Source organism: Alligator mississippiensis, chromosome 8 (assembly GCF_030867095.1).
Source record: "Alligator mississippiensis isolate rAllMis1 chromosome 8, rAllMis1, whole genome shotgun sequence".
Taxonomy (NCBI): domain Eukaryota; kingdom Metazoa; phylum Chordata; order Crocodylia; family Alligatoridae; genus Alligator; species Alligator mississippiensis.
This window is the reverse complement of record NC_081831.1, coordinates 39767740-39828687: the sequence shown is the minus strand read 5'-3', so window position 1 is coordinate 39828687 and position 60948 is coordinate 39767740. Positions and strand designations below refer to the sequence as shown.

Sequence of the window (60948 nt, the reverse complement as noted above, 5' to 3'; positions counted from 1 at the left end):
GGCTGCAGGGGGGTGGGGGAGAGAGACACTTTCCCATTCTAGTACTGGTGGGGGAGCCTGGGTGGACCCCATTGGCCTGGGGGGGCACATGCCCACCTCTTCTCCCTGCTCCCCACCACTGCTATGGCTAAATGTACACACACACGCATGTGCACACAGACACAAGCGTGTGCACTCTACTTTCACACTCTGCACATGGACACAGGCACACATACAGACCCCCCAACACACACACCAGACCCCCGCCACACACAGACCCACAGACACAGACCCAGACAGACCCACACACACACAGACACAGTTAGAGACACACACAGTTTTTTTTAATTTAAATTTTCTGTACTCCAAGACAAATGAGCCAAAACAAATTCCAAATTGGTGAGTCAGTCCAGAACCATAAGTGGCCCTACTATGGGCAAACATCCTCCACCCCCATCTGGGGCTTCAGATGTTTCCAAAACCTTTAGCAGGCATCCTACTTGCAGGCCCAAGCCCAGATGCCCCTGAGTTTTGCTTGCCGTCAGTCATAAGGCCACAGAAGCAAGCCAGGGAAGAGTTTCCCCTTTCCATAAAGTGGGCATAAAGCCAAGACATTCCCACTCCAGCAGCTAAGTGGTTTACTATACATTACCTTGGCAGGAACTATCCCCATGCCAGGAGAGCAGTCTTCCCTGGGTGCAACTAGGAAGACCGCCTCAGTGGTCACAGTGTTTCCCTTGCCAGGTAAGCATAGGACTATATTTGATCTGAGCCTGCAAGACACACACAGACACATTTTTTTGGAAAAATTATCTATCTATAAGGTTATATGCAAGTACACTCCTAGTATCACACCACAAAGAAAAACCATAACCCGCTACTATATCTGCACCTATGCTCCTGCGCACCCATACAAAGGCCCACTGACCACCCAAAACCATTACAATAGCTGCATCCGCACCCCACACACACAGAAATGCTGGTCCCTCAGACCAGGCAACTTATTCCCTTCATCCCCACCCTGCACTGCATGGTCAAAGACTCAGTTCACCTGTTGTCCATGTCGCTGTCGCTCCAGCTCCTGCTGGAGGACTTGCTACTGCTGTCGCTGTCACTATCCTGTCCTGTTTGTCTCTTTTTCTTCCTTACTGTCATAGCCCCCTTCCCTGCTAGGGGGGAATTGGAATATCCTGTGCCAAGTGTCTCTGTGCCAGGTGACTTTGGCCACGTCTCCTCCACTTCCATCCTCTACTACTGCTTTCTGGTAGTAGGTCTGGAGTTTGCTCAGAGCCATTTTTACAAAGTCCAAGTGCCTGTACATCAGGAGGTTCCTGGCTTTCCACAGGGCGCTCCTGACCCAGGATGCAAGCTGGTCAAAATGGGCCGATGAGTTCCCCTGGTGTTTGGTGAGGTGTTTGTGCAGCACTGCTTCTCTGGTTAGCTGGCTGACACTGGTCACCACTTTGCAGAGCTGCTTCACCTTGTTTCATACCTGCTTGGCACAGGTGCAGAGCCAGAGGAGGTGGTTGATTGTCTTGGTGGCTCCATGGCAGTTGGGCCACAGGGTCTCTGCAGCTGTCCCTCTCTATGCCTGGCAGGGCTCAGTGGGCTATCATCCAGTTCAGGTCCCTGTGATCTTTGCACAGGCCTTGTGGTCGATGTGCTCCCACACGGCCTGGCATGCATCGCCCAGGAGTAGGTCCATGGGTGACATGATATCCCCTCAACCTGTGTCCTGGATTTTCTTGTAATTGCACATGGTTGTGGGAAAGCATACACACACATTTTTCCCCTCACAAGACCTCCCCCACTCTTGGTCACACGGAGGTAGCCTCCTCTCCTTCCCACCCCCCACCTGCCTCTGGTTCGCACCCGGTTACACTGACCTGCAGGGAGCTGCTGCAGGCCACGGCAGCACAGGGAGGGGTGGCTGCAGGTGTGCTAAGATGAATTTGGGGGGCTATTGGCTCCAAGGCCCACAAAGCACCCCTGCCTGCAGCAGTGCGGCAGGGTGCTTCTGGCCCAGCTGGCCCAGTCCTACGTGCCCCCCACCCGCCAGGTAGGGCATGGCTTTCCCAGCCGGGCTCGGCCCCCTCCCCTCCAGACCTGGGGCCACCCACTCGCTCCCCTTCCCCAGGCACAGCGTGGCTCTCCCGGCCAGACCCCAGCCCTGCCACCCCTCTCCTCAGCCCCATTGGTGGACAAGCCCCACTTCCAGCTCCCTGGGAAGTAAGTGTGAAAACCACAGTTTTAAATTGGGCACTAAAGATTGGCTCCGAGTTTAAAACTGCTGTTTCCACTTCCCTGCTGATGAGGATCCTGGGGCCACGGCCCTAAATTGGTAGGGGCCCCTAGGCTTGTGCCTAGCTGGCTGGTGCATTAATTCTATTCTTATAACATATCCTGTCCTCTTAAGAATGAAAGGGTCAACCCACCTCCTGGGGCAGGTGCTTTTGACTCCTCCGACTCCAAAACTCAAGTTGTCCCTTTGGGGTTGAGCCATTTTGATCTCGTGGCTGTCTCCCCATTTTGTGCCAGAGAAAAAGAAAACGCAGCTGTCCTTGTGTAGTAAATTAATGAATATGCTCCTAAATCTCAGTGTGTCTTTTTAATATTGTTTTACAGCTTGTAACTTAGGGTTGAACTTGTGTTTTTAATTTTATTGTTGCAGTTTTTAAATGTATTCAGGTTGTCAAGCAAGAATGCTGCCTCTCACATCTGCACTTACTGTTATTGGAGGGGTACCCTGGGCTCGGTCTGAGGCATTATATGAAGAAACTGACATATACAAAGGGGGCAGATGTGCATGTACATGTGCGTACACACACACACACACACACACACACACACACAGCAGGATTCTGTCCCTCTTCCCTTATAAATAGCCCCTCATATGATAAATTCAGTATTGCCTCTCTGTGTGGGATCACCTTGCAGTTTAGGCTCTTTCTGTGAGGGTCCTGTGCTCCCATGTCACTGATAAGCAGGCATCATGTCCATGCTGTGCACGTAGCATGTTGGGGCTTTTAAGTTTAAGCAAACACAAAACTCATCCATTTCTATATGCCACCAAGTTTTGCTATTATTTATGCTGCTGTCCAAGTTGGCAGGACCATAGCAGCCAGAGGCCTAGAAGCCCAAGAGGCATGACACTGTCTAAAACAAGCTGCTTGTGCACATTGCTGGTGCTCAAAGTCCTGGCCCAGTGCACACATCTGCTGCAGACTGAGGTAAAGCTTGGGGAGAGAACTGGCTTGGGCAGGTTGTTCATAGGGCTGGAAGGGACCCCAAAGGATCATCAGGTCCAGCCCCCTGCATAAGCAGGAAAGACATCTGGGGTCAGATAACCCCAGCCAGGTGACTGTCCAGTCTTCTCTTGAAGACCTCTAGGGTAGATGATTGCACTACCTCTGGGGGGAGCTAGTTCCATAGTCTGGACACCCTAGTTGTAAAGAAGTTTTTCCTAATGTTCAGCCTGAAACTATCTTCCAGAAGTTTGGGGCTGTTGTTTCTAGTTTTCCCTCAGGGCACCCTGGTGAACAGCTGTTCACTGAGCCCCTGATGTATGCCTCTGGTATAGCGGTAAGCCGCAATCAGGTCCCCTCTCAGCCTTCTTTTCTTTAGGCTGAAGAGTCTGAAATCCCTCACCTCTCCTTGTATGGCTTGGCAAGCAAGTCCCTGATCATGCAGGTGGCCCTTCTCTGGACCCTCTCAAGCCTTGGCACGTCCTTGTTGAAGTGCAGCGCCCAGAACTGGATGCAATACTCCAGCTGTGGCCACACCAATGTTGAGTATAGCAGGAGAATCACTTCTTTGGATTTACTGGAGATGCATCGATTGATGTATGCCAGAGTTTTATTGGCCCTAGCGGCTGCTGCATCGCATTGCCGGCTCATATTCATCCTGGGGTCTATTGTTACCCCCAGATCCCTTTCATTTGTAGTGCCAGTCAGGTTAGCGATGCCCAGCCTGTAGGTGTGCTGGGGGTTCTTCCTTCCCAAATGCAGCACTTTGTATTTCTCTATGTTGAACCTCATCTGGTTCCAGTCTGACCAACATGCCAGTCTGTCTAGGTCTGCTTGTATCTGCAGGTGTGTTTGCACAACCCTATATCTTGGTGTTGTCTGCGAACCTGGCCAATGAGCTTTTCACTCCCTCATCCAGGTTGTTGATGAAGATATTGAACAGCACTGGGCCAAGTACTGACCCTTAGGGTATGCTGCTGCCCACATCTCACCAGGACAACACCAATCCATTCATTTGGACTCGGTGTCCTACCCCGCAACCAGTTTTGCACCCACTTGACAGTCCCTCAGTTGAGCCCGATATTCTCCAGTTTTCTGACCAGTACCTCATGGGATACCAGGTCAAAGGCCTTCTGGAAGTTGAGGTATATGAAGTCAACCACTTCTCTCTCATCCAGGTGATGAGTCATCTGATCATAGAAAGAAATGAGGTTGGTCAGACAAGACCTGCCTGCGACAAAGCCGTGCTGGCTGTCATTCAGTATCATGTCTTCTGCAAGTTTGTCACATATAGCCTCTTTGATGAATGTCTCTAGGATTTTCCCTGGAATAGAAGTTAAGCTAATTAGCCTGTAGTTTCCCGGGTCTTCATGCTTCCCCTTCTTGAAGATGGGCACAACATTGGCCCTCTTCTAGTCCTCTGGGATTTCTCTAGAGGCCCATGATTTTTGAAAGACCTTTGCCAAGGGCTCTGCGATTACTTCGGCCAACTCTTGGGTGGAGTTCATCTGGTCCTGCTGATTTATACAAGTCTAATTTCTTTAATTGATTGTACACCAGTTCTATGGCAATGGTGGGAATGGCGTCAATCCTGCCCTGCTCGTTCTGTGCCCTACCTGGCATGTTGTTCCCCTTGGTCTTGTGAAAGACCAAGGCAAAGTAGTAATTTAGTAGTAATTTTTTCCCGAGTGGTAGTGATCAGGTATCCTGAGGCATTGAGCAATAGTCCCACACTCCCATTAGTTTTCCTTTTACTCCCCATATAGCTAAAGAAGGACTTCTTCTTGTCCTTGATTCTTGTAGCTAGTTTATTTCGGTTTCTGCCTCAGCTTGCCTAATCTGCTTTCCACAAGTGCAGGCCATTGTCAAGTAGTCTTCCTTAGAGGCTGTTCCAAGCTTCCATTGTTTGTATGCCCCTTTCTTTTTCTGTAGGAGGGCTGCAACTTCCCTGCTTAGCCAAGAGGGTTTTTTGACCCTGTTGCTACTTTTTCTCCATAAGGGAATGGATTTTCTGAGCCTTAAGGATTGTATCCTTAAGGAACAACCATTCTTCTCATGTTCCCTTTACCTGTGGTTCTTGGTCTCTCAGGGCATTCTCTACTAGTGACCTGAGCGTATTAAAATTTGCTTTTTTGAAGTCTAAGACTTCAAGATTGGTATCTGTTTTGTCAGCCTTGCAATGGACCATGAAAATAATGATTTCATGGTCATATAGCCTAGGCTGCCCTCTGTGTTTAAGTTGGTAATCAGGTCATCCCCTTTGGCCAGGACCAAGTCAAGAACTACATTGCCTCTAGTTGGCCTGTGCACCTCCCGAGTCAAAATTCTTTGGTGCTGGTCAGGAAGGATCGTGATCAATCCGAGCTGGCTGAGCACTTCTCCCAGGAGATGTTGGGGTAGTTGAATTCGTCCATGACAACCATGTCCCATGCACACGCGGTCTCTGTTAGTTCAGAGGAGAATGCTAGATCAAGTTCCTCCCCTTGGTTAGGTGGCCTGTAGTATACACCTGCAGTTGGGTCTCTCTTACCGCGTGTCCCCCCAGAGCTTGACCCAGAGGGTTTCAAGCGGTTCTTCTTTGGGACCAACACTGGCCTGTAGGGAGGTGTACTGCTCCTTCACATAGAGGGCAACACCCCCACCTCTCTTCCCTACCTGATCCCTTCTGTGAAGGACGTAGCCCTTTATGGCTACGCTCCAGTCATGAGAGGAGTCCCACCAGGTCTCTGTGATCCCTACTACATCATAGAGCTCAGTGAAAGCAGGAGGACTAGTTCCTCCTGCTTGTTCCCCATGCTTCTGGTATTGGTGTACAGGCACCTGAGTCCTTCTACTGAGGTCATTGGCTGCCTGTTGCATTGAAGAGGAGCTGTTTTCTCAGCTCCCATAAGATGTTTCATTCTCGATGGGGCTTTCCTGTATATTGGTCCCTGGGTAGGCTCCAGTTAGCATTTCCCCATCCCCCTGTGATCTTAGTTTAAAGCCCTATCCAAGAGATCGGCCATCCTGGCCAAGAAAAGGGACTTACCTTTCTGTGTGAGGTGGATACCGTCTCTCCCCAAGAGTCCTCTGTCCTTGAAGTGGGTGTCGTGGTCATAGAAGCCGAAGCCTTCTTGGCGACACCACCATCTGAGATGCCAATTCACCTCATAGATGCATTCTTGCCTCCTTGGACCGTGGCCTGCAACAGGGAGCACAGAGGAAAAAACTACCTGAGCCCCTTTAAGTCCAGTTCCCAGAGCCTCGTAGTCACTCATGACGTGGTCTGGATTGCTCCTGGCCATGTCATTTGTTCCCACATGGATAAGGAGCATGGGGTAGTAATCTGTGGGCTGCACAAGCCCAGGGATCCTCTCTGTGACATCACGGATCTGTGCCCCAGGGAGATGGCAGACCTCCCGTGCTGTGGGATCTGGGCAGCAGCTGTCTCCCTACATTCCTCTCAGCAGCAAGTCGCCTACTACGATTACCCAATGTCTTCTCCTCTGGTTGCTGTTGCTTGCAGCCTGCCTGGTGGTAGTTGTGGGTGCAGTTGTGCGTACAGCTGTGAGTGCAGTTGTGTGTCCTTTCATTCTTCTGAAGTATCTTCTCCTAGCTGTGCTGCAGAAGAGACCAGAGCAAATGGATTCAGGATTGGATTTAAATGGATTCAAGTTTGAGCTTGTCTAGCAGTTCCCTTGCTCCTGTAGCATATTAATGCCCGATTCAAGCTGTGGAGTTCCTTTAGGCACTTGGGTGTATGGGTCAGGGAAAGGCAGCATGAGCCCCCGACCTCTAGTTTCTGTGCTCTTGCTGCCTTTCCCCCAGCCATACACCCATGTGTTGACAGCTGTGGGTGGAGGCACTGAAGGAACTCCATGGCCCTTTGTTGCCTAAAGGACACCCCTAAAGAGCCCTGCTGCCCATAGGCATTCCAGTAAGGGGGACCTGGCTGGTCTTTTCCCCTTTTCAAAACCAGGGCAGAGCTTTTCCAGGTTAAAAATCTCCCATTGATTTGCCTTTCAAATAGGGATGGAGGGCATTTGCCCAGTATTTACAGTGATTTCTAGGTTTTATCAGGGAAGTCTGCTCCCAGTGAAGGGAGCTGCCAGAGGAAGCAGTGTTCCTGTGGGCTCTTCAGGAATGGAAAATTATTGTCAGACAAGCTTCAAAGAAGGTGAATAGCCACAGGGAATCATGATCTGCAAGTTGCCACTAGCTAGGAATTTCAGAGAAGCTCAGAAAGGGCTGGCAAGACATTGTTCCTCCTGCTTGTTTGGCTCTGAAATCCTGACACTGGTTTTCATACACTATAGCTGGTTGCTGCTGATAGCCGATTCTGGCTATAGCCTGAACAGGATGGTGTGCACGCACAGGAATGGCCATTGCAAGGTAAATGCCAATGTTGCAGAGCTAGACTTCAGAGATTTCAGCCCAGCAAACACAGCCAACAATAATGGGTCTGTCCTTTGCAGTTTGGCGTTTAGAACTGTTGCCTCTTGGGCTTCTAGGCCCCTGGCTGCTGTGGTCCTTCCAGCTTGGACAGCGGCATGAGCAACAGAGACATAGGAACTGTTGCCATAAAAGAAGCCGACTGCCCCACTGGCAATCAAAATGTTCTCCAATACTCAACTTGCAATGTTTGACATCAATAGCTTAGAGGTTAGGTGTGTGGGTGGCCTGTATTCTAGCCTTCTCACCCAGATGGAGCCAGAACCTGCATCTCCACAAAGTGCTTAACCACCATCCCACAGGCTGAGTATCAGCCTCTTGAAGCTGGCTCTGCTGGCAACCAAGAGATGGAGATGCGTAGACTGACTCAAAGATGGCTGCTGCCCCTAGAGGGGCCACCCTGTGCCCTTGCTCTCAGTGGGGTAGAAACGTTCCCGGTCCTGTTTATGCACCGAGTATTAAATGAAAGTTCAATTTAAGGATAACCCCCCTGACTTTAATAATGTGAGAGTCAATGAAAGGCTATTTCCATAGCCAGGGCCCTAGCTTGGGACTGCTCTGCCACAGGCTTCCTGCGAGACCTTGGACAAGACACTTATTAATGCTCAGGGGACTTGAGCTCAGTGTTGCACACCTAACTCAGGGCCTTGCCACCTGGTGAAAACTTCTGCAGCAAGGTAGGATCCAGGCTCCCTGTACAACATGTGGAGAAAGCTGGATACCACAGAATCTGGTCCACAGAAGCCAGTGTGTGGCACAGGCTGCTGCCTAAACTTCAAGCAACAAAAGCTAAGAAGGGTGGTCTTGATGTCCCCCAACAAGGCAGGTGCCTAAGGGGACAGCAGGGAGGTACCTCCATCTGCTGCGGATTCAGGGACACAAGCACTCACTTGGAGTTTGGTGTCAAAGCCCAGTCAGTCATGTCCACAACAACAACAAACCAAGAAGGAGCTGTCGTCCCCGACACAAAACAGCACCGTCTAGGACCCACATCTCTCACTTTCAAGTGAGTGCCTAAGTAGCAGGCTATAGAGCAGAGGGTCTGCCTGAGCCCAGCAGGCTTGAGTGGGGGAAGCACACCACTTTCTGTAGCCAACAGCACAGAATAGCAATGTGGTTAGTATCATATCCAGATGCCTTAAATCCCCAGTCTAAATGACTGGGTACCCACTTACATTGTGCATCCATACTGCAAGTGGAGTAGGACTGCAAGCTCTGCATAGGTGTCAAAGCCAGTGTAACAGGGGGCCTTCTCGGGGCCGATTTTCCTGTGGCCCACCCACCTGTTTCTGGGCTACCCACCCATCTTCTTTCCTGCCATGCCTTGTTGGTAATGAATTAACTGATGTTAATTGATGGGAAGCTGCCCATTTCCTGCCTCCATGCCAGGGGGTGCTATCTGTGGCTCCGTTCCTCTACAGTGCAGCCCAAGCCTTGCAGATGGCATCCATAGTTCTCACAGTCATCGGCCCCTTGCTGGGCCCAGAATCCTACTGTTGAACCCCTCTATGATCCCTCCATTCTGGCAGCCTCATCCACCTTCGTTCTTGGCAGCATAGCTCCCTGAGCTGCTTCCCCTTTGGGTGTGGTCCCCCCCGGGACCTTGGGCTACTAGCCCTGGCCCACCTCCAGGCCAGTCGGGAACCCCAGGCCCTCAGCTCTTCAGCATTCCTCAGCGTGGGCCCCCGGCCCTTTGACCCTTCCGGTCCTGGCCCCAGCATGGGCCAGTCAGGGGAATGTGCAGACAGGCCTGCATCTATGGCCTCACGCTCTTCCTCTGGAGTCCACCTCCCAGACCCTACAAAGCAGGTAACCCAACCGGTTGTGGGAGCTACGGGTTAAGGCACCCCAACCCACCTTTCACCAGGGAGGTAACTGGCCGGGCATTTCCTGGGGGCTCCTGTGCCACTGAGAGCCCCACCAGGCCACCCGCTCCCAGCAAGGTACAGGTTTAGGTCATGCCCAGGACAAGGAGCCTCCTCACCATGCCCTACAACTCCTCCCTTACCTCCAGATGATACCAGCAACCCTCCAGCCAAGTGGTGTTGTCACCTGGCCTTCCAGCAGCAAAATGCCCTGTTTATATGGGCAGCCCTGAATCTAAAATGGCTGCACTAATCAGGCACCTGCCGGCTGCTGCCTTCTGGCCCCTTAAAGTGGCAGGCACAAACAGCACATAGCCAACATTTTTGGGGCTGAGTAAAAGTTTTTTGGGCATGATTCTGCCATGGGCCTGTGGATCCCAGCAGACCATAGGCACCCAGCAGCTCCCAGTCCTGTCCAGGTTGTGTGGTTGTGGGCTTCTGAGGACTTCATTGAGGGAACTGAGGCACTTCCAGCTGACCAGGAGGTTCAGGATCTACATTCAGGACTTGGTCACCTACGTCCCTTTGTGGATCCAGCCCATAATCTCTCTCTGGCCCAGTTACTATCTGTGCACTGGAGCTAGTAGCACTGCCCCACCTCACAGGGGTCTGTGAGGGGAAATTATGTGGAACTGTGGCAATCAGATACTGCAGTGATGGGAGCTGCGGAAGTACAGAACTGTAAGAGGTTGCTGCTTCTACTCAGTGTCTTGTCAAATGTGCTCAGCACCTCCATCTGGAAGGAGACTTCTTAAAGGGCACAGTACCTGTTGTACGCTGATGTGCTGAGCTCATCTGAAAATCCATAGATTCCTAGATGATACGGCCAGGAGGGTCACTGTGATCGCCTAATGTGGCCTCTGGTATCACACCAGCTGGAGCAGAACCCAGAGTAGGACCATCCAGTGGGAATGCCTGTTTGAACCAGAGCAGATCCTTCAAAGATACATCCAGTAGATTTAAAAATGGCTAGTGATGTCTCTACCATGCCTCTTGGTAAGCTGTTTAAATGACTAATTAACCTCACTGTTAAATTTGTCCAGCTTCAACTTCCAACCACTGAATCATGTTTTAACTTTGTCTGCTGCACTGAAAGAGTCATAGTTTCACAGTTTCATAGTTGGTAGGGTTGGAAAGGACCTGAGCAGATCATCAAGTCCGACCCCCTGCCATGGCAGGAAAAAGTACTGGGGTCAAACGACCCCAGTGAGGTGTTCATCTAATCTCCTCCTAAAGGCTCCCAGGGTAGGAGCCAGCACCACTTCGCTTGGAAGTTGGTTCCAGATCCTAGCCGCCCTGACTGTGAAGTAGCGCCTCCCGATGTCTAGTCTTAATCTACCCTCTGCCAGCTTGTGACCGTTATTTCTAGTCACTCCTGGTAGTGCTCGGGGGAACAGGGACTCCCCCAATGCCTGCTGGTCCCCTCTGACTAGTTTGTAACAGGCCACTAGATCCCCCCTCAGCCTTCTCTTGTGGAGGCTGAACAGGTTCAGGTCCCCTAGCCTCTCCTCGCAGGGCCTGCCCTGCTGCCCCCTGATCATGCAGGTGGCCCTCCTCTGGACCCTCTCAATGCTGTCCACATCCCTCCTGAAGTGCGGCGCCCAGAACTGGATGCAGCACTCCAACTGCAGCCTGACCAGTGCTGCATAGAGGGGGAGGATCACCTACTGGAGCACCTCCCTGGACCTGCTTGAGATGCATCTGTGGATGCATGACAAGGTACAGTTGGCCTTCCTGACCACATCCCCACACTGTCAGCCCATGTTCATTTTGGCATCAATAATGATTCCAAGATCCTTTTCTGCCTCTGCACTGAGGAGAAGGGAGCTCCCCAGCCTGTAGGTATGTTGCTGGTTCCTCCTCCCCAGGTGCAGCACCTTGCACTTGTCAGTGCCAAAACCCATCCTGTTCTCATCCGCCCACCCCTGTAACCTGTCTAGGTCCAATTGCAGCCTATTCCTCCCTTCTAGTGTGCCCACATCCCCCCACATCTTAGTGTCATCAGCAAATTTGAATAGGGTGCTTTTTACCCCCTCGTCCAAGTCGCTGATGAATATGTTGAACAGAACGGGCCCAAGGACCGAGCCCTGGGGAACCCCACTGCCCACATCCTCCAGGTCGGAAATGACCCATCCACCACCACTCTCTAGGTGCAGCCCTCCAGCCAGTTAGTGACCCATTTGATGGTGTAGGTGTCGATGCCACAGTCCCCTAGTTTTTTAATGAGAATGGGGTGAGAGACAGTGTCAAAGGCCTTCCTGAAGTCCAGAAAGACTACGTCCACTGCTACTCCTGCGTCTAAGGATTTTGTGACCTGGTCATAAAAGGCCACCAGGTTGGTTCTGGACCACGTGTTATGCCAGCAGCTAGCTCCCAAAGGGAAAACTCGATGAACACATAAGCAAACCCTTTTGTCACCAAGGATTCAGAATGGGAAGTCCCTGAAATAAGGTAGAATTCTCTTGAAGCATGTCATTCCCTGCAGGGGAAGGAATTTTAAAACATGCCGTCAAGCCCCCACCCCCCTCTGCATGGCTTAGAACAGATTAAAAGTCAGTATGGAGGAGGAGGAGGCCAGTGGAGTCCTAAGGGCAACAGTAATAATTAAGAGCAGCCCTATCTGTTACTATGCTAGCTTTGACTGGGAGTCTCATGTCACACCTATGCTACCAGCACATGATGGAGACCAGCAGCCAAGAGATCTGAATGGAGCCTTGTTTTGCATCAGTACAGATTGCCCCTCATCCTACGACTGTGCATGCTCCAGCGGCACCATCCAAGGCAAACTTGGAGCGAGTATGATGGCATGGTGGTCCAGTGCAAAGCCCAGATTCTAAGGGGCAGCTGGGCTCACAGCTGAGATGGAGCAGGCAAGCTAACAGAGTAGAGGAGAAGGGGAAGCCAGACTCACATGGTGATAGTGGCAGCTTAAAGAAAAAAGGATAGGAGGAGGTAAGACAAAGACAAGAGAATGTGGGGCCCCATTGTGATACTTTCTGGTGCAGCAGGACCTTCACTGCCTAGAAGTGCAGCACGGTGCAGAAAACCTCCAACAATGGGCTGGCAACGAAAGTGAGAGGGGATTCACAGATACCCAGAGGCTCACACCAGAAAACACTCCTTTGCGTTCATTCCATCTGACCTTCTGCACAAGTCAGGTAGCGGCTGTTACTTGCACCTCATGCACAAAGCCCTGTGAACAAGGACCTCTGGGCCAGGGTGAGTTAGTGGCCATGTGGGACTGGAGAAGCAGCACATGCTGAGGGACTGGCTGGGACCTAGAGAATGGCTTCAGAAGTAGCTATGCTACAGCCTGCTGGGTGACTGGGTGTTCATATCTCTGCCTCTTCTTCTAACACCTATTAGGCCCAAGCTCTATGAACTGCAAGCACCTTGATTTCCATCAACAAGGGAATGGAGTGAGAGGTGATGGACTGCAGAACTAAGAGGTAATCCAACTGAACACACCCTGACCCAGCTGTTCCCTCTCTCACCTCTCCCTACTTCTTCCCTCTCCCCTTCCTCTTCCTCCCCCCCCCCCCCCTCCACCCCCCAACAGCTTTGGCCAGAATGGGACCAGCTCTTTCCAATGTTCCTGTTCAGCTATCCTGAACTGGGTCATCCTGACCCTTCCACCTTTACCCCAAGGAACACAAGAGGAGGAAGACAGTGTCTTTTACAGTTCATATCTCAAAAAACCCCCAACCTGAATTAAATGTCATGGGACAAAGAAAAGGCACAGCTCTGCCTGAGGGCTCTTTCCTGTTGTGTTTCAGTGACCTACTGCAAACAGCAGAGGCCTCAGAACTTCCCAAGAATGAAGAGGATCTTTCAGAATTTAGGTTCCCTAAAATAAAGGTGTTACTGCCTGTCCCAGTGAGCCCTACTGGCATCTGGTAGCAGGTGGAATACACTATCCCATAAGCACACATCAGGCTGCACCCCAAGATCCTTTATAACTGCTGGGGATGCACAGCTCTGCCCAGGTGCTCCCTGGGCAGGCTTGTTGATCCCAGCCCAGATACTCCTGCTGTATTATAGGATGGACATTGTACCAGAGCAGGTCTCCATGAAGGTAGAACAATACCTGACAGGTTCCAGGATTAAAAGAAAGCCTGGTGGAGCTTCCTGGTCACTCCTGTTCTGGCCCATCCAACTGGGTGACTTAGTGTGGCTTGCACTTAGAGTCCAGCAGGACCTTTAGCATAAGCAAGCCTATTTAGCTATCTGCCAGGTGGTGGCACCTGAGATGAGCCCTCTCCCTGGGCTACTGGAGAGAGGCCTTTCCCTGTGAGCCAGTGCACACCTGTCAGGTACCCTTCTGCTTCATTTTACATCACAAATTTTCTCCTGTTGTTTAATTTCTGTGCTACTAGATGGTGCTCCAGCTGCACTTTGGCATAGCACCAGGCAGCTCCTTAGACATATCAGTGTGCAGGGCCCCTCTCTCCCAAAGCCTGTGGCGTGATGGATATATGCTGCTGGGCTGGGACCTACAAACCGTAAAAGCTGTTGTTACTTGCTACTGGGCCTCAGCAGCACAGTCCAAGATTTGGCAGGAAGTCTTCCCCAGCAAGGTTCCTTGTTAAACCGAGCTCCTATTAAACAAGAGGACTCAGGACCAGCACCGGGGCCTATCTAGAGCTGCTGCACATGGAGAGATGCTCTCACTTTTCAAGGGGCTCCCCAGATCTCTATCAGCATCAGGCCTCCAGAATCAAGCTGTCCCTGCTTCCCTCAGGGAAGGAGGGCAGCACAGCCCAACCCAGCCCATCAGAACTCCAACCTGAGGTTTCTCCAGATCTTGGGCTCATGGCAAGAGGACACTGCTGGTGGGCCTGAGCACAGGCTGGGCTGAGGGGGCTTTAAGCACTAGGCAAGCATTCCCTCTCCTGCCATGGTGACCCTAGGCACTCACATCTCTGCCTCTTGGACCTTCAGCAACAACCTGTGATCTGGCACATTCATTTCACCAGTAACCAAGGGCTGGCAGTGCCTAAGCTGAGATAGGACCATGAACCCCTGGGCCTTTGTCCTGCTCGTAGCCCACGCATCCCCTTCTCAAGGAAGAGAAGGTGGCTTGCTCCTTCACAAGCTCAACTGAGGGATGGCTAAGCTAAGCCAGGTGGGATGAAGTCTGAGGACCCAGTGGGGCTGGGGCCTTGGGGAGCCCAGTGAAAGGAGGCAGCTCTGGTCACTGAAGCTGCCTTTAATTATTATGGCAACTAAAGTTTCTTGACACCGACGATGTGAAATGCAGTTGCCATGGCAACAAACAAGCTGCAGTTTATTTCCGTCTCTGCAATTAATGAAATACGCAAATGAGTTTTGCTCTGCACCCCCACCCCACCTTGCCTTGCCTTGTGCTAGGTACCTGCCTGGCTGCTGTGATGAGGTCTGGGAGAGAGCTCAGCACTGGAGGGGGCCTGTGCTGTAGCTAGAGGGAGAGCACACTATAGGACTTCCTGCCCCCTCCCCCATCCTCACTCCTTACTGCCCTGGCAGGATGCTGTGCCGCCCTGGGGCTAGGTGGCAGTGCATTATGAGCAAGCATCATGGTGCCAGATGACAGCCCTGGGCTCTGACAGGGCATAGCTCACAGATTAGCCCCAGCTCCTGCCAGCACAACCACTTCAAGGCAGGGGAGGCTGGTTCTTGACCCATGCAGGTTGGTGCACATGTAAAAGATTTGTGTGAACTTTCCTGCATACAGGGGGTATCAGGCTTACTGCTTGGGCAAGGGTCACGGCCCAGGGGGCAGAGGACACAGATCTTGCATCCACAGCCATGAGCCAATGATTCTGACCCTTCCAGATGTCACATTCCCACAGTTAACCCTATGAGCACCAGACAGAGGCGCTAGCTTCTACGGAGAGGGCTGGCTTGCCTCCCACTGCCCTCTGGACTGACCCAACAACGCCTCTGGGACCTATTCCCATAATGAGGGATGGTGCTGAGGAAACAAAACCTCTCTGGAGCAGAGACCCCCAAAAGTTCATGAAGGGGCAGGAGAAGGGAGGGGATTGAACCCCTCAAACTATGGCCAAGTCTTTTCTTCATTGCATGTGAGATGGGGAAATGCAGAGCAAAGGCAGCGAATTAATGAAGCCAGCCCCCACCCCCACAGTGTCCTTTGTACTAGAGCTCCCCATCTGTTTACCTGAGAACCCTGCCCTGGGGGTTACTCCAGCCTTTTGCAATTCTGCTACCCTTCTCTAGCAACTGCTCTCCAGCGTCTCCATGGGCTTAGTGGGCTCTGTTGAGGGGCAGCCCTGGGTGCAGGCCTTGTCCCTGGGTAACTCACTGGTTATCTCACATAGGACTTACTACATGGAGGAAAGGCCTTTAAACTGGTTGAAATGGTTCTGCATTAAGGGTCTAAGCCATTTCAGTGAGATCAATTTGGTCATGGTGGTGCTAGTTCTCCAGACAGGGTGAGCCTTCTCACAGCACCTTTAGGAGGGGGTGTTGCTAATCCACTTGGAAGATAGAGAAGCCGAGACACAGAGCAGTTATTGACCTTCCCAAGAGCACACAGGGAGTTGCGGCTGGAACTGGTGTCCTGATCCCCACCCCGCCTGCACTAACGTACCAGAACGCCCTTTACTCCCAGAGCTGGAAACACAGTCCAACTCCTTTAGCTCCCAGGTTCTTTAGCTCTCAGGTCATCTTGTAACACTACAGACAGAGCAAGCATGTACATGCAGGTCCATTATCCCCATGACTTTAGCAAGAGCTGGGTTAGGCTTCAAGATAGTAATTCAGGTTAGAGGGGTGGATGGGGAGGTGGGTGCTAAGGAGCTTGGCATTTGGCAGAGAGGAACTAAAAGGAGTTAGGCATTGCAGTGAGACGCATCAAGGTCATCCTTATTGCCCCACCTCTTCCCTTCCTTAAGCAGGTCCCTGCCATCTTCCTCCAAGGCAAATGGGCAAATGATGGGGATGGTGGGTGAGGTAGAGTGCCCTCACCAGACAGCTAGATGCGCTAGTGGGACCTGGGAAGCTTCACCCCACCAGGAACATTCAACCTTCTCATCCTAAGAACCATGAGAAAGGGCTTTCTTCCCCTCCACCACTTCCTTCTGAGACCTGCAGCTCTCATGGAGTATAGGAAAGATTGGAAGGGGGCTCCTGAGTCACCATATCCAAACCCCCTGGCTTCTCAGGATGAACTGTACCCATTGTAAAGCCCCACGGACCATCCTGTGAGTCCTGCAACCCTTCTATAAGGGAAGGTGGAAGGAAGAAGAAACGATGCCAGGCCTCCCTATGAATTGGGCAGAGGGCAGCGTGACTATGTCACCCTGTCACCTGTGCCAGGTGTGCTGCTCCTAGCTGAGCTGAAGCCCTGCACTATCCTTCTAGGACTAGATTCCTTTCCCTCCTTCCCTCCCAGCCCCAAACAAACACTGTCAACAGGACAAAACTCATCAGAAGTACCATGTCCTGTGGGGACTGAGCTGGTCCCTGGGCTGTCGTCCTCTCCATTACAGTTTCCTGGAAGGTCCGCCACAGAGGATGGTTTCCAGGTTAGTCTAGGCGTGCGTAGAGAGGAGATATCCTCCTTTTGTTGCCTATAGTTAGCCTTCCGTCACCTGCAGAAGCCACTGAGGTGACTCAAACCAGAGCTATTTGTTTAACAAACAGGATGCACGATACATGTCAGAGGCCAAGGAGTGCAGGAATGTGGCAAGAATGCGGAAGCTGAATGGAAAGAATTTAGAGCACTGAGATGAGGTGAAAACTCTGAAGTGGGGATGGGGTTGGGGGTGGGAGCTGGCATCTCCATGTTTTTCTGAGGAAGTTCAGAGGCATCAGGATGGTAGCAGAAGCAGTGTTCCTAGGAAGCAGTAGTAGGGGCTGCCACAGTTGGAATGAGCCCTCACTGCTCTGAAAGACAGGGAACTGGCCCATTAGACCCTGACCATGGCACTGGGGATGGAAGAAACATCTGCTAGCATAGATGCTTAGCCACTTGCCACAGTCCAGGCTACCTGGCCTGACACAAACTTTAGGACAGATGAATGCACAGATTCCTTGAGGGTTGGAGAGTTGTTGTAGCCATTTTGAAGCACAGGGATGCTGATACACAAGATACTGTGGTGCTTTAAGTACAGCGGCTCTCAGAGCTGCCCCCCACCACCACCACTGGAACCCATGTAAAAGTGCCCCGGTTTATAGAACTGTTGAGAGTCCCTGGCTCCTGGGAAAACCAGTAAGAGGTATAGCTGCTCAGTGTTTTTAGCTGTTATTCCTGTTCCTTTAAATAAAAAGTGGCACCTTGTAACTTTGCACTGCACTAGAAATAAAAAATAGACAGGGTGAAATTAGGGCCCCACCTACTAACATCAATAGACCCATGATTTCAGCTAAGCCCCTGCCCCAAAAAGCTTAAAGTTACCTAGTCCAGTGGGCACCAATGTTTTTGGCAGGCATGCCACTACTTAAACTCTGCATGCCCCTCCACCCCTGAGTGCCACTCTGATCCACTACCCCTGCCTGATCTGCTGCTGTCTTTTCCTCCCTGCCCTGTGCTCCCTGCCTAAACTGCTGCTTTGCTTTCTGCTCCCTACACTATCTACTGCTGTGCTGCCTGTCCCCTCCCCAATCTGCTATGTGCCACACACAGAGGCTGACTGTGCCATTTGTGGCATGCGTGCTGTGGGTTGGCCATCCCTCACCTAGTGGATTGGGGCAGTTAACCCTACAGAACTACATATGAAAATACTGCCGTGAACGAATCCACAGAACCAGTTCAGGTGATATGGTAGCTGTCTACCTGCATCAGGTGGGGGAATAGGTGGCCTTAAAAAAGTCTAGGCCAGACAGCTAAGCACAGTTAACAGCCCCATAGGAGCTCTAGGAAGCTCAAGGTCCTGCAGAACTGTGGTGGCTGGGATGTGCGTGGGTGGGACATGAGGAGAGGGAATTGACCATGAGCTAGCCAGCCTGACATCAGGGTCTACAGGAAGGGGGTATGCTGGATGCCTCTACCCGGCTGTTCTCTGAGCATTCAATGGCTCACTTGTTTTTTGACTAAGGGCAAGTCACATTTATGATGTGTGGGGCCTGTGTGCACACGGTTCCACCTGTGCACTTGCAACAAGCCAGTGAGCTCATATGGCGGCCCCAGGCAGAGAATATGACCCTGTTTGTTCACTATGGCTCTGCTTCTTCCCAGAGCAGAACAGAAAGGCAAGAGAATGGCCAGCGATTCCTGCTCGTTCAGCGATACAGCATTCCCATCTGCCTTGGAGCTGTCTGACAGAAGGCCCACATCTGGGTGGTTTGTATAAGGCCTAAGCAGATGCATCTGAGTTTCCATGTCCATGTCCCTTCCATCAGAGCCCACTAACAGGGCTGTCAGTTTAAGCCCTGTCTAGTTGGTTGGTAACAGTTTTTCTGCAGTTCTCTACATTTCTTCTAAGCATCCAGAGCCATAAGGAAGCTGGGTGTTCTCCATATTTCTCAGATGACAATAGCAGGACAGCTTGTTCTGTTCTGCAGTCAGGTGCGGCGGATTTACCAACCCAGCTCGGCTTGAACAGGTGTAGAAAATCTTTGTTTCAGTTGGTGGAGCCCATCCACCAATTGCTAATCAGCTAAGGGCTGGGTGGGGCTGGTCTCACCCCTTACACGGAGTGGGGGGACGAAGACCCTTCTGGACCTGGTTGAAGCCTGCATTCAGGTGGAGCCTCCAGACTGAATAAAAGGCTCTGCATGCCCAACATGCGGCAGACACGTTGAGGGACAAAGAAGCAGGCAGGGCTAAGAAGAGCTGGGGAGAGCTGCCTAGCAGTTGCCCAGAAGAGAAGCTGTTGCCCAGAAGAGCCCCAGAAGACTTCCTTGGCAGGACCAGAGCAGTGAGCATCTTCAGCTACCACCCCAGCCAGTGCACAGAGTGGTGCATGGGGCAGACCCTGGGAGCTGCAGGAGGTGGCTTGGGTCCCCGGACACTCGGTGCACACAGCGGTGCATGGGGCCACCAGACCCTGGGAGCCACATGTGGCGGCCCAGGTCCGCTACCCTGGATGTGTGGCCAAGGATCCCAGCGCACACGGTGGTGCATGGAGCCACCACACCCTGGGAGCTGCACGTAGCAGCTCGGATTTGCACCTCTCCCCAGTGTGAAGCCGGGCGCCCAGGAGGCACCAGCACAGCGTGGCTGAGGTCTGGCAGGGCCTGGGTTTCGGGACTCGCACAAGGCAGCCCAAGCTCCAACAGAGGGCAGAAGGTAAGGCCTGGGTTTTGGGACCCACACAAGGCGGCCCCAGATCTGCTCCCCAGATCCTTGAGTACCCAGGGAAGGGGTCCCCACAGGGGAGGAAGCCCTGAGAGGGGGTCCTGAGGGATTGGGGACCAGGGGGGGCCCATCAGGGGCTGAGGAAGTATTGGGATCCTCCCTTTACTTCCCCTAGGAGAGGGGAGGTGCCAGGGTTTGGCACCCTGGGGGAATGCCCAATGGTCTCGGCCACATTGGTACCTGGAAGGGGGGACTTCTGTCTCATATTTTGTAAATAGTTATTTATATATTGTTATCCTATAATGTGATCTGGGTTATGTCATCTATTTGAGGTTTACCTGTATTTACTTTTTGTTGTTGTTGTTGTTGTTCTTGTCTGAACTTACCTGTTGATACCTGTTGTTTATCTGCCTTTGTTATACTTAACCTGTTGCAGACAGCGTCTTACCTGCATAGGGACCTTTTGAGGTGGTGGACCCTTGGGCCTTTGATTATAGAGCATAACAGTATTTGGGTGATCTGGATATTGTATATATTTACCAATACTCTCTTATAAATCTGTAAATATTGTTACCTGTATACTAATAAACCTGTAAATAGTTAAGCTGTCCTGGCCTGACTCTACAGAAGATAAAGTGGGGCTGGCCTGCACAGCAGACCCCTCTTGCAGCACTGCTGCCTGGCCACGTATCCCCTCCAACTGAAGTGAGGGGGAGCACATACTGGGGTGCACTCAGGTTACACAGGGATAACGACTCAAACTTCCCTCCCAGTGTGAAGGTAGTTGCTGTATGCTAGCAGAATGTATTCTAATGGACTGGCCACCTAGGACTTGCTTGGCTGTCCCTGTGCACCAAGACCTCTGGGTTTGTTACAGGGGCAACAGGAACAGAACATAGCTTTCCCTGTGGAGGCCAACACCACCCATTGCTTGAGCTCAAAGGACAATTCCCTTGAGACAGAATGGCTCCATTTACTTCCAGCAGAGGGCAGTGGTGCACACATGTGCAACCTCTGGCATACTACCTCAGTTTCTTGCAGTTGCATTGGTTCAGCAGTACTTTTCCCTGGGGGTGGGCAGGCTGCCGACAGGTATCCCATGGTTCTCCTCCATGATGCTGAATCTCCACAGCTTTATGGCACTGTCTCTTATTAGCCATGTTAGTGCTTTCAGCCCCAGGTGGTTGTCAGGAAAGGGCTAGTTTCGGTTGATGCCAAGCACACTAAGCAAGGCTTTGGTTCTTTAGGACCTATCTAATGAGGTCAATACAACATGAAGCCATCCAGGCTGGAGAGCACATCCTGCCTCAGTCTTCATCAGGGAAGAGGTAGCAAGGTCCCAGATATAGCTCTCAGAAGGACTGTGTGTGAATGCCAGGCCATGAGATCCCAGAGCCCAGTGCTGTGTCTGAAGGAATTTGATCTTGAATGAACTGTTCTGTGGGGTTGAGAAAGGTCTTATCCATGTGCACACCATCAGCCTTTCCTGCATGTCCTGGGGTAGTGGGCGAGATCTCTGCTCAGAAATAGTTGCAAATACGTGGGGAAGGACACATGGAAAAAGGGAACCTATAAGCCTCTCCAGCAGCTCTCCCTGAGAACAGGGGAGAATCCCTTCTCCCAGAGATGGACTGAGGCTGAGTGAGCACTCTGGGGATCTGGCCCATGCAGCCACTCTCTGAGTGGTGAACTCAGGCAAGAGACCTCTCTGGCATTGTGAGATGCAAGAGTGCTCCCAGCATAACTCACTCCAACAAGGAGACAGCAGGATGCAGACAGCAGCAAGCTGTCACAAAACCATCCAGAGTTGGATAGGTTTGTCCAGGGTTTGTCACCAACATCAGTTCTTCAAGATTTGTGCCCCCAACATGGGGAGAAGAAAATCCCTAACCCCCCTCACAAAAAGGGATGGAGAGTGGGCTAGAATTGGTGAGGGAGTTACTGAGTGGGGAAGGATGCTAGAGAAGTCTCTAGATCAGTAAAAATGGATTAATAAGAAACTCCTTAGCAGAACACAGAATGGAGCTGAGGTGGCCAAACCCAGGCACACTTCTTTTTTTGTAAAAATATATGTCTTTATATATATGTATGTATATATATATATATATATATATATATATATAGATATAGATATAGATATAAGTTATATATATACACCTTCTAGTACACTTTTCTTCCCATACCTTAACTCACCCAACAAACCCATAAACTCATTATAGCACATGCACCCGTGGACCTGCATTCCCATGCAAATCACCTGTAGGCCTTCCTTTGCAGGGGACAGAGACCCCCAAGGATTCCAGGTCCTCAAGCTCACCCACAGCCAGACAGGTGCTCTTACTCATGTTGAGCTTGGCTCCTGCTGTTGCTTCATAGACCTGTGTGTGCCCCAGGGCTGTTTCCACTGACCACTTGCATTTACTGTGCTGTAATGCCTGCACGTGTAGATGCTGGCCTAAAAGCCACTTACTGCGCAGTAAATGCACGTGTAGACATGCCCACTGAGAAACTAGAAGGCAGCCTCATCCCAAGAAAAGATCTATGAGCAGTTCCACCTGTGATGGCAGGGAGACACACTGAGCCACTCACTGAGGTCATTGCGGCACCTCCAGTTTCATTGTCACTATCTGTAGAATCACTTGCACTACTTACTATTTCCATTTCAGAATCAGATTGAGGCAAATCTGATTCAGAACTACTTGAACCACGTTCTCTTTTGCTAAAGAATGGTTTTACCAATGAGTCTATGGGCAAGGGCAACTTATCATCACACTGCATCTTCTTTACTAATTGTGCTTCTGACTGATTCTCTAGAAGCAAGAGATTTTGAGAAATAGAAACAAGCTTAGCTATGCGTTTATTTGTTAGTCTATTCCTCTTTTTTGTCTTGATTGAGCTGAAAGCCTTCCAGTTCTGTTTATAAGAAGCTGTGTTGGTGGAATGCTTAGAATCCTTAGAGCAATCCTGGACAACAGTCGGGTGTTACAATATCCCTTCCACCATGTGAGAGGAGACATATTCTCTGCTGCCTGCCAAATGATCTCTTTGCTCCAAAGTTTTTCTTTTGCACGGTACTTGGCAATGTCTATCATCACGGCTATTTTGTCGATGTTGGGGACATTCTTAGCTACTTCCATAATTGTACTGAGAGCAGTAGATAATTCATCTTCTGATAAATGTTGTCCTTTGTGTTGAGGATCGAAAAGGTTTGCTGCCAGATGAACTGGATGAGAGCAAAACTCAGATCTCTTAGTAAACATTTGTTTTACTTCTTTTTTGGGTAGAGGTGAAGAAAGCAAGCTCAATTAGATTTTCATTCAGTTGTCTGAATATCTCTGGAATATTTGAAAAGCTTGGTGTATCTCCTTCAAGTTTCTTGATAGCCACTTAGACTGGTAGTAGCAAACTGAATGCTCCCTGAACTCGAACCCAGAACACATCATCATTGAGAATCTGCTTCCGAATGTTCATGGGAATAATCTGGGATACTGTCATCTATGGAAGCACAGTACAAACAGTTCTTTGTGCGCAGCAAACTATGTAAACACTTTGTAGCCAAGCCCCATCTAGTCTCTCCTGAAAATGAAAGTGCACTTTCCTTCCCCTGCTTTTCTTTCTGTAATTTCTTCAAAGTCTGATTAGCAACATGATGATTGTTGAATACCTTCACAATCGCTTTGCAGCTTGCCAATGTTGTCTTCATTGTATTCATACTTACTATGTCCTTTGCCAGAAGATTCAACCCATGAGCAAGACAGCCAAGTACTATTAAATGAGGATACTTTGCCTTTAATATTTGCCATGCAGCTTTCATGTTACTCACAATATCAGTTACAAGGGCTTGTATCCTGGAGAGACCTGCACTTTCAATCTCTTCACTCAGTAATTTGGCTATGTATTCACCTGTATGATGAGATTTGGTAGCAATTGCTTCCAGAAATATTGGTTCAGGTGCTCTGTTAACTGGCATGCCGGCTTCTAAGGTAAAGTAAAACCGGAAGTTCCCACCGTGGCACTTCCAGTTTCTCTGAGCCCCCACAGCCCGGGGGTATAACAAGCTGCGCGGGGCCCGCCTTCTGTCCCGCGGGGCCCATAGGGCCTGCAGGAGGGTCGGAGGTGCCGCAGGCGAGGCAGCAGGAGAAGCAGAGGCCCGAACAGGCAAGAACACCTGTTTGGGCCGCTCAATTAACCGGCATATTTTGTTATCTGGCATCCCCGATTCGCGGGGGATGCCGAATAATAGAGCTTTTACTGTATATCAGTTCATCCATCTGACATCAAAGTCAGCGATTCTGCTTGACCAATCTTTTGAATAACATTGTTTGAATTCTGTCATACTCTGTCTAAGAAATAATGTGATGAGCTATAATGTGACAGTAACTTATATGATGGGCCAATTAATTTGTAATGTTCCTTCCAGTACTGATTTTCAGTTACGGATAAAGGTGTACCACTTGCAAATGTAGCTCAAGCTAATCTCTCATCTGATTTTTCTTGATCTTCTTTTGACATTTTGTCCCCAAAGCTTGATAAAAAGCTTGACTGTCTTGAACAGCTACTCATGGTGGATCACATATCTGGTGACAGTGATCTTGAAAGCGAAGATCCTGCTTCTTTTTCCCCCAGACCTGGCAACTCAACATTTTCATTTTCCATTTTTTGCAAATCTGCTATTTCACTTGAGCTACCAAGTTCCTGCAACAGAAGGGGGAAAATATTTTTATTTTAGCCTATTGTAGCCTGGCCTCATCCGTCAGAAGAAGAAGAAGCGACAGGGAGCTTGCTTCCTCCCTCCCTGCCAAAAAGAACACCTGCTGCTGAACTTGCTGCTCAGTTGCCCTGGGACTGTAGAGCCAAAGGGAAGTATAATCTGGCCTCTGCCACTGGCCAGAGGACTAAGCTCACTCTGCTGGGTTGAAATAGTTAACTATTTATTTAATTATGTAATTTAAAAAAATATATATATTGTTAAGCCTAAGCCACTTTGGGTGCTTAGTGCAAGCAGAAAAGCAGGATACAAATATTTTAAATAAATAAAGAAAGAATAGTCGAGTTGCATTAACAACTTTTAAAATTATAATGTTTTAAAACAATGTAAATGCTAGTCTATAGTGTGTGTTGTTTAACATATTAATTTGTATACTTACATAGGATTCCTGAAGTAGACTTTTCTCAGATGATGTTCTTCTACCACTTTGTTGTGTTAGCTTTCTGTATATGGCTTGCACTCTTTCAGGACAGTTTCTACATGTTATTAAATGTTTCTCCATTCTTGTTATGTTGTTAGAATACAATATTTACATCTACCAACTTTCTTCCTTCATTCAGTGGCTTGAACTATAATGATGCCCCACACTAGTTTTTTTTCTGATTAGGCATTATTATGACTGCTTCAAACCAGAAGCACTAAAAGACTAACAGACTGTATGCAAACACTTCCAACTTCCCCAACTCAAGGAAAGAACTGAGACAGTGCTCTGTGTGTTTGCTGAACTGAAAGTGAAATGAAAATTAATCACAGTTTTAGTTTTGGTTTTGCTTTCTCTTGCAGTCTTAGATGAAATAAGAACTTTAGCTTTGATTTTGATTTAACCTGCACAGCCAATTAGGTGAATTCATAACTTGATTTTTGGTTTGGGTTATTATGTGACTGTATTTACCCTCCTGTTTACAAATCAATAAAACATATATGTACTCTCTCTCTCACTTCCTAGGGATAATCACCTGAAAAACTTTAATTAAAACTTTGAAACTGCCAAGCTTGCCTAATATTGTATTGTATTGTATTGTATTGTATTGTATTGTATTGGCATCCATTCATTGTTACTAATAAATTTTATGAAACAATTAATTTTTAGAAATGGAAAATTTCCCACAGAAAAATTAAGCACTGAAAATTTTCCGGAAAAATTTTCCGCCCCACATCTCTGATTGACACAGATGCATTTATGCAAAAAGATCTAGTTTTGACCCATCAAGATTTTCAAAGGACATGTATCAAAATGTTTCCAACCTGCTCTCACTATAACATCCTTTCTGAACATCGCAGAATCTAGATGCTGCATCACAAAGAAACCCAAAGGAGCAACTGTTGTTATTATTTATGTCTGTGACGATGTTCAAATGACCAGAATTAAGTATGTCACAAATTATATCTTTATATATTTGGGAATGCAGCTGAACCAGAGACAATGGCTTGACTTTTAACAAATCTAATTTAAGTATGAAATTTCTATTCCTTCTTATTGGAATGACTGTTGGACGCTAGCCAACGTTCATTTTGCTTCTCCTTCTACAAAATATTTTGAGTAGCTAATGGAGAGGAGGTTAGTTGATTGGCTTTGCATTATTGGTGATACTTTGGGCAGGAATAACCTGGTGGTGCCCATCTCCTCTCCGGGTACGGATGGCTGTTGGCTCTTGTGAGCTTATCTGTCCTTTGGCAGGTTTTGTTTTTAGTCCTGCTGTGTCTCAATACATGCTTCTCACCTGGCAGACCAGGTGGGGATGGTGGTTTAGTTGCCGGCAATCCAACTATGAGACAGGTTGCACTGGGCTACATGGTACCAGTGGCAGGGTAAACCACTGACAGTGCAAGAAGATGATGAAGAAAAAGACAAAGACCTAGGATGAACTGGACCACCAATATCAAGACTGGATGGGATTAAAACTGACTGTACAAGACTGGGAAGAATGGAGGAAAGTTATAGCTACATCAAAGATGCCCCAACAATCAGTGTGGCCTCAGGACTGACTGGCTGACTGGAAAGGATAAAAAGGGAAAGCGAGAGAGAGAGACAGAAAGACAGAGAGAGTGTGTATATTTGTATCTAAAAGGGGAGAAGAGCAGGGAGTAGAGGCAAGGGGCAGGGAGGTGAGAGTCTGACTCTATGGATTTTCCCTTGGGCTTCAGGAAGCCTCTTGTCCCTCAGCTGTTCCATCCTCCTCCTGCCTCAGTGCCCCTAGGTGATGCAAAGTTGGGCAAGCTGGACAGCATCTCCCCCAGCAGGGAGGAACATCCTATTCCAGTTAGCAGGCTGCTCTGCCCTCAAAGAGCCATGAAGCTGCCCTTAGTGCAGTGGTTTCAAGTATGGTACCTGGAGCCAGATCTAGCCCACAGAGCCGCTCTACCTGGTTCGCTAGACTGTTGGCATGGCTGGGGGAAATGACATGCTGCAGACTTGCAATCTGCAACCATCAACAGGAGGGCAAACAATACACATTCAATTTAGCATCTCCAATGTGAGGTACTAAATGAATGAGTATTAGGCTGTGCTAATGCACAGTAGTGCATTTGCATACTGTTTTTTAGTGGTGCTTAATGCACAATAGACTATTTTACTGCATTAGTGTAATGTCACCATTTTTTACATGACACTTCAATGCACAGTAAAATAGTCTACTGTTTTACTGTGCCCTCTGACTGCTTTGCTAGTTTCCACTGATGCAGCTCTACCTCCTCAGTTGCTTGCTCTTGCTGTGCTCTCTGCTCATGACAGAGTTGGAGCTGTAGTCGTGACAGGTGGCACATAGTGGTGGCAGCTCCAGCTCTGGTATGAGGGATGTGGTGGGAGCTGGAGCTGCCACCATGTGCTCTGGTTCAGAACCGGAGTTGCTGCCACCACAGCAGCTTCCATGTGCCCCAGTCCAGATCCAGCCCACAAGGAGCCCATGTGTCTAGATCTGGCCTGAGGAACAAGGCAATTTTGACACCCCTGCCCTAGTGTGTAGCCTCCCAGAAGAGTAGGGGATTCACACATGGCACTTGCCTCCCAGCCCTGCAGGGCCAGGGTGCAACCTCTGTGGGGCAGGGAGCACTGGCTCAATATTGAAGAGGTTTCCTGTGGAGGCATTTTGATCTGGAGTTCAAAATGCCTCCACAGGCAATGATCCACAGTTTTTGATCTGTGTAGTTGCTCTGACCCAGCCTTGCCCGTGTGAGACTTACTGGATGATGGCAGCTTTGGTGGTGCGATAACAAAACTTTTGCCTCAGAAGCTCCAGTTGTGCAGCCCGGCAGGCGCTGAAGGCTAGGCGGAGCAGCCAGCCAGCCAGCTGTGCACCAGATGGAAGCAGTGTGCTCCTCAGTGCAGCACCAGGCCCACTGCCTCCCACGCTGCATAGTTGGCAAGGGCGAACCACTGTTAGGGATGAAAGCATCCAGGAAGCCACAGTGTGCTTCTGAGGTGTTTTGTAGTACACTATGGGGCACGAAAGAACTCTGCCCTGGAAAAGGAAACCTGGCAGGAGGGGGAGTCACCTTTTCTCTTTTTTCTTGAGTCTTTTCCATGCCAGTTCCATAGACAGGGATCCCCAGGAAGCTGTGGGCAAAGAGCAAAACACTCCCACCACAACAGCAGCCAAGACAGATGCTATATGGGCAGCTGCAGTGCCTGTCTCAAGTACGGGGCTCCAAGCCACACTGTGCAGGCTGGCTGTGTGTCAGTGCTAGCTGGTAGGGTTGTGCAAAACAGCACTGTTTCGTTTCGACTTCCATTTTGCTGTTTCGATGGGACAGTGTTTCATTTGAGTTTTGTTTCATATTGAAAGCACTGTTCCATTTCGTTGAAACTGTATCACTGTTTCAATGCTGTTTCAACATTTCACCCATAGGCTATAACGGGGAAACACGAAACTGCCTATAACTTTGTCATTTCTTGCCTGTTTCAGATTAAACTTGCAGGGATGGTATCCCCTTCTGAGGCCATGAAACCTGCCAAGTTTCAAGGAGATAGGTGCAGGGGTTTCTGGGAAACTGCACCTCAAACTGTTCAGAGCAAATCTTGTGTCACTTGTGTGAAGGCACAGAGAAAGCTCAGTTCAAACAATGCTTTATGTGCTGTTTTTCTGTCCCATCTCCAGAGCACTGGGATTAAAATGGACCTCAGGGAAGGATCACAGTCACTGGCCAGCTACACGTCAATATCAGGGCAGTCCTTTCCCCCGCTTCCCCCTCTCTCTCCTTAGTTTCTCTTTAGCTGCAAGCAAGCCCAGCTTCGAAACTCAAAACATTTAGAAAGTTAAACTTTTGAAATGTTTCGACTGCCCTTGTTTTGTTTTGAGGCTGTTTCGAAGCCTTTCATTTTGTTTCAATTTCACAGTTTCAAGCTTTTTCAAGTCGAAACTGTCAAAATGAAACAGACAGTGAAATTTGCACAGCCCTACTAGCTGGCTAATGTGGTGAGCATAATTATTACTCATCGCATGCCTGGGAGGCGTGGCAGTGATAGAACGTGTCTGAGTGCAGGCAAACGCCTTCTTGAGGTTTGCGTGTGGGGAAGCAACATTCCAGCAACCCCTGACGTGTGCCTGCTGAAAGGGAATCGCTGCCACTGCATTGTGCAAGGCATGTGGCTGACTGGCTGACTTCCTTTGCTGGAGGATGCTGGGGAAAAGTGGCTGAGTGAGCAGGCCCGAATGTTGTAACTGAAAAGGGCATGGACCCAAAAACTGCTGTCAACCCAGCAGGGAGGGCCAGAGACACCAGGAATCAATCCTGTTGCTAGGAGGCCAGGGACACGAGCACAGGCCAGATGTATGCCCCCACCCGTCCTCTGTCAGCTGCCCTACCAGTGCAAAGGGGCACCTGCCAGAGCTGTCAGCAGCAGAGTCTCCCTGAAGGGCAGTGACCAGGCCGACAGCACTGTTATTACTGAACTGAGCAGCTGTGGACCAGATATGGAGGCTTGTTGAACCAGGAGTACTGGGGTGCACAACCTTGTGGGTCTGCGTGTTGTGAGCATTTATGGATGGAGCTGTCATGCAGTTAGCTGGAGCCATGACTTTCTGTATAGTTATCAGCTTGTGGGTGTTTAGCCAAAGCTTTAGTTGCAGAGGTCGATCCAGGATTTCCTAAAAGGGGCTGTGGGAGCAGTACTCTGCACTGCAGGTATGGCTGGACTACCTGCTCCCAACTTCCTTCCCCACACTGTTGTGGGCACTGCAAGAGCCTCCAGGAACTTTTTAAAGTCTCTAAAGAAGGCGAAAATCCCCTTCCCCTTTGTGTCCCTTCCCCTCCCTTTCCTTTCCCCCTCTTCCCTTCCTGCCACTGCTTTCCCTGCTGTCCTACGGGAAGGGAAAAGCTCCAGAGCAGCTTTTGCCCAACTTCTGACTCAGCTGGAGACAGTGACAGCAGAGATGCAGGGAGGTTCCCCCTCTCCACACCCATTACAGAAGACCAGGCAGGGAAGGGGAAAGTACTCTCCCCCCATGCTAATGCTGCTGTCCCCATCCTCAGTTAAGCCCAGTCCCTGTGCAACCTGGCTGAGGCAGGCAGAAGCAGCTCTGGAGCTTCCTTCTAGCCATGGGACAAGGGGAAAGCCAGGGGTTACTAGGAATAACAGTCACAAATTGTTAAAGAGAAGGTTCAGACTGGACATCAGGAGACATTACTTTACAGTTAGAGCTGCCAGGCTCTGGAATGGGCTCCCAAGGAAGGTGGTGCTCTCCTACCTTGGGGGTCTTCAAGAGGAGGCTAGACAGATATTTGGCTGGGGTGTTATGATCCCAGGATCCATTCCTGCCTGGGGCAGGGGGTCGGACCTGATGATCTGTTACATCCCTTCCTACCCTAATGATACTATGAAAAGCCCAGCTCAAGTTCAAATTCCAGTAAACTAGGAGGTGGCCATCAAGACTGTCAATGTCTCTACAAATCCTGGGAGAAAAAATTATTAGGGGGCATGCCTCCCCAGCAAGTAAGTCTTTGGGGGAAGGGGTGGGGGAGGGGAAAGGGCTGTGGTTGGGGGGAGGGCAGATTGAGGCTCCAACCGTGAGGGAGGGAGCCAGGCATAGGCAGGAGCAGGGGCTGTGGTGAGTGGGGCCCTGGCCAGGCTGGGTGATGGGACAAGCGGAGGCCTGGGGGGCACATGCCCCCCAGGCCTCTGCTTGTCCCCCACTCCCCACAGCCCCTGCTCCTCCCTGGTGGGAGAGGGAGTGCGGCTGGAGCAAGGGCAGGCCCTGCACGGGCAGAGCACGGGGAGGGATGGGGCATGCACCCCTGGAGGGCACGGGGACGCATGCCCCTGGAGCTGCAAGCCAGCTGGGCCAGCTGCTGCGGGCTGGGGCCAGGGCAGTGCCAGGTTCTTTCCAGGGGGCTGCCCTGAGCTGTGTTGCAAGCCAGGGCCTGTTTGTGCCATGGCCCCTGACTGCACTGTGCACCGGACAAAAGACACCACTGCCAAGCACCGCTGCTGTCCCACTGTTGCTTTATTGCTCTGAGCTGCCGGTCCCGAGCTGGGATGACCTGTGTCAGCTGCGTGGCACTGGGGACAGAGGCAAGACTGGAGCAGGGCAGCTGCCTGGGAGCGGTAGGAAGTAACAGCCTCCCAGTTAAAGGAGAAGCCTCCTTATCTTTACAAAGCCAAGCTGATACGCTTAGAGTGCTTATCTTCCAGAGACTCATTTGACAAGTGAAAGCTACAGAAAACAGAGTTAAATGCAGCTTTTAAGCCTGTACAATCTCTCTCCCGCTCCCTCTCTTCTGTAACCTTTGACCACACAGTAATTAACCTCAGGGAAGGGTGGAAGTGAATGTCAGTGCTATGCCCAAAACAAAGTAGGAAGGTTCTTTGGAGGGAGTGGCAAGGGCCGGCTCTTGCAGGGTAAGATGTCCTTTGCAAAGTGCTCTCTATTATATCATTATTGAGACACAAGCAATTCTCTGTAGTTCAGGTTTCACCCCATTCCCTTATGAGTGCTACTTTCACTCTCCCTTTAGTTTTCCACAGAGATGACCTCTTGGCCTTCCCAAGTTCTCTCTTGGACTAGAATGGAATTTTCTTCCAGATTTTGAAGCAAATTCAGCTCAGCCATTTTTAAAGCTAAGACTTTTTACTATTTATGAAATTTGGAGGTAGCTGTTTCAGACTTTTTCACCTTTCACATTACTAATGTTTTGTGTTTCTCCCTTCTTGGCTTCTCTTCATGTACAGTTCTGAACATATTGAGCATAGGCTACATATAGGATAGAAACAAACACAATTATTCATTGCTTCTTAGTTCTTAGTCCATCATGGACACCAAGATGCCCAAAGATAAAATCCAAGGCTTGGGTACTGAACGCTTGAAGTCTAGATGGGGACTGAATCCTTCCTGAGGAGATGGGTAAAGACTCCAGCATATACCAGGGTTCTGGGGTGGCCTGTCATGGCCAAACTCTAGTCCAGCTTCTCTTAGCAAGCACATGCACTGGAGAGCAACTAACATTTTGTAATTCTGGCAGAGCTCCAGGCTTTGTTGTAGCACTGGGCTATATCCCAGATGCATCTGTCTCCTCACCTGTATATTCTGCAGTAGCTTTCTGGAAAGACTTTGCATTCCAGCAATCATTGGAGAGATGGCTCTGAGCATGGTCCTGTCCCCAGAGGGCAAGAAATGCCAGGACCTCTGGCTGGATCATGCAAAAATATGGGGCCTGCCTAGTAGAAAAGACTTCAGATATATAAATGTTTTATGAGCCTGAGTCACAGAATGGCCCACCTGGGTGTACTGGCATTTAAAAGGAAGGTGACACTTGGGTAAGATAACCATGAAGCAGTGGAGGGTCCAGAGAGCACAAACAACAGGGCAGCATCATGTAGAGCAGGGGCAGGCAATTATTTCGGGCAGAAGACCACTTACTGAGTTTTGGCAAGCCATGGAGGGCTGCATGACAGCCCAGGGCAGATTAATATTAATTATCTAAAATTTTTAGGGGCCCCACAGGCCAGATAGAATGGCTTGGCGGGTTGCATCTGGCCCGTGGGCCACATTTTGCCCGACCCTCATGTAGAGGTACCTGAGCTCACAGGAGATTTAAGCGTAGGTGGAATTGCTCCACTGTTTGCAGTACCCTGAGCTAGCTCATTCAGAATGAGCTCAGGTGTCCTCATGCTGTATACCTACCCATAAGCAGGCTGATCCAGATGTGAAGCAATGTAGTTGGAGGACTGCCCAAAGCAGGAAAGACAATGCAAAATATGGATGCATCCACACAGGATTATGTGGCTTCCAAAGCAGGTGAATTGATGGGGGATTAGACACCGTGTAAACTGGACAGATAGCTTTTGTTCACAGAAGCAAGGCAGTTTATGCTGTAAAAACTAACAGTATCTCAAAACAACATTCCTGTGCTCTAAGCACGTGGGAGGAAGGGGAGGCATGGGACCTCTTTAGGGTAAGACACTTCAGTAATGTGAAGTGTCCATGATTTCAGTTGACTGCATTAAGGCACCCTGGGCCCAGGTGAGCACAGGATTCAGTTCATATTGGGGGTGCTCAGCACTTCTGAAAATCCAAAGCAAACCTCAGGTGTCTCACATGAGGCTCCTAAGTATGGAGCACCCATGATGTGGAACCTTCTGTGTACAGTCAAAATAGCCGCAAGTTGGGGGTGCAGTGACAGTGATGGTCAGGTGTTATAAATCAACTTGAGAGAGGATCCTTGTCAGCTTCTCCGTCCTATGGCACCAGACTGTTCAGCTGGCCAGGAAGACAGGGGTGATTTTATTTTTTTCTGTGACAAACACAGTGGCTGCTGGGGACTGGATGTGACAGAGCCCTGGGCTGTATCCACTTAGGAGGTTCTTGAATTCAGTCATCTGCATGGTATCTACAAAGCAGAAGACCTACAGAAACTTGCTTTGTATTTTTCACCTCTCTTATCTTAAGCCCATAATGTTTCACAGTTCCTACTGCATTGTCTCCACAGTTTCTGCTAAGGGAAGGCCTGTCTGCATAAAAGAGTTTCTCTGCTTTCCACATTGCAACTGCATTTGCTCCTCACTGGGCACATTCAGATGAGCATGCACCTGCACTTTGTGGCACCTCAAAGGCATGCAAAACACACGTGGCACATGTGAAAAGATTTTCCATGCTGTATATTTGCAGCACAGAGTCAAAATTAGATACCAGGAAATACAGATATCTAAAAAAAAAAAGCAAGACACTGCACATGGCTGCAGCATATGCTGCCCAAAAATGGAGCCTGGCCAGCCAGAACCACACTCTGGCTGCTGGCCAGGCTCTGTGCACCCAGATCACTGCCACTGCAGCTCCAGGAGGCCCCTACGATCCCAGGTAAGGCTGCTGGGGCCAGCCCAAGTGCTAGCTCAGCTTCCCTTACCCGACCTGGGGCAATCTGCCACATGCTAGAGCACGCGTGCAGGGACACTCACCGGGGAAAAATAACAGCAGGACAACTATGTGCCACTGCTATTTGTCCATGGGGAAACACATGTGCGCACTTATCTGGACGTGGCCAATGTGCCATCCCAAAAGCACTAGGCTCATGCAAAACAACAGAGCAGGTGCCTTTGCCCAGCACTCAGCCTAGCCCTTGCAGCAACTGTGTCTCAGAGCACTTTGCATGGCTGGTTTCCCACACACCTCCCACTCCACCCTATCAACAGAACAATGCACCTTGTCTTTTTAGAAGTAGATAGGATTTCAGTGATGAGAGGTGGGTGTGATTGTTTGATGATTTTGCATCCAGGGCTTGGTTGTGAATTACCAACTGTTCTGGCCATGGCTGATAGTCCCTAAGACACTCCAAAAATAATGACACTGGGTAAAAAAAAAAAAAGAAATATTTAAAAAGAGACTAAATGTGTGCATTTAATTTGCCTTGCGTGTCCTGAGCCTCTCAAGCACCCTCACGTCCCAGGGTTGAGCTCTTCTCCACATCGTAACAACTAGTAACATACTTTGCTTAAAGTGAAGGTGGGATTCCTCTACCATCTTACCAGTGCCAGGGTGGCCTAGGACCTTAGAAGCCCTTCTTGCCCTCTCCCTGGCTGGTGCTGGGGACAGGCACACCCAGACCCAGAGATAAAATATCTTGAGGAGCTGGGTCACCACCTTTGCACCTCTCTGAGCCTTTTTTGGCTATGGTAGGATATAAATCTAATAAATAAATATATTTGGTCCTTACTGGGTATTTAGGCTGTACCAGAGTCTGTGTGGTCAGAACAGGAGATAGAGAAGTAAAACGATAGGGTGGGGGCTAAGAAAAAGGGACCAAACTTCTAAAAAGTATTTAAGGGAAGGTGACAAAAGATGCTGGACCAGAAATGATACCCCTCTGAGATCTAAGGTCTGATCAGTCTAAGGAGGAAGCTGCCCTCAAAACTGCCATGAGAGGGTAAATGATGGGGTCTAACGGCTAAGCTGTCAGCGCCATGGCCAGGAGCAGTATTGCCCATGGACCAAAAACCACAACTTAGGTCCCAAAAGTTCTGAGATTGCGTTTAACACCATTAGACATTTTTAAAGTGTTTTTTTTGTTTAATTTACCCAGTGCTTTCTGAGACCCTAGAGCCTTCTCACATCCCCGTACCAAGCTCTTCTCCCCAGCCATGAAACTTGGCAGTTTGTTTGGTTTAAGGGGGAGGTTGGATTCTTCTGCCCTGTTCTCAGACCTTTAGAAGCAGTTTCACTGGGCCCCTATTCTGGCATGGGGACAGCTCAGGCTACACTGTTGTGGCAGAGGTATTTACATGTCTTGCCATCAGGGAGCACAATCACACTGGTAATGGGAGCCCTTGGAAAATAGGGCCAAGCCACCACAAATATGAACTTCGCACTCTGCAGTGCCTCAAAGGCTTTTGAGGTGCTGGCAAACACACATGACACACATGAATTGGTTCACTGCACTGCATATGGGCAGCACAGTGGCAAAACTAGATACCAGGAAATCCCAGGATCTAAAAAAAAGACAGGGAAAAAAAGCAGTGTGCTGCATGTGGCTGCAGCGTGGTGCATGTGGCTGCAGCATGGACCACCCGAAACTGGAACCATACTCCAGTTGCTGGCCAAGTTTCATGTGCCCAAATCACTGCTACAGCAGCCACAGGAAGCTGCCAGGAGCCCAAGTGCTGCCCCAGCCTCCCCAACTCCACCCAGGGCAATTTGCCATGCACCAGATCACACATGCAGGAGCATTCCCTAGAGACAGCTAGCAGCGACCCAAATATGACCTGCTGCTATTTGTCCCCGTGGAAACGCAGGACATCTGGGTGTAAAAAGTCTGCTCTTTGCAAGCATTCAGGGGTTTGAATGGGTGTCAGGAAGGTCCAGGTGTCTCTGCATCAATAGGCTAAAGGGCTGAATGCTCCAAAGCCCAATGCAGTCAGAAGGCTCTTTCCATTGACTTCACCAGGCTTGGGATTAGACCCAGCTTGTCATGGCTGTGTGGGACAGTTCCCTCTTCCCCTTCTGTTCTTTGAGGCTGCATATGGTTTGTCACAATACCAGCCATGTTGTTATATCCTTCCTGCAGGAGCAGTCCTTCCTTCCTGTTTATCCCCCAAGGCCCTCTACACACTGGAGAACACCTAAGGAGCTCAAGGTCCTATTTTTATCTCTGTTGTATTTTTCATGCATGCTCCTGCATCACAGTTGTTTATTACACAGCAGAAACTTGGCAGCACCCATCACAGCAAAACAGTTTCCAGCAAAACTGTTCTCCCCCATTTTCCACTGTGTCAGATTAGGAAAATATAACTCACACCATTCTCCATATAGCAACACCATTATACCCTACAAATTGTCTCAGTCCATGTCCTCCTTTCCATAATCAGGAGGCAGTGACAACTGCTGGTTACTGAGCTCTGATCTACAGAGGAATATTAACAATGCTGGTATTTAACATACTGCCATTAGGTATTATATGCAACACCCCTTAAAATGGACAAGACTTGGAAGTAGATTAGAGCAGGTTCTCAGATATCTGTGATGAGGACCTTATCAGTCCCCAGCTCACCAAGGGTTGCAAACAACAGAAATCCACCAGCTCCATCCTTGTTCTGGTCAGGCAACAGCCTGGCTGGACCAGATGCTCAGATCCTAGCTAACATACAGAGAAGGCAGTAGATGCTAAAGGCCCCTGCACTTCTGCACACAAAGGGCAGAATTCTGATTTCCTTTATGCACTGAAATGGCAGCACTCTAGCCATGTAAGTGACATCTTTGGCATGTATGCACAGGTAGTAATTCTATTTCCCTTGGAATATGGGCATGTAAAGGTAGACTGAGCAAGTATAGTAGGCTAAGCATTAATTTGGCACAGACACAGTTGTGCCTGTTTTGGACATGCACCTGCATTTAAATCACAAAAACACAGCCAGCCAGAAACCTGTGTCTAGCAGGTGTTAGATTCCAAAGGAGGAGGAAAATGCACTCCTGTGTCTTAGTCCCCACAGTTGAGTGGTTAGGTCACTTGACCAGGCAGTAAAAGACCCAAGTTCTAGGCCTAACTCACTAAGAGAAGGCTTGAATCTGAATTTACTTTGACTGCCTAGCATAGTGGCCTAAGCACCATGTCACAGGTTGGGTATCCCCCTAGTACGCATTCTGGCAGCTTTTTTGAAGCTGGACTCCTTACCAGCCATGAGAAGGAGATATACAGCCAAGAGGACAAGAACAGGTGGAAGGTATGTGGCTCAGTGAAATGGACACTGGCCTGGAAAAGAACAGGCCTTGATTTTTAACATGTCCCTAGTGGTTTGAGGCTTCCCCACTGCATTCCTCTCCTTCCATTTTACCCAATGACTAGTACAGGCAGAACACAGTGGCACAGCCTCAAAAGGCATGCAAGAAAGGGCTTTTTGTGATGCATAGCCCATGATGTTGTGGTATGTACTAGGAAGCTGGAGAGATGCAGGTCCAAGCCACCTGACAGGGGCTAGAACCCAGGTCTCCAGCTCCCTGATGAGTACCTGAGCCACTCGACAACCTCCCATCATTTTTCCAGAACTTAGGCTCAGGTACATGAGCATGTACCCAGACAGTGTATAGCCTTACTGTACACACGTAAGCATCTACTGCATAAATCCAGGGCCAAAACACCTGGGTAAGTGACTAGAAATCTGCCACTTAGACATACAAAGGGGAAGAAATTTCTGCCCAAAGCCACAATAGAATGAGTGGCTGGAAGACACATACAATGTATTCAGACAAGTAGGGTGCAGATTTTTCACAAAGAGGAAAATTAACCATTGAAAACACAGACCTGGGGAAGTGGTGTTTTCTCTATCACTTAGGACTAGGGCTTGGTTTAAATCACAGACCCAGCTCACAGTGCAGCGACTCCTTTAATCTTGGAGTTCACCTCACACGTTCTCTGCTACTGATTGGCAGAGGGACCCCATTGGCCCCGCCGCTCACTCCTGATGGCCAGGAGGCCAAAACCGTGGTTTTCAATATGCCCCAGTTTTTGCCTCCCATCTGGTCAGCAGCAAGCAGCAGGAGGCAAAAACTGGGGCATATTTAAAACTGCGGTTTTCGCCACCCAGCTATCAGGAGCAAGGGGGAAGTGATGGGGCTGGTGGGACCCCTCTAACAATCAGCAGTGGAGGGGTGTGCAGACGGAACTCCAAGCCGCCATGCTGCAAGCTGGGCCTGCGGTTTAAACCAGGCTCTACTTATGACATTTAGATCAAGATCAAATGCCTCTTTGAAAGAAGCTCTCTAAGTGACCTGCTGGTTCTGGCCTGGATGCAGGATTTGCTGGTGAGAGTCTCCACCCTGGGTTAGGCAGTGGATCAGGTGAAATGATTGCAATGGTCTCTCCTGTCTTTAAGCTGCACAGATCCATGAATCCAAGGTTAGGCATGTTGTGGTTGTGTATGTCTGGATTCAGGAGGCTTGTGTTGGTATCAGAAATGACAGGTCTTTAAAATCTACTCCCCTTTGAGCCAAGAGACCAACTTCTGTTACTTGAGCCCCGTTTCCTTTTCTCATGCTGGCTCTTGCTCCTGCTCCCTTCCAAAGGAAGGGAAGAAGGTGCAATTGTCCTGCCAGTCTGTCATCACCCCATCCACATTAGCTACAGTTGCTTTAACTTGGACTGGGGACAAGATGTGACTGGAACACCCAAGGTCTCTCATTACACTGTTCTCTGTAAGCTCTAAAAACAATGAGCTCTAGAGCTCATTTAGACTTGTAGAACTGATACTTAAGGGAAAAAACTGATCCACGTCTTCAAGTGACTGAAGTCTATAAAATCCCCTCGACAGTGCCCCTTTTACCATGCCTTCCAGCTCTTTCCCTTTTATTCATAGCTTGGTGGTAATTTAAGTCTCCATTTGGAATAAGTCTTGAGTCACGAAGGCTTCATGATAAACCTACACTCATCTCCAAGAACTCTGAGGGCAACCTAGCCCAAACACAGAGACTCATTCCCTGAGGAGCTGCATTTGGCTTTAGAGGTATTTCAGTCTTGGTACTACTAACCACTGAAATGCAGTTTGTGACTCACAGGAAACTCAAAACCCTGTGGACTGGACTGAATGCCCCCTTTTCCTGAGAATAAATGGAAATTAAGGGTCATTATAACGTGTGGTAAATCCATTTGAATTAGAGTTCCCACTACACCAGCCCAATGTGGTGGAAAGACAAGGGGCTCTATTGTTCCCCCAAGCCAAGGAGAGAAGACCTTCTCCCTCAGCTTTTGATGGAAGAGGAGTTATGTCCCCCTGCATTTTAAATTCAAGTGATTAAACTATCATAGGACTTTGTGCTTTCAGGAGAATTTTGTCACCAAGCCCAGCACACACACCTGAATTATATTTAAGTGACTGTAACACTGAACTATTAGTACTGAGAGGAAAAAGGAAATGATGAAGCAAGAGGCTAAGAAATGACTGACCCCACATGCCAGAGGGACAGCTGACAAGCAGGTAGCTGAACAATGGTACTGGTACTTGACTTCATAAAGTAGTTCTTGAGATAAGAGGGGACCAAAAGTCTAGTCGCCCGAGGAGAAACATTTCTGATAGGCCAGGGAAAGGATGGAGCTCTAGAGGGAAATGCTGAGAGAATGCAGAGCAAATTGAATGTGGAGAAAAAAAAGAGAAATGAAAAGACCAATATTATCAAGGAAGGAAGAATGAAAAGGCAAGAAGTAATTCCAAAGGAACTAGGGAAAGAGTGAAAAGAAGGCAAGGTTCTTGAGGGACAAGGGAGAGAACAGACAAGTAGAATGAATCATGATCATGATGATTTATAAAGTTTTCAGTGGTAAGAGGAACAATGGGGTAGAAACAGTATCCTCATGTAACGAGCAGGACTCCCTGGGAGCACAGCTGCTCAGCATTTAGCCTGCCTTGGAGTTTAATAAACAGTGGTGGAGCACACAACAGTGAGAATTTAAGAGAAGGAAGACTAGGGAAGAAGCAAGTTAAAACACAGGTGTCAGAGGCCAAGTTCGGTGTCCAGAATAGGATTAATAGCAGTGCTACAAAGGTGAGATTCAAGCCAAGTTCTATAGACCTCAGCAGGGCCAAGGTTATTCATGCCTTAGGTTATCAAGGGAATTTGGGGACCCTGGAAGTCATGGTCAGAACACCTGGAGGCAAGGTGACAGCCCACAGCACTGAGAGACCCAGGGTACTGGCTTCATTAGCTCCAGCAGTGGGAATGGTATGGGAATGGATAGCACTGGGGTTTGGCTGGAAGTGCCATAGAGAAAGGCAATTAGTGCCTGCCAAGGGTTCAGCCCGTCACACGACATTTATGCACATTGCCTGCATGCCCCCCGCCCCGTTCCTGTCACATATGCAGGGCAGCATGCATCAAGTGAAGAACTGCTTCCTGCACCTGGGGGAAGCTGCTGTGACAGATTTTATGCAGCCTGTTCCTCCCCTTTTTGCTCCCCACTGGTGATGGAGGTGGGGCAACTGAAACAGGGAGAGGGGTTGAAAGGAGGCAACTCAAGGAGCTCCAGGTTCCCTGCTGTGTCCTGCTTTTTGCCTCCCCCACAGCACCCCTCCCTTTGGACTCCCTCACCAAGTAACATTCCCCTCCCAGTTACCCCAATCCCAGGGGTCTGAGGTAGCAGTGTCAAGAAATGTCACACATGACACAGCCACAGTTGGCTACCCAGGGGATCATGGGAGATCAGAAGACACTTTCTTACGTGTCAAAATTTTCAACATGGTCTGACTAGCAAACCTGCTCAGTAAGGAGGAATGATGTAGTGCAGCCAGAAGAGCTGATCTGAGCCATTTATAAAGGGAACAACGTATCTGAGAACAGCACTACATCAGAAGACCTCTGGCCAACAGCTCCAATACTATGGAGCAGGATGAAAGTTGGGCACAGTACAAACGAGGAACTGCATATAGCTACACTGTGACTCCACAGTCCAGCCCCTAGGAAAGGCAGCATGCAGATACACTGTGCCTGGCACAGGGCAGGGAGTGAAGCTTGACTTTGGGAGTCAGTTTGGTTCCCACTCACCCCAAAAGAAGAGTCACCTCCACTAGCCCTTTTGGTCCCAGGCATCAGCTCCAGTGCACTATCTGCCTTCTGGGTTCCACCTACATCCCACCCATTTTCAGCCACCTGGGCATGAGAAGCAACAGCAGTCTGGCAAGAGCTGCTCTCCAGTGATGTGGGCAGTTCTTGCAGGAAAACCAGAAGACTCCTTTTTCCTTACAACTATGTGCAGCTACACAACTGAACTCCCAGCTGAGGCCTGAAATAAAAAGTGGGTACAAGCAACTGGGCTGAGATTTAACATAAGTAACTGTGGAGAGAACACATGCAAGGAAGAAGATAAAATACACCCTTTGACCAAAAGAAGCAATGGTAAGAAATCACTGCTAGAGAGATACTGAGCAAGAGATGAGAAAAGAATCTCCAGCGTAAGGCTGCCGTGATACACAGGTATCCTATATCTAAACGAACTGTCGCTATGAGAGCATGTCCCTGGCATCCAGTGCAAGTCGACTCTCCCTACTTAGATATCTAGCAGACAGCAGTTTTGATCCTTGCAAAGGTAGCTGAACTAGTAGCTGGAGGGCTGTGACACATTGCAATCACTGTTTGCAAACAGTTAATGTTCAAATAGTCAACATTTGATATTCATTACTTGTGCTTTGGGATTGGTCACCTGAGTCACATGGCTTTGGTTCAGCCCCATGATTGGATAACTATTTTAAACACTAATGAATGACAAATAACAAACTTTCATTACAGATTTTCAGATAAAGGATAGTCCTGCATACATCTAAGCATTTGGGGATCTGCCATTCTAGTGTTTGTATCAATCAGTGTGATGCCCTCTGAAAAAGCCTGGGCTTATGGGTAACGCATGAAACTAGGTCTCTAGACATCTACGTTCAATTCTGAGCTCTGAGACAAACTTCTTGTGTGATACCAGAGAGGCGGCATAAGGAATCCTACCTTTCAGAGGTGCTGTGAACAGAGCCACAAATGTCTGTCACCTACTTGGGTCCTGGAGAAATGGGGATTTAGAAGTGAGGACAAGTGGTCTCACGGAGTCTGATGAGACACTCACTCCCATTTTCAAGAACAGAGAGGAAGCTCTCCGTTTCAGGCTCTTGTCATCCAGATGGCTGGCTTTGCATGTGGCATCTGCAGGGATGTGGGTGTCCTCTGTAACTCTCTTGCGCCTCTTCATGGGTGAAAGTGTGCCACATTCCTCACCCCAGCCGTTATACCTGCTATGTACAGAAAACAAAGGCACTGAGCAGTCAGGCAAAAGAGGATCCAGCCTGTCAAGGCTTATCCCCTGGCCCTAGGCCCTCACCTGCACTGCTGAACACATGGGGATCTTGGAGGGCAAATGCTGTTTGTATGATCTGAGCAGGCCCAGTAGGGTCACCCTGGGATGCTGCTGCCTGAGACAGGGGTGTGGAGTAGATGACCTCTGCCTCTCTTTGACTGACCGTGAGTGAGACCTGAAGGGCCGAGGGCTTTCCTTCCTTCTCTCTGTTGCACCCCACCAGGCACCCCTGCCCAGCAGGCATCGGGGCTCATCTCCGCCTTCCCGGCGGTGGCCGCCCCCGCGGGCCGCTGCTGCTGTAGCTGAGGTGGCCCCGGGGCCCAGCCCCTGCCCGTATGTGCGCGACACCCCTGCGGCGCCGGGGGCCGTGGGGGGAGCCCTGCGCGGGGCGGGGGCGGGCTGAGCGCCATCCCCGCGCCCGTCCCGCGGGGGAGGCGCCCCGGCCACGGCCACATGACCGGGCGGGCCGGGAGCCAGGCCGCGCGGCTCCTACAAATGCAGCCCCCCGCGCGAGCGGGCGCAGTCGCTCCCGCAGCAGCCGCCTGGCGGACCCGGCCCGGCTCCTGCCCACACCGCGCCGACGCGCAGGCAGCGGCAGCCCGAGCGGTGCAGGCGGACCATGGGCATGCGGCGCTGGCTGCTGGCGCTGCTGCTGCTCTGGCTCGCCGTCAGCGCGGGCTGCGGAGGTGAGTCGCCGCCGGGGCCCCCGCCCGCCGGGCACTTGTTGCGCAGCGGGCGGCGGCCCGGGACACCTGCGTCAGGTAGCGGAGCCGCCGCCCCGCCCCGCCCCGCCCCGCCCCGCTCTCTCGGCCCAGCCTTGCCGCCGCAGGCCTGTCCTGGCGCGGGGCCCGGCCTGAAGGACGGCGGGACACCCGGGGCCGCTGGCACCGCGCGGGGAAGGGGCGGGGCGGGGCGGGGGCGGGGGCTGCGGGCCCGGCGCAGCCGGCGGTCCGGGCCCTGCGGCGGGAACCTGTTGCGGAGCCCCGGCCCCGGCCCCGGCGCCCTGACCCCGCAGGCGGGCTCCGAGCAGCCTGCAGCTCCGGAGCTAGTCCAGCCCCGAGCCGCCCGACAGCGCAGGCTTGAGGCAGCCCTTGGGGGGGCCAGGCACTGGGGCTGGTGCTCGGGCGCGGGGGCACGGGCACGTGCTGCCTGGAGGTGCCCGGAGCTCGCACCTATGCGGGGGGTGAAACCAGCCCCTGGAGGCAGAGGGTTAAAGGGACCCTGTAGCCCCTTGGAGACCTACCTTGAAGGCATGGGGTAGTCCACTGGAGACATGCTGTTTGGTGCTCTTGAGCCAGGGAGGGGAGATGGGGAGACGCACACCTGATCCTGAGTGTTAGGGGTCCCCCTGACAGAGCTGCTGCCCACAGTGACTTGCAGTCAAGGCCAGTCTCTTATAGGCACAGCTTGGGGCTTGGCTCACTCCTGAGACGGACAGTCACCACACCAGGCAATCACCTACAGGTCCCAGTTGAGTCTGGTCTGTAGTAAGGGGTGCTGTGCTCACTGTCAGCCTGGTGACACTAGTTGTTAAACTGGCTCCCACTCAATTGTGTCTGCTGGCAGCTGCCACTTGCCAGGTACTGCCAGGATTGCCTGAGTAGCTGGGATCCTGTAGCTTCTGGCTTTCTGGCCCCAGGCTGAAGGTGGGTCACAGAGGCTATCTGGGACTCATTCAGTAATGTTGCCCCCTAAGTTTTAAGCCAGCCTTCCAGTGCAGTCTGATGCCTTCTACTTCCATTTCCCCTTATTCCCCCAACCTACCAGAACAGTGGAGGGGGCACCTGGGAAATGCCTGGAGTAGAAGCAAGGAGTACCAGCTCTATTCAGCCACTAAGATGCTTCAAGCACCTGTAGTTTAACTAATGTTGAGCCTGGAGGAAGCTGCCATAGTGCCAGTCAAGCAGAGGGACATCTGCGTCTCTAGAGCAGAAAAGTAGGCAGCATTAGGGTAGTAGCTTCCCTAAGCATGGATGTGTAATGTGTACAGCCCAACCTTGTAAAGGCCCTGCCCAGCTGAACATCCACTCGCCTGCCACACTCCATGCTTGCCTTGTATGTCTCAGCCACCTGTTCTGGTCAAAAGGACAAGAGTTAAGCTGTCTGGGAAAGAGACTGTCATCCACTATGAGCAGTGCCTGGGATGATGACCTGACAGGCCTCTTGGCACTACTGCCATGTAACCTAACTAAGTGCTAGGGACCATACAGCATCAAGGGAGAGTGAAGCAAGTGGACAACAGGTGAATGCCCTTAGCTGTCCCATGGAAGGATGGGGTTATGGAGAGGGCAGAGAGTCCAAGAGGAAAGGCTGTTGCTGATGCGTACAGCATGGTGAAGGTTCTGAGTGAACCGGAGCAGCCAGAATGCATGCATGGTAGCCCAGCCCAAGGGAGAACTGGGCACACTGCGGAACCAAAGCCTCCATCTGCTGGGGTGGGAGGTTGGAATCAACCCACAGCTGTAGGGTGGTTGACTTCTGAAAATACCCCATGAGGAACATCTTTCCATACTGCTTCTGCCTGATGGGCAGTAAGTGCTGGGAGGGACTTTTCTTTCCTCCTTGTTTCAGGAGAAGATTCTGAGGGATACTGTTGCTGCTCTATACAAAAGACCCTCGTGAGTGAAACCAAAATGGTTGTTAGTATTGCATGCAGCTAAATTAGCCTTGGACAGCACCTACTTGCAGGAATTGCAGGGAAAGCAGCTCATGCAAATGCCTGCTTCAGGCCTCCTGCTGTCCAGTTCTCTGTTCCCAGAGACTAGCCTGGACTTCCCTTGTCTCTTAGGAGAAGGCATTTCCCCCACTACACACATTGGAGATGATTGTGTTGCTAACAAAGATTAAAAGATTGTTCCCACTCTTAATTTTGCCAGGGAGGTGCTTTGAGACTGCGTTTTTCTACTCTGCCCCAGTCCCAGCTCTGAGTGCCAGAGTCCTGTCCTTCCAAGAACAGCTCTTTGTAGTGTCCATGCTGTACCATATAGTGACAGCAAGGCTTTGCTAAGCAGGCTGGTGGCTATGGTGCTGGGGTGCCTTCCTAAATGCTTTGATGTGGGGGTCATAGTCTTTTGCAGAACAGAAGACCAGGACTCCAGGGCTACAGCTCCAGGACCCCTTCCCCCGCCCCTCCCCTTCCTCCCCTGCAAACCATCCAGCCATAAAGGAGAAAGTAGGGTTAAGGCTGGGGAGCGGGGTGGGCGGTAAGTCATGACATGCCCCAAAGTAGCCTGCCTTAGCTGCCTCTGAGTGCTAGAGGATCCCAGCAACAGAGTGGATGTAGAACTGGTGCCGTGTGTCTGATGCTTCCAGCAGAGCCCTGGGAAGCTGACTCCAGAGCTGCTCTGAGATGCATTAGTAGGACAGGGGCTGTACCTGGCTGCTGAGGTGTAAGCAGTGTCCTAGCCCCCTCCTGTGGCCATAGCAGCTAGTGTGTGGCAAGGACTATGCAGAGCTGACCTGGGGAGCATGGGGGTTAATCAGCACCTCTCCGATAGTGCCTTGTTGACAGGAATTTGATATCCCCCCCCTTGTGCAGCACAGACAAAGCGCTTTTCATGGTGATAACAAACCTCATCCTGTCAGCACAACAGTCTGGAGAGAAGAGCAAAACAACAGCACATGAAAGAGGGCAGAGTGCTGTCTCTGCCACTGGGAGCTGGTGTGTTCCCCAGCCTTTGAGCATACAGGCTGTGGAGCTGTATGGGGGCTGGGACCAGGGGCCCCTCTGCTTCACTTGCAGATCCATGGCAGCAGCTCCCCACAGACCCATCTCTAGGAGGAGCCCTAGTTCCATGTTTCCCTTTCTGCTGATGGATGCCCTGGTGTGACAGCAATGGCCAGAGGCTGTTTTAGCAGAGCAGGGCAGTATAGGCTGCCTTCCCCTTACACCAGGTCCATGCTGAGGATGTGGAGGTGAGAGGGCAGTGTTGTGATCCTACCCAAGATTCCCAGGGTACGTGGAGTTTGCTCTAGCCCTTTTTCTGTATGCTCCACCCACATGGAACTGCATCCCAGCCTAGGACCCCTATCTAATTATAGCTTTGTGACTTCTGTAGGGGATCTGGGGCAGCACAGAATCTGTAAGGAAGAGACTTATTGGAATTCTGGGCATTTTTGAACTAACAATAGTTTTTCAGCATAATGGAATGCAGCAGAAGTATAGGTGGTGAATGGGGGAAAGGAGCCGAGCCAAATCCAGCACTACAGTATTTGCTGTAACGGGTATAAATGTTGACTCCACCCCAAGAACTCCTGAGACTTCATAGTGTGGTAGACATTCCCAATCCCTGCACATGTGAAGTGAGGTCTGTGCAGGGCAAGGAGGTGTGTGACAGGTGGGGAGTGAGAGGGGAAGACGGCATGTAGGTGACTAGTGGTGAGAGCAGAGGTAGGGGTGGTCCTGTATGAGGTGAGAGATGCTAGGTTCTTGAGCTGTCTGCCTCAAAGTGCAGAGGGTGGTTCTTAGGAGAGGATTTGGTAGCTGGGCTGCCTGGCACAGGCTGGTTATAGCTACTAGTTAGGGTAGGGACAGCTGCAGGCTAGGTAGAGGAATGGCATCCAGAGCACAGGAGTTTTGGCACAGTGTGGGCTTGGGGCTGCTTCTCTGTCCACTCCAGGGACATCCAGATCAGTGACTTCTGCCATGAATTGTCTCTGTGGACACAGTGCCAGAAGCTGCAGGTGACCTGGGTGGATTACTTCAGAAAGCTCTGCACTGCTGATTGGCTCCTGCTGTGGCTAATTCAGGAAACTGGCTGTATGGTGTGGGCCCATACCCACCACCACTCTGTTCACCTTTCCTCAGGCAGCAGGTGGTTGCTGCCGCTTGAGACTCCTTTGCTCTTCCTGTACAAATCCATTCTCCTGGCCCTGTCAAGGAAATCAGCATGAGAAGGAGAGAGGAAACAGCAGGTGCCATTCCTGTGTGTTTGACAGCGTGGGGCAGGGAGCTAGAAAAATAAATAGGAAATGATGCTGCTCCGCTTCATTGTGGGTAGATGTGTGTGTGGATAGTGACATGGGGGAGAGAGGAATGTGTGGCACTGATGGGGTTAAACAGTGCAACAAAGTTTGGAGTCCACAGTGGGGATATCCAAAAATATCTACCTAGTGTGATTGCAAGATGCATCCTCAGGAAGAAGGAAGTGAGCTGACCTCTGAGGGACTGTAGATTCGCTCCCCACCCTGGGCAGGAGGGCTGAGCTTCCTGGAGTGGAGTCCTTTCCCAGAGGAGAGACCCTCTGCAGTGGCTAGGGGAGCTGGCCTCAAGAGCAACGATACTCAGCTAGTTCTGAGGGGGACCAGACTGGCCCCTTCCAGCTCTCCCTGTAGAAGACTCCAGGCTTTGCTTATGGGGGCCATGGGGACCTGCCGTGTGCAGACTGAGGTGTCCCAGCTAACACACTGCCTCCTGTTCCCAGGGCCCCTGGCTGAGGCACCAGATGGAAAGGATCCTGAGGAGGGGAACATCCGTAACCTGGTGTACCCCAGAGGGGCACGGAATGGAGCAGGACACCGGCAGAATGGCTGGCGAAAGTACCGGCGGCCAAGACCTCGTCTCTCCCACAAGGGCCCCATGCCTTTCTAACACGGGTAGCAAGAGCCTTACAAAGCAGACTTGGAGGGGAAATGGAGGAGCCATATGGGATTGCTTCAACAGCTGTGGTAGCTCCACTGTGTGGGAGGGCACATCTAGGGAAATGCAAGTGGGTGAGGGAGCTCCAGCACTAGAAGAGAACAACTGGAGCAGAGCATAGCTGTTCGAGCCCCAGGCTGTCTTCTCCCATGCAACACTGGGTCTGGGGTGGGATGTGAACCTCCCTAAAAGCAGTTGTCATGAGTGCAGGGTAGGGTGTGGACAGAAGCGTATTTGGTGGGTGCAAGGTGTCTGTTCAGGATGCTTATAGCTACCAGGGATTGCACTAGAGGGAATGGGCTGCCCTGAGGTAGCCTCTATGCCCTGAGACTACTGAGGTGTCTGTTCTGGAGGACGGAGCTCCCTGGGTAACAGCCATTTGCTTTGTCAAATAGCAAAGTTGAATGGGACTTCTGCTGCTTTGGGGATGGGCTTTGGGTATAGGCCCTGTGGGAGGTGGAGAACTGGGCTGGAATACTGTGCCCCTTGCACTGGGTTCCTCTTCGTACAGATCCAGAAGTGGGCTGGACTGGGGAGGTGGCAGGGCAGGATAGCTGGGACTATGGCTCCTATACTGGGAGACTCCTTGACTCTCTTCTTGCTTCCATTTGCAGGGTTGCTTCTGCCTCCCCCTACCCTCCTGAGGCCCATCACAGTTGTCCTCCCTGCTTCATAGACTGGTTTGCTTGTCTTGGAGCCCTGAGTATGGGAACTTCAACCTGCTGATGTGTGCAGTCCTCTCCTGATTGCCAGTTTGCCCATGTAGCTGTTCTATCTGGAGTTGTCAGCACCATGAAACTCTGCCCCCTACTCCCACCCCCCTCAAATGCATATATGTGAGCTGCTTGATGGGGCAGGCATTCCTGTCTCCTCTGAAGATTCATTGCCCAGATAGTGCAGCAGAGGGACATCTCTCTCTTTCCCCTGCTGCTTGCTGGGGAGGTTCCCTGCCTTGCTCAGACCCCTGCAACGGAGCACCACCCTATGATCCTCTGATTATGTAAGCACTTACAGCCTCTTCTTAAAAAGCTGCCCTTGCTTCTGTGCCTTGCTCTTTAGGCTGGCAGAGCCTTGGGTGGAGGAGCCTGCAACTGCATTGGGGATGGCTTCATTGCTGCAGCTCTGAAGGTAGCTCATAGTAGAGGTGGGGGTTTTGGCTGACAGGAGAAGGCCATTGAGGCTGAGGAGCATTTCTATCAGATGGAGAAACCCCTTATGGGTTCCAAGGAATGGCTTTTTGTTCCATCCTGACTGAGCTGTACACACTTGTCTAAATGTGCTGTCAAGTAACTGTTCAGCTTGTTGGGTCTATTTATTCTTATGGTGCTACGCCAGCACCAGTGTCATTGAAAGCCACCTCCCCTCTTTTCCCCTTCTCCCTCCCCCCACCTCAGGTTAGAGAACAAGTCAGGGTTTGGTGTCAGAGACTGAGTGGGAGGAGCAAGCAGTCAGGTCAGTGGTTTGCACCAACTCTTCTGGGTCACTGGAGACAGGGATGTGATGAGCCCTACGCAGTGACCAGGCTGTGGAGTACTCTAGACTCCTTGGGGTACAGCCTCACAGAGCTTGGAGTGTTTTCCCACTGCCACGTGGCTCTGCCTGTGCTGTGTGATACTGTATGTGATGGGAGGGAGTGAAGGATTAGTCCCTTTAAAAGGGGCCTTCCTCTGGGCACTGCACCAGAGCATAGGAAGCTTTGCATCCTTGTCACTTGGGATTCCAGGACCCTGCCTTGTGCTGCTGCAGTATGATGCTGGCCCTGGAACCCTTGTCCCTGCACAAGGGGTGGAACAAGGTTTCTCAAGGGAGAGGAGATCTGGAGTGGACACTGGCTAATCCAGCAAGGAGCTTGCTGCCCCGACTTCCTTGTTTAGGAGTGTCTTCCCCTTTGGGATCTCAGTTCCAATCACTCTGAAGTCACTCAAGGGCCATGGAATTGAGTGAGTGAGAGTGGCATGGCCCAGTGGAGCATGGGTATGCCAAGCAGGGAAAAAGCTGGCTCTTGAGTAATGTTTCAGGTGGCTGTCAATGATTCTTTGTATAATACTAATTTATACCAAGTGGGAATGCCTTACTCCGTACAACTGTTCCCTGTTGGTAACTGTCTTCTGTATTTGTAAAGATTGTTCTGTGTAAATACATCTTTATAATAAAGAATTATGATGTCAATAAGCCCTTATTTCTGGAGGTGCAGACAATATTTATTTCTTTCCCTGTGTGGGAAGGGCACGTGAATGTGAGAGACCCCTTGCAGTATGGCTGGACCTTCCTACCTTGCTTCCCCTTTCTAGACTTATGGCTCCTTACAGATATTAAAAAACACAACAAAAAAACCCTGGACTTTTAAACTCAGCATGCTTCCACACCAAGCGTAGCTCATACCCAGAAGAGGCAGTATAGTAGTTGGACCCAGCTTACCCAACATATGTATAGATCAGACACTCTAGTGGGGTTTTTTTGGCATTTTTAAAATCAAATAACTCATTGAATCGGCTATTTGATAAAAGTTCCAAAAGGCACTGCTGAAGTGCCCAATCTATACAAACGTTGCAGAGCTGGGTCCAACTAAGACACTGTTTCCAGTAAAGGAAGTTTTTTTTGGTTTTTAATGTCTGTAAGCAGATCTATGTGCTGGGAAAGCAATAGCTAAACAATGGTAGGTCAGTGCCCTTCCCATTTTGGAGGGGGAATTGTGATCCAATATTAGAGTAAGACCTAGAGAGAGCCAGACCAGGAAGATGCATTCTCTCCCAGAATTTGCTTAGGCTATTGCCAAAGCTGTTAGTAGGTGCAGAAGAAGCATGGAGTCTAGGCCCTCTCTGTATGCAGTGAGTAGCAGGCTGCAGGTGGTACGTTGTCCTTGCCTGACTTGGTCATGCTGCAGCCTGCAGCCCTACAGTACATAGATTGTTTCATCAGGAAGCCCTCTAATTGAATTAGCAGGGTTAGCCTAGAAGCCAATACAGTGCAGTAGATCACGTTCTTTGAACCCAGGCATGGAACTAGCTCTCTGATGCCCAATATGATCCAGGGCTCTGGCCTGACTTGTTTTGTCTTGGTTTCCATCCTGGAGCTGTTCTAATGGTACAGGAAACCTGAGGAAGAGAAAGCTGATACAACATGTACGGGTGCACTCAAGTACCTGTGTGTACTAGTCTGGAGAAAAGTAACAGGAAGGTTTGCAAGGGTTGTTGCCAAAGCTGGGCAAAGTTATGTACAGAACACTGCATGCCCACCTTTAATGCAAGACACTTTCAGAGGTAAAAGTGCAAAATCTCCATGTAGATTGGGGGGGGGGAAGTATGCCTCCACTATAGGTTTGTGTGGGTATACATCATACCTAGAAAGCAGCAGGTTTCCTTTCCCCAGACCATGATACCATGCTTATGGGGGACCCTGCTAATGATTGCCTCTTTAGAGCATTAGTGGAGCCTTGCTGCCCAGAAGCACACAGTCTCCAGTACCCCTTCATCTCAGAAAAGGATTGCCTCACCACCTTGCCTCCAGAAGAGCTCTACCTAGGGAAGTCAGGAGTGCAGTGCAAAATTGCATCGAGGGTGAAAGAGATGGCCCCAGACCTTGTGTAAGGCAGAGGTGTAAGAACAGGCGTAGCCACCTACTGTTTTTTTTACTAGTGGGTGCTTGCAGGCATAAGAGAAAAAAAAACAACCCCAAAAACCCACCACTATATTTTTAACTCTGCGCCCATACTGAACCCCGCCCAGGCCCAGAAGAGGCAGCACATTACTTCTACCTGGCTCTGCAGTGTCTGTAAGGATTAGGCACTTTAGTAGGGCTTTTTTGGCATTTTTATCAAATAGCTGATTCAAACAGCTTTAGATGAAAGTGCCAAAAAGCCCCAATGAAGCACCTGATCCTTACAGATGCTGCAGAGCCAATTGAAGTCACATGCTCCTTCTTCCGGTAAAGTGCTTTTTTTTAAACATCTGCAAGTGGCTCTGGTGGACATTGAGCACCCGCTAATTTTTTTTTGGCGGGGGTTCCTGAGCCCCAAAATGCCCACAGAGTTGGCGCCTATGAGAACAGGGAGCTGAGACAGAAAAGGAAATGGGGACATACCTGGCTTCTTGAGAGGCAATTCTCAGGGCTGCCTGCCTGGCCAGCAAGATGGGAGATGCATGATAGTGGAAGTGGGGGCAGGCACACTGCAAAGGATTTGGGTCTGAGGAGAGTGACAGGCTTACAGACCTGGGAGTATGGTCAGGCCTATTGCAAGGTAACTACCTTGGCTCAAGTTAAAGGCAGAGAGCCCCCAGAAAGCACAATGTAACCAACTGATGCGACTGTGTCCCTGGCACAAAAGGATCCAACCTCTCAGAGCCAAGGGGCAGCTGCCTATAGGTGTAGGAGAGGAGGGAGGTTGGTGAGTGCAGCTGTGCCTTCCACAGAACTGGCTGCCTGACCCCAGCTAAATGGGCTGCATTCAGGATGGAAAGTACCATGAAGTAGCGGGGGCAAGGCAGTCCCTATTTTAAGGGTCTTTTGCAGAGAAGGCTTCTTCATAGCACAAGCAGACACTTATCTAGGCCTGACTTCTCTCACCAATGTGGCCCTTTATTCTACAAAGTGTGGACTCATTTTATTGACAGCAGCAGCAGTGGAATATGCGGTGTGAAGTGGGCTCAGGTCTGCTCTGAGAAAGTCAGGCAGGATGGTGGCTGTGATGTTGCCTGCCGGACTTGTGCTTTCCCATGAGGCTGCTTTGGCCAGTGCGGGAACTTCTTGACCTCAGCAGTCAGGTGGTTGGGTCTTGGGAGAGGTTTTGTCACTGTGGTTTCCTGTCAGAGTGCCATTTTATCTAGGTGTTTGCTTACCTGTGCCTTTTGTTTGTTACTGCCATCTGCATTTGCTAATGGACCCTGCACTATTCTGCATAAGGCATGTCACAGCCTGGGACTCTCCCTTAACTTAACATTGGGAAGACCAAGGTACTCCATCAGCCTGCCCCACACAAGCTGCCCCTCTTTCCCCCACACATAACCACTGGTGGAGAATCCTTGGAAAATGTTGAGCATTTCCCATACCTTGGCAGTCACCTCTCCTAGTCAGTCAGTCTTGATGTGGAAATTGAACACAGGATTCGCTGTTCCAGCATATCCTTTGGAAAGCTGCTTCACTGTGTCTTTTCTGACTAAGATCTGCAGATGGAAACTAAGATCCTGGTCTACAACGCAGTAGTTATCACAGGGGTGGGCAACATACGGCCCACGGGCCGGATCCGATCCACCAGGCCATTCTATCCAGCCCGCAGGGGACCTAAAAAGTTTAGAAAATTAATATGCATCTGGTCCTGACTGCCTGTCAAAGATGACAGGAGCCAGGGGCAGTAGGACCCAGGGGAAGTTGGCAGGACTCAGGAGAAAGGCTGGTCCAGCCCCAGACCCCAGCCAGAAGCCTCTGCCTGCTCCAGCACCACATGGCCCTGGGCTGCATACAGGGACTGTGGGAGCATGGGGCTGCACCGATACCCTGAGGCCAAGAGCACACATGTGTGTGTGTAATGTGGGAGGCGGGAGAGAGAGAGAGAAAATGTGTGTGTGTGTGTGTGTGTGCACACACGTGTATTCATAGGGCAATTTCCACAAGCACACCCCACCATACACATGCACCCACACCCCCCCTCACACTGCCATATACACAGCCCCCCACCCCCTCACACACTCCAGCCACCCTACCCCTACACACAGCCCCTCACAGAAAAACACTCACATGCTCCCTCACCCCACACCCACACCTATCCACCCCCCCACAAGCTCCCCACACATCCACACCTTCCCCACACTGTGACAGCTAAAATTGTGTCTAAGGTGCTTGCTGAACGCTCTGTGAAGATTAAACCAGGTGATTCGTGTTGTTTGTTTATGTATAGAGCTGCATGTTGCCGCTAAGAGTTTAATTAAAGTAAAAGATTAGTGAGGCCTTGTAAAATTAGTGAGGCCTTGAAAGTAGTGAAGCCTTGTATGTAGTAGCACAGTTAAAATTAACCTTATCAAAAAAATGCCAAAGCTTGTACTGGTATTAGTCAGTCATAAGGAAAGTTTGTAGTGAGTGGCTGTGGGCCCACAGCGTAGCTCAAAAGTTATAAATTAGCTAGCACATACAAAAATTATCAGAAGGAAGATGCAGCATTGTAAGAGAAGCTACTAATTTAGAAATTAGCTGCTAACCTAGATTCAGTAAGCTCGTAGATCTCGAGGAACCCAAGGACTGAATACCAGGGTCCTTCCCAGTACCCCTCGGACAGCAAAGATCAAAGACGCCTAACTTTACTGAGCTTCGTTAAAAAAAAACCCAGCAACAACAACAAAAAAACAACTTATTGTACATCAGGCATCAGAGAAAACTGCCGATAAGTTGCTGATGCAAATTGTTATCGTCTGTCATTGTTGTCTTGTTATATTACGTGTAGTTGTGTGTTTGTTAAGTTAATAAACCTTACATACCCCCAGCCACTCTCTCAATCCCGAACCCTCCCGCTGGCAGCTAGGACATAAATTGGCGTCACGAACAGGATTGAGAGGCTCTAGTCCAAAGAGAAAGGTTGGAATGGAGAAAGTTGAGTGGGCCCCGTTGGTGGCTTTGCTTAAAGAAGTGGCAGGGACGGAGAATCCCAGGTGGGATAAGGATAGGTTAAGGCCTGCCTGGAGTGACCCGAGAACTGTATCCGATCACTGGGCTAGGTTTGCCACTGCTGCCTGGGGTAAACCCAAAAAGGGGTGCCTGTCGTGGCTGCTGGCCACACGCTGCGGTTAGGGGCCAAAAAAAAAATGTCCAGCTCCGGGAAAAAGTCACCCAGCTGTGTAAGGAGTTGGAGGATGTGAGGGATTCCAAAAGTGTGGCATGTGAGGCTGCGCGAGCTGCCCATAGTCACTTGGAAACATCAGAACAGAGGGAAGGAAAAATTATGATCATGTGCGTGGCCACTTCCCTCCAGAAGAGGGCACAGTTAGTGCAGGCTGTGGTGCCCTCCTTCGAGAAGGTGTGACAGTGCCTGTATAGAGAGAAACTGGAAGCTGAGCTCTGGGAAGATCACTGGGAGGAGACGGATGAAGGCGAGGAGATTGATGACAAGCCTAATGCCAAACTGCCTGTGTGTCCCCGCCCGGAGGGAACAGCTCAGACAAGCATTCCCAGTAGTAGTAACTTGCTCATGGCCACAAAGGGAAAATCCCTGAACAGACCTGCACTCCTTTACCCGTGCGGAGATTCAAGATGTACAGGAGCAGCATAAGTCCAAGCCAGGAGAACCAGTGATAGACGGGCTAATTTGAACGTATAGTGAAGGGGCCTCCACAATATCAGTAAGCCATGCAGAAGCAGCCCAACTCGTCCTGCACCCTGAGCTCCAGTTGAATCAATTTGCAGGAGGTAATAAAAATGTTACTTTGTTTTCTGCTGCACTACAGGCAACTGCTGCCAGTTACAGTAATATGAAAGAAGAGCTTAACCCTGCACCTTGTGCGTGAGCCAATTCAGGCTGTCTGCTGCTTGTATCAGTTAGCACTAACTGAAATCATTTGCGCAGCAGTTTGAACTCGCACACCAGATGCACAAGTCATGACAGCACTGTTTTAGAAGAGCTTTTGCCAACAAGCACTAACAGAGTGCACCTCAGCCCTGTTATCCTTAAAGCCAGAGGCAGTGAATCACCCGGTAAGAGATGTGATCTGGCGATTAGTGCAGCTTCTACCCAATTTTGCAGAAGCCAGGGCTTGCCAAGCCAACAAAAACCGCCAAGGCCATGGCAGTGGCCTCAGTGAAAGACAAACCCCCTGACCGCCCCCCAAATTGTTAAGAAAAGCCAGGGAAGGCCGGCCCAAGACTCCACGAGCAAGAATGTGGAAAGACTTGTTAGCTGCCAGTTTCAATAAAGTGCAAATCAATAGACTGGCCACCAATGTCCTGCGAGGGCTCTAAGCTAAACACTGCAGCAAAGGGGCAAACCCAAAAGCAGAGCCTTCCGCGCTGCCGGCAGTGTCACCAAAGGGATTCTCTGCCCTAAGGGCAAAACTATCAACATTTTCCCAGGCACATGCGAAGCCGCCAGCCTTTACCTCCCCGATCGTGTGGCCTAAGGAGTCTGGCTGGCCCAACCCCCAGAAAAAGGGGCCATCATGGGGGCGGTAGCGGACCGGGGACCAGTATCTAAAGTTAATATTGCCCCTTAAGTCAGATACCTGTATAGATTCAATTAAGTAAAAGTCAGTCGATATGCTATTAGACACAAGTGCCCAGATTTGCATTTTAGATTCCACAGATTAAAAAGGGGAAAAAGGAACTCCTTATCAAGTAATTGAACTCGGAGGCACTAGACAACCAGGATATCTAGTCCGAGTGACCTTCGCGCTACTTAATGGCTCTAAGGTAACGGCGGCAGCAGTAATACTTAAAGGGGGACCAAGCTTACTGGGACTTAATTTACTAAAAAGACATTGGTTTGCCCTTGAGCGAGAGAATTAGCAGTTCAGGTGTGCAGTGCCTCACCAGAAACCTGAGGAAACAGCTATAACGGCTGTAACTCGATGTAGCATGACTCCATTAACCCTGCTTCCCATAAAAAGAGTACACCGGCCCCAATATCAAACTCCCCCCGAGGCCACCCAACCTATCCAGTGTATTATCAGCCAGCAGTTAAAAGACAGGACTATTATCCAAACCCACTCTCCGTATAACTATCCAGTGCGGCCAATGCATAAGCCAAATGGAGAGTGGTGGCTGACTATTGACTTTCGAGCTTTAAATGCTAATACTGACCCTTTGACAGCTGCTGTCCCATCACTACCTTCCTTAACAGAAAGCATGTGGTGTTATGGGCCTGCGTGGATAAGATCTGTTGATATCAAGGACTTGTTTTTTACTATTCCCATCCATGAAAGTCACTGGCCAGTATTTGCTTTCACGTAGATAAGGCAGCAGTATACCTACACTGTGTTGCCCCGGGGGTGGATACACAGCCCCACCCTGGCTCACAAAGTTCTAGTTACCGTAGTTCATGAGGTCCAAGAGAAGTACCCCAACATACGCATGTGGCAGTACATAGATGATGTCATGGTAAGCAGTCAAGACAAAGAAGCTGCCACCAAGGCCTTTGAATCATTAAAAGAGAAAGTGCATACCTTCAGATTCACGCTGTCTGAACAGAAAGTCCAAGAAGTAAGATGCTAGTGTGAATTTCTAAGAATAAAATAGCAGAATGGGGGGCCCACAATACCAACTGAAAGGCTGTGAAGTATAGTAGAGATTCCCACTAATGTAAAAGAACTGCAAGCCCAATTAAGAGCACTCAATTTTTGGTGTATGCATGTTACTAAGTTTAGTGTATTAGCTTGTCCCTTGTAATAACCTATGTAAGAAGAGGACTAAATAAAAATGGGGTCCTAAGCATAAATATGCCTTGCAGGCCCTTAAAAAAGCAGCAACTGTCCATGCCTCCCTAGCAACACACCATCCAGAAGAGCTTTAGTTCCATATAGGTGTCTCGGAAGGGGGACCACATTAGAGCCTGTAGCAGAAGGAGTCCTCAGAAGCAAAAAAACCCTACCTTAAATTCTAGAGCTGAGGCTGGAGAGGGGCAGAAGCAAAGTATACTCTCTTAAAACAAATGTTGTGTGCAGCAGCAGCAACCCTAGAAGCCACAGAAGTGCTAAGAGAATTACCCACAGTGATCACTCTAAAACCTATTCTCGAAATACCTGTCAGACCACCAGCTGCCACCTGGAGAAAAAGCCCAAGATACCACAGTCCAAAAGTGGATTCATTACATCTTGAGCCAGGTCCAACAAGTAACTCCAAAAAGACAGCCTGCATTAGTTAAAAAGGTCACAGAAAGTACGATTAATGTTTATCGTGACAAAACAAGCTGCAGTAAACCTTCACCCATCAAGAAAGAACCTCCTTTCTCACCTAAGATAGAGGCCTCAGCCGATGTTAAAGTCTAGCTTACAGATGCGTCTGCTCAAGGTCGTGCCTGGAGGGGAGTTGCCTTAAGAATTCGAGACAGCAAGCAAGTAGTGGTACAAGGCCTCGGAAAAAGTGCACAGTATACCAAACTCAGTGTAGTGCTCGCCGTGGCAGAATAGGAATTGTTAAATAGTCCACGTTCTGTAAAGCCCATTTACATTTATAGCAACTCCTAGATGGTGGTGGAAGGATACACTAAATAGCTACCCCTATAGAACAAAGAAAACTTTAAAAGACAAGTTCAAGACATTTAGAGCCACGAGCAATAGAAGACCTTGTAGAAGTTAGCCCAAGATAAGCTCCCCCTACATATCCAACATCTGAGTGCAGCACATAGGAATAAGGTGAGAGAAAGCCCAGAGGCAAAGTAAAATAGGCAAGTTGATCAGCTGACCAAAGAAGAGAGCACTGAAACCTTGTATGTTAAAAAAAAAAAAAACGAAGCAGCTAATCCATCATTGCCCAACTCCTCCTCCCACTGCACACCTAAAAAACAAGCCGCAAAATGGCTACATCAACAACATGGGCACCCCAGGCATGATGGAACTGCCCGCTTGGGGCATTCATGTAACTAAGAAAAAGGCACGAGAAATAGTTAACGCTTGCATCATCTGCCAAGAGGTCAAGATGCAACTAAAACCTTTCCCGACTATCCTGTTGTCATTATGTAGGAGAAAGGTAGCGTGGAAAGTATAGCAATGCGATTTCATAGGCCCCCTCCCTCAAACTTCCCAGAAGCGACAGTACATGTTTGTAGCCATAAAAATTATTATGAGAATAACGTTTGCCCGTGCCTTGGCGAGAGCTACTGCCCAGGACACTTGTACAGCACTAGAAGCTCTGCTAACTGTGTATCCATCACCCATAGAACTACGAAGTGATAATAGCCCTCACTTCCGCAATCATCTTGTGTATGACTAGACCGCAAAACATAGCATGTTATAGACATATCACATCCCATACCATCCACAGTCTAACAGAATAGTAGAGCGAGCCAATAGCATCCTCAAATGCAATTTGTGGTTAGCTGCTAGCCCAGCTCTTAAGGACTGGGACTTGCACCTAGATCAAGCTATCAATTAAGCCAATAACCAACCCTGTCCGGGAGGCAACCCTATGAAACAGGCCTTTAGATTAGGTGGTCCCCGTGAGCCAGTAGTAAAGTGACTTAAAAGTAGTGACCCAGGAAAGCTCCAGGCAGGAGACTGGGTAGTAGTAAAGCATCCTCAGAGAAATAAATAAGAAAAGACACTTTTAGCAAAAAGTATGCATAATACATGGTAAGTATTTAAGTCAAATTCATCTAACAGGAGCCAAGCTCCTTTTTGTCTTGTTCCTACAAATTAAATCTGTTCACAAATGCAGCCATAGCCATTCCTAATTAAGCCTGCTACTGAAGACGAGTCCTGTTCTATCACCTGTCTAAATCAGCTAGCACCATAAAGTGGTAGACTGTTATAACTATATTCTTCTTACTAATACCTTATTGTGTTTCCTAGGTAAGGTGCGTCTACTATCCTTCTTATTACCCAGATATTAATGAACTTGTTCCTAAAGATCTAAACCAGTGGCCTAACCCTAAAACGCATCCCCCGGAAACACGCTCAAATAACCTTCATGTAGTCCAGCCGCAATATCCATATTAAAAAAACCCCACCACCCCAGAACAAGTGAAATCCTAGTCTCTAAGTAGAAGAAACAGAATAGTTGACTAGGAAGGTAGTAACTGTCAGTGCACCTGTAGCACCAGTTATTATCTTGGGTACATTCCCTGCTAGAAGGCTAGAATGGCTAACTGTGGAAAGGGAGGTAATTGTTGTAGCTCTGCTCATTTATAGGTTTGTTGTTACATAGTTCCTAAAAGAAACCCCATTGAGCTCAACGCCCTTAAGTCTGTGCCCCCAGTAGTGCATTCTGCATCTGTTCAGCCTCTCAAGCCACTGCGTTTATAGAAAAATCTACCCCCTCCCATTCCTATGGCTGAGAAAACTCTCCAGCGATGGTGTGTAAAGCCCACCAGGTGGGAGGGTGCGCTACAGGTTAAAAAAAAGTTATTACATGGTTTATAAATCATACCTACACAAAAGTGTAGTAGAATGGTACCCACTTTAATACAACTAGGAGGAGGCTGTATCTGCAAGTCTCCACCAATCCCCATCCTTTTATACCAGTAATATTCCTAAAGCAAATTAATGCTATGATTCTGCCAGAGCAGTGGTTTCACCAACCCAGTACAACATTGTCCCCATGAGTGACAGTGAAAACTCGTTCGCTTTCTAGGAGGTGAAGCATAGTTATAGGCTCCCAAGGAGAGAAGAATAAACATGATCTATGAAAGAACGAGGTGTTCACTATTATCTCTAGCCATTCCACCCTGGGAGGCCCCGACACCACCCGTGTACAACTCCACACCCTGGTGGAGGTCACAGGTTGAAATCCCAACCCTCCTAAATACTTCATTGTTCACTGCCCAGGTATTGTTCAAACCAGAACAATAGCATGTCCGAGCTACCTTTCCAAACTGTTCAGCAGGAGCCCGTGTAGCTAAAGAGTTACTTAAGTAAAAATGGCTGACCATTTTCCATTCCATGAATACACTTAGGTCCCACAAACAAAGAGATGCTCCAAGTTATCTTTGAGACAGACTTAACACAGCTATGAATGTATAAATCCCAGAAAAATACTAAAAAAGTAGCCAATTTCCGACAGGCAATAAGGCTGCTCACTAGGGGAGGCATGCTCGAAAAGAAAACTTTAGGACACACTGACAAATTGCTAACTGATATAAAATTAGAGACAGCCCATCTTGCCCAGGCCATAATGAACACTGTTTTTAGAGCAGACAAAAATCAAACCTAAAGTACTGCTTGTGCACAAGTTCAGTTATCATTAAACATACATTTTTTACAAGTAATAAACAATGTTCAAAATAAGGAATAGCCCCCTAGCTTAGATCATCATAGAATGCCTGCAACATTTAAAGAAAAATATCCCTATCAAAGTACCTGGATTACCACTTAGGAAAGCTGTAATAAAGGAAAGTATTCATTCCTAGT

At 49.6% G+C, this 60948-nt stretch overlaps 1 protein-coding gene and 2 long non-coding RNA genes across 4 annotated transcripts; 1 reads left to right on the top strand and 2 right to left on the bottom strand.

Moving 5' to 3' along the window:
- Positions 1-301: 301 nt before the first annotated feature.
- LOC109281812 (uncharacterized) lies at positions 302-42655 on the bottom strand. Of its 2 annotated transcripts, none has more exons than XR_002088594.2 (6): positions 42298-42652; positions 41931-42211; positions 10288-10435; positions 6695-6824; positions 6253-6405; positions 302-752 (listed from the first exon to the last, which is right to left on the bottom strand). It is a non-coding gene; the product is annotated as an uncharacterized LOC109281812 (long non-coding RNA). The 2 variants fall into 2 exon arrangements; XR_002088595.2 differs by lacking the exon at positions 302-752 and adding an exon at positions 2120-5667 and having other exon boundaries at positions 42298-42655.
- Positions 22604-29742, bottom strand: LOC132252143 (uncharacterized). The gene is made up of 2 exons (XR_009463938.1): positions 24911-29742; positions 22604-24458 (listed from the first exon to the last, which is right to left on the bottom strand). It is a non-coding gene; the product is annotated as an uncharacterized LOC132252143 (long non-coding RNA).
- A 136-nt stretch (positions 42656-42791) lies between the features above and the next one.
- On the top strand, positions 42792-50090 carry APLN (apelin). Its single transcript, XM_014609951.3, has 3 exons — positions 42792-42959; positions 47697-47868; positions 48526-50090. The coding sequence occupies exons 1-2, from the start codon at positions 42893-42895 to the stop codon at positions 47861-47863; spliced, it is 234 nt and encodes a 77-aa protein (XP_014465437.2). The 5' UTR covers positions 42792-42892; the 3' UTR covers positions 47864-47868; positions 48526-50090.
- Positions 50091-60948: the final 10858 nt, after the last annotated feature.

Excerpts from the sequence above, each read along its gene's own strand:
- APLN (XM_014609951.3), top strand. The coding sequence starts at position 42,893 with ATGGGCATGCGGCGCTGGCTGCTGGCGCTGCTGCTGCTCTGGCTCGCC. Across the intron at positions 42,960-47,696 it reads CGTCAGCGCGGGCTGCGGAG|GGCCCCTGGCTGAGGCACCA; the intron begins GTGAGTCGCCGC and ends TCCTGTTCCCAG.